Below are 71282 nucleotides of genomic sequence, written 5' to 3'. Positions count from 1 at the left end.
GTGGGTGTGGCCCTAAAAAGACCAAAAAAAAAAAAAAAAAAAAAAAAAAAAAAAAAAAAGAGAGAGAGAGGTTTTCTACACTTCTCCTCTCCAAAGGAGATGCCTTGAGACTTTGCAGGGTCTCTTTCCTACCTCCCCATTAAAGAACTGTTTTTTTCAGATCTGGCTTTGACTTCCTCACAGCCTGTAATGCCCATTGTGAAGATGGGCGACCAGAGGTCACTGCCAACCCCTTTGTCCCCAGGAAGTCTCTCTCCTGGCCTGTTGTGTTCTCTAGCAGTATTCTATCACTGTCTTTCTCCCCAGAGTCTTCTCCTTCTCCTTCAGCTAGAGCTGATACCAGATCAGGTCAGAAATCTCTGACCAGCTCCCATTACTACACGGGAGAAGTTGCCCCCTTGCAGCACTACAGCAAACTCATGGCATCCCCTCCCCAGGTCTTCCCTCTGGAAGGCAATGGACAAGCAGCTGCTCCAGAGTTTTCTATATAGGATAAGCTTGGGGTAGCAGTTTAGTTGGAGAAGGGTACAAGATGTGTCATGAAATGGCCTTTCTATAGCATGTTCAGTATCTCACTTAGAATATGAGATTGTTGGTGGGGGTGGAGGATTTGGAGACCGGTGGGGGTATTTATCACTGCCAGGGGCCAGTGGAGGAGCCTGTGAGGGAAGTACCTCCTTGGGTAGCCTTCTTCAGTCTTGCTTGGTACGTTTCTTTTCTTTCTCTCTCTCTCTCTCTTTTTTTTTTTAGGGTCACACCTGTGGCACATGGAAGTTCCCAGGCTAGAGGTCAAATCAGAGCCTACGCCACAGCCATGGCAATGCTGGATCCAAGCTGTGTCTGATTCCTATACCACAACTCACAGCAATGCCAGATCCTTAATCCACTGAGCGAGGCCAGGGATCAAATCCGAATCATCATGGATACTAATCAGGTTCTTAACCCCATGAGCCACAAGGAAAACTCCCACTTATCTTATTTTGTTTTTGTTTTTTGTTGTTGTTTGTATTTTGCTTTTTAGGGCCACACCTGTAGCGTATGGAGATTCCCAGGCTAGGGGTCAAATCGGAGCTTCAGCTGCCAGCCTACACCACAGCCACAGCCACACAGGATCCAAGCTGTGTCTGTGACCTACACCACAGCTCACGGTGACAATGGATCCTTAACCCACTGAACAAGGCCAGGGAGTGAACCCGCCACCTCATGGTTACTTGTCAGATTGTTTCCACTGCGCCACAATGGGAACTCCCCCCTTTTCTTAATATGTTTCATGTAGCCTCTATCCTGAGGTCCTCCAGGTCCCCTGACCTTCCTTCAGGGACAGTTGCTGTCCCTCGCCCGGATGCTTATCCTCAAATTTCATAAAGTTCCATAGCCCTGTAAATCCTGGATCCTCTAACCAGCATGGTATAGTCACAAGACTAGCCTGACATGGCTGGAAACTTTTCTGTCTTTTGTTTCTGCTGGGGAAGGGATGCTCCCTCCCATTTTTTTCCCCTGCTGTCTCTCTCTCTCAGAGGTCAACTTCTTTCCTGCTGCCCAGGGCTAAGGTGATATCCCCTTCCGGCTTTATTCAGTTCTAGGAGGATGCAGTGATGGGGGCGGGCTGGGGAAGCGTGCCCATCTGTGCTCGTTGCTCTCATCATCCTCTTTGCTTCTCTCTAACTGAACCCCCATTTACCTTTTTTTTTTAAATTTTTAAATTTTTTGTGTATTTTTCTAGGGCTGCACCCGTGGCATATGGAGGTTCCCTGGCTAGGGGTGAATCAGAGCTGTAGCTGCCGGCCTACACCAGAGCCACAGCAACGTGGGATCCGAGCCGCGTCTGCAACCTACACCACAGCTCACGGCAATGCCGGATCCTTAACCCATGGAGCAAGGCCAGAGATCGAACCCGAAACCTCATGGTTCCTAGTCAGATTCGTTAACCACTGAGCCATGACGGAAACTCCTGAACCCCCCCTTAACCAAAGTCCCCTGTAGACTCTCCCTGTATTCCTTTAAGCTGGAGATTCCAGATATTTTGGAGCTGCCATGCTGAAATTACTGGGTATAACCAGAAAGACTTAGCAGCAAGCAAAATAGTCTGGCAAGCTAAAACTGGGGAGATGAAGTAATCTTTGAGAGGCAGAGTTGCAGAGTGGAATGTGCCACAGCTTTGTAATCACATGGGTTTGAATCTATGCTCAGTCACATACTAGGTATGTGACCTTGAGCAAACTCCTTCATGTCTCAGAGCCGGTTCTAAATAAATGGAAACATAGCTCTCTTTCCTAGAGAAGCTGGGAGGTTTAGTCATACCAGAACATTTGGAATATTGCCCACACAGAGTAGGAATAGTATGATTTCACCAAAGAGGAAGAGCAGCAAACAAGCATCAGGCATCAGGGAGTTCCTGTTGTGGCTCAGCGGAAACGAATCTGACCAGCATCCATGAGGACACAAGTTCAATTCCTGGCCTTGCTCAGTGGGTTAAGGATCTGGTGTTGCCATGAACTGTGGTGTAGGTTGCAGTCGCGGCTCAGATCCCGCGTGGCTGTGGTGTAGGCCAGCAGCTACAGCTCTGATTGGACCTCTAGCCTGGAACCTACATATGCTGCGGGTGTGGCCCTAAAAAAAACAAGACAAGAATTAGGCATCTGGAAGGGGCAGCTCAGGCTCTCTCTGGGACTCACATTCAAGTCTAGACTTCACAGAGTATGAGGGCCCTTTCAACTGCAAAGTGTTAAAGATGGATGGTCTCTGTCACATGGATGTGGGTGGGGGGACAGTCCAGGGAACAGCACCCCTGTGGTAAGTCATCAGCCAGAGATTAAGTTTTATTCTGCTAGAGACAGGATGCAACAAGGTCAATTTTTTTTTTTTTTTTTGCTTTTTCGAGTCACAATTGAGGCATATGGAGGGTTCCCAGGCTAGGGGTCCGATCAGAGCTACAGCTGCTGGCCTACACCACAGCCACAGCAATGCAGGATCCGAGACGTGTCTGTAACCTATACCACAGCTCATGGCAATGGTGGATCCTTAACCCACTGAGCGAGGCCAGGGATCAAACGCACCACCTCATGGTTAATAGTCGGATTCATTTTTATTGGGCCACAACAGGAACTCCAAGAAGGCCAATTTAAAAAAAAAACATTTATCAGAGTTCCTGTCTTGGCACAGCAGAAACAAATCTGACTGGCATCCATGAGGATGCAGGTTTGATCCTCAGCCTTGCTCAGGGGGTTAAGGATCTGGTGTTGCTATGAGCTGTGGTATAGGTCATTTGATCCCTGAGGCCAGGGATCAAACGCACCACCTCATGGTTAATAGTCGGATTCATTTTTATTGGGCCACAACAGGAACTCCAAGAAGGCCAATTAAAAAAAAAAACATTTATCAGAGTTCCTGTCTTGGCACAGCAGAAACAAATCCGACTGGCATCCATGAGGATGCAGGTTTGATCCTCAGCCTTGCTCACGGGGTTAAGGATCTGGTGTTGCTATGAGCTGTGGTATGGGTCGAAGGCACGGCTCAGATCTGGTGTTGCTGTGGCTGTGGCATAGACCTGTGGCTACAGTTCCGGATTTGACCCCTAGTCTGGGAACTTCCATATGCCGCGGGTGTGGCCCTAAAAAGACAAAAAGCCAAAAAAAAAAAAATTTATGGCTGAACCTGTGGCAAATGGAAGTTCCTGGGCCAGGGATTGAATCTGAGCTGCAGCTGTGACCTACACCACAGCTGCAGCAATGCCTGATCTTTCTTTCTTCTTTCTTTCTTCTTTCTTTCTTTCTTTCTTTCTTTCTTTCTTTCTTTCTTTCTTTCTTCTTTGCTTTCTTTCTTTCTTTCTTTGCTTTCTTGCTTTCTTGCTTTCTTGCTTTCTTGCTTTCTTGCTTTTTTTCTTCCTTCCTTCCTTCCTTCCTTTCTGTGGCATGTGGAAATTCCCCCCAGGGTAGGGGTCGAATCAGAGCTGTAGCTGGGCTACATCACAGCCACAGCAACATGGGATCTGAGCTGCATCTTTGAACTACACTGCAGCTTGTGGCAACACCAGATCCTTAACCCTGGAGTGAGGCCAGGGATTGAACCCTCATCCTCATGGATACTAGTTGGGCTCTTAATCCACTGAGCCACAGTGGGAACTCCGATTTATTTTTTAAAATTTTATTGGGGTACAGTTGACTTAGAAAGTTGTGTTAGTTCCAGGTACCGCAAAGTAAATCAGTTATACTCACATCTGTTCCTTCTCAGATTCTCTTCCCATGTAGGTTATTACATAGTATTGAGTAGATTAACCCACTGTGCCAGGCCAGGGATCAAACCTGTACCTCTGCAGTGACCCAAGCTGCCACAGTTGCATTCTTCACCCACTGGAGTTGCGGTGGCAACTCCAGGGAGATCATATTTTGCAAACCAGATTATCTTTTTTTTTTTTTTTCTTTTCAGGGCCGCACCCATGGCATATGGAGGTTTCAGGATAGGGGTCCAATTGGATCTACAGCTGCCAGCCCACATCACAGCCACAGCAATGCAGGATCGGATCCATGTTTTCGATCTGCACCACAGCTCATGGCAACACCAGATCCTTAACCCCTGAGTGAGGCCAGGGGTGGAACCCGAAACCTCACGAATACTAGTCCGGTTGGTTAACCGCTGAGCCACAAAGAGAACGCCCAGATTATCCAGTTCCAAACTTCCCTCTGTGTTTACTGCCCTTTGATTATCCACTAGCCCAGGGTTTCCTAAACAGGCCTGGTCATAGGAATCACCTGTGGGCACTTCTTTCAAAGTACAGATTTCCAGGCCTCTCTCCTGGAAATTCTGTTTCCAAAGATCTGGTGCCAGGCCAGGAAGTCCACCCTTTTTATAGTCCCTGGATGACTTCCACAATCTGACCAGTCTGGGGAACAAGTGCCCCAACCTGATGGTTCTCAATCATGGCTTCATGTTAGAATGTTCGGAGAGGATTAACAATATGCCTTTGTCATATGAAAAGAAATACTGAATATTGGGAAGGCTCTGGAAGTCTTCAAAGACATGGAGAAGCTTTAATTGACTCTTCCTGTGTGGATTTACATTTTAACTCATTTAATCCTGTTACTCTCTGAAGTAGGCTGTTGCAATGTGACAGATCAAAATCAAGTTAGTGGATTGGAGAAAAGTAGGTGTATTAAAAAGTTAATTTGGGAGAGTTCCTCATCGTGGCTTAGCGTTTAACCAGCCTGACTAGTATCCCCGAGGATGCGGGTTTGATCCCTGGCCTCAGTGGGTAAAGGATCCGATGTTGCCGTGAGCTGTAGTATAGATTGCAGACTTAGCTCAGATCCTGAGTTGCTGTGGCTGTGGTGTAGGCCAGTGGTTGCGGCTCTGATTTGACCCCCTAGCCTGGGAACTTCCATAGGCCACGGCCGCTGCCCTAAAATGCAAAAAAAAAAAAAAAAAAAGTTATTTTGGTTGGTTAGGGAAACGCAAATCAATACCACAATGGGATACTGATTTACACTCACTAGGTTTGTCATAAAAAGAAGAAAAAAAAAAAGCAAAACCCAGAAAATATAACAAGTGTTGGTGGAGAAATTGGAAACCTTGTACATTGACTGGTAGGAATGTAAAGTGGGGCAGCTGCCGTTGAAAAAGTTCAGTGTTTCCTCAAAAAGTTTAACATAGGGGAGTTCCTGTCATGTTGCAGCAGAAACGAATCCGACCAAGAACCATGAGGTTTTGGGTTTAGTCCCTGGCCTCGTTCAGTGGGTTAAGGATCCGGCATTGCCGTGAGCTGTGGTGTAGGTTGAAGATGTGGCTTGGATCCCGCGTTGCTGTGGCTGTGGTGTAGGCTGGAGGCTACAGCTCTGATTAGACCTTTGGCCTGGGAACCTCCATGTGCCACAGATGTGGCCCTAAAAAGACAACCCCCCAAAAAGTTTAACATAGAATTACCATGTCACCCAACAATTCTACTCCTAAGAATATTCTCCAAGGAACTGAAAACAGAGGAGGAAAGCATTCTAGTTAGAAGAAATAGAGTGAAACTGCAGGCAGGGAAGGGAGAATGAGGGATTTTCAGGGAACAGCAGAGTTTTCAATATGTGACTGCACCCATATAAAGGGGAGGGTGAAAGACAGAATGCAATCTGATTTGTTACAAAACTTAAAACTTATTTTACATGGACTTATTGTTTAATGTGTTAATTTTGTTCTCCCAACTCTACTAAAAAGTCCTTAAAATAGAGATTTAAAAAATTATTTTATTTTATTATTATTATTTTTTGCCACCCAGGCAGTATGTGGGAATTCCTGGGCCAGGGATTGAACCTATACCACACAGCAGCAACCAGAGCCACAGCAGTGAGAATGTAGGCGCCTCCATCCGCAACCTCATGGTTCCTCGTCGGATTCGTTAACCACTGAGCCACGATGGGAACTCCTATAGGGCTTTTAAAAAATTCCCATGATGTTTGCTAATGCATTCTACTTTTCAAAAAGACCATTTTGAAAGAGCAGTTCTAGGTTTATAATAAAATTGAAAGATATGAAGATTGCCCATCTATCCCCTGTCCCTGTACGTGCATAGCTTTCCCCATTATCAACATCATTGACTAGAGTGGTACATTTTTCATCAAGGATGAATCAATGCTGATGCATCAAAATCACCCAAAGTTTAAAGCTTACCTTAGGATTCAATCTTGGTGTTGTATATCCTATGGATTTGGACAAATATTTAATGATGTGTCCCTATCATTAAAATATCATTCAGAATATTTTCTTTACCCTAAAAAAAATCTATGCTCTGCCTATTCATAAACCTCTTCTACAACCACTGATCTTTTTATTGTCTCCATAGTTTTGCCGTTTCCTTAATGCCATGTGGTTAGAACCATACAGTAGGTAGATTTCTCAGATTGGTTTTTTTCACATGGTAATATGCATTTAAATTTTCTCCATGTCTTTTCATGGCTTGATAGCCATTTTATTATTACTATTATTATTATTATTATTATTGTTTTTCTTTTTATGGCTGCACCTGCAACATATGGAAATTCCTGGGCTAGGGATCAAATTGGAGCTGCAGCTGCCGGCCTAAACCATAGCCATGGCAGCACCAGATCTAAGGTGCATCTGCAACCTACGCTGCAGCTTGCAGCAATGCTGGTTCCTTAACCCACTGAGCGACCCCAGGAATAGAACCTTCGTCCTCACAGATACTAGTCAGGTTCTTAACCCACTGATCTTCAATGGGACCTCCTTCTTATTTTTATTCATTTAAATATTATTTATTAGGAGTTCCCAGAGTTCCCATTGTGGTGCAGTGGAAATGAATCTGACTAGTAACCATGAGGTTATGGGTTTGATCCCAGGCCAGGGGTCGAACTGGAGCTACAGCTGCTGGTCTATACCACAGCCACAGCAATGTGGGATCCGAGCCACATTGGTGACCTACACCACAGTACACGGCAACTCCGGGTTCTTGAGCCACTGAGCGAGGCCTGGGATTGAACCCCGATCCTCATGTATACCAGTCAGTTCATTACCACTGAGCCTACGAAGGGAACTCCTTCACTCACTCTTTAGTGTTAATTTACGGTACTATGTTGATGACTCCCAAATATCCTTGTCTTAGACTTTTCTTCTGAGCTCTAGATTTGGATGTCTCAACACTTTTTCACTCATCATATCTGAAATGGAGCTTTGTCACCTCCTAGATATCTACTCCTTCATGTTTCCTCAACTCAGTAAATGTAGTCACTCTCCTATTTGTTCAAGTCAGCTGGCTGGACGTCCTTCTTGACTCCTTCCTGTACTTCTCCATCTCCCTGCCACCCATCAGTCACCATGAGCCATCCATTAACTCTACCTCTTATTAAAGACTTTTTTTCCCCCAAGATAAAATTCATACAACAAAAATTACCATTTAAAAGCATACAATCCAGGAGTTCCCATTGTGGCTCAGTGGTTAATGAATCTGACTAGGAACCATGAGGTTTCGGGTTCAATCCCTGGCCCCGCTCAGTGGGTTAAGGATCTGGCGATGCTGTGAGTTGTGGTGTAGGTTGCAGACGCAGCTCGGATCCTGTGTTGCTGTGGCTCTGACGTAGGCCAGAGCCTACAGCTCCGATTAAACTCCTAGCCTGGGAATCTCCCTATGCTGCAGGAGCGGCCCTAGAAAAGGCAAAAAGGGAGTTCCCGTCGTGGCGCAGTGGTTAACGAATCCGACTAGGAACCATGAGCTTGCGGGTTCAGTCCCTGCCTTTGCTCAGTGGGTTAACGATCCGGCGTTGCTGTGAGCTGTGGTGTAGGTTGCAGACGCGGCTCGGATCCCGTGTTGCTGTGGCTCTGGCGTAGGCCGGTGGCTACAGCTCCAATTTTGACCCCTCACCTGGGAACATCCATATGCCGCAGGAGCGGCCCAAGAAATGGCAAAAAGACAAAAAAAAAAAAAAAAAGCACACAATCCATTAGCATTTAGTGTATTTAAAATGTTATAAACTATCACCTCTATTTTTATTTATTTATTATTTATTTATTTATTTATTTACTTATTTTGTCTTTTTAGGGCAGCACCTGTGGCATATGGAAGTTCCCAGGTGAGGGGTCCAATTGGAGCTGTAGCCACTGACCTACGCTACAGCCATAGCAACGCCAGATCCAAACCACATCTGCAGCCTATACCACGGCTCACCATGCCGGATCCTTAACCCACTGAGCAAGGCCGAGGATCAAACCTGCATCCTCATGGATACTAGTCGACTTTGTTAACTGCAGAGCCACAACGGGGACTCCTATCATCTCTCTTTAGTTACGTTTTCATCAGCCCCAAAGAAAACCTCTTAACCATTAAGCAGCCACTCCTCCCTCCATCCTCCCTGTAGCTCCTGGCAATCACTAGTCTGTTTTCTGTTTCTATGAATTTCCCCATTCCGGACATTTCGTAAAAATGGAACAACACAACATGTGACCTTTTGTGTCTGCCTTCTTTCACTCAGCATCTTGATTTCAAGTTTCATTCATGCTGCAGCCCGGGGATGACTAATAGTCCATAGTATGGGCACAATGCATTTTACTTATCCACTCATCCATTAATGAACATTTGGGTTGTTTCTACCTTGTGGCTATTGTGAATGGTGCTGCTATGGGCTTTTGTGTACAAACTTGTCTGAATACCTGTTCTCAGTTTTGAGTATATGTTTAGGACTGGAATTGCTAGCTAATGTGGTAAATCTGTTAAACTTGTTGAGGAAACACTGAACTATTTCCACAGCAGCTGCTCCTTTTCACCTTCCCACTAGCAAATGCACAAGGGTTCCAATTGCCCCACATCCTTACCAACCCTTGCTATTTTCTTTTCTTTCTTTTTTTTTAAATTATGGCTAACTTAGTGGTTATGAAATGTTATCCCATTGTGGTTTTGATGTGCATTTCCCCTAATGACTAACTTAAATAACTTTTGAACACACCTACCTTTCTTCAATCCACTGCATTGACTTGATTTCTCAACAGCTACAACGGTCTATCTACTACACAGGGTAATTATTAGGATTAAATGATTATACACACATGAATCTATCATCTAGATATAGATATCATTATTTAGAACAGGGCCTGGCACGGAGTAAGCACTGCATAAGTATTAGAAAGAAGGAATAAAAGCAAAAATGGAAAGATGGGAGGAAGGAGGAAAATAGAAACTTTCTATTTTTCTTCCCTTTCCTGTTATCCTTAAGTCAAGTTCCAAAATTCCTATCCCGACTTACAAGGCCCTAAAAGGCCTCCTTTCAGTTTCCTGAAGCCATCACGCTTTCATCTGCATACTCTATTCTGTCTGGCACAACATCTTCCATTCCTAACCCCCATTTTTTGCCTTACCTCATTTTGTTTTTTGGCTATGCCCAAGGCATGTGGAAGTTCCTGGGCAAGGGCTCGACCTGCGTCACAGCAGTGACCAAAGCTGCTGCAGTGATAATGTCCCATCCTCAACCCAGTGCACCACAAGAGAACTTGTCTTTTTTTTTTTTTTTTAAGGGCCACTTTTGCAGAATATGGAGGTTCCCAGCCTAGGGATCTAATCAGAACGAAGCTGTTGGCCTATGCCACAGCCACAGCAACGCCAGACCCCAGCCACATCTGTGACCTACACCACGGCTCACAGCAATGCCTGATCCTTAACCCACTGAGCGAGGCCAGGGACTGAACCCACGTCCTCCTCACGGATACTAGTTGGGTTTGTTTCCACTGAGCCGCAACGGGAACTCCAAGAACTCCTGTCTTAACTCTTTAAAAAAATTTTTTTTGGTCTTTTTAGGGCTGCACACAAAACATATGGAAGTTCCCAGGCTATGGGTCAAATCAGAGCTGTAACTTCCAGTCTACACCACAGCCATAGCCACACCAGGTTTGAGCCATCTTCAACCTACACCACAGCTCATGGCAAAGCCGGAGACTTAACACACTGAGCAAGGCCAGGGACCAAACCTGTGTCCTCCTGGATAGTAGTTGGGTTCATTACTGCTGAGCCATGACGGCAACTCCCAATTTTTAAAAATTTTTAAATTATAGTTGATTTATAATGTTCTGTCAATTTCTCCTGTACAGAAAAGTGACTCAATTATAATATATACATGCTGTCTTGTTAAATCTCATTCAACCTTAAAGTCTTAGCTTGTTCATGACCTTCTCACCACAGAGGCCTTCCTTAATTCCCCAACCACACACTAGGGGTACATAAAATAAGACCTTGTCTGTTAGACCTGGACAAGAGAGTTCCTTGCCCTGGGCATCATGGTTTAGAAGGTACAAAGATTATAGCCACAAAGAACTAAATCTAGGAGTTCCTGCCATGGCTTAGTGGAAACAAATCTGACTAGCATCCACAAGGAGGAAGGTTCAATCCCTGGCCTTGTTCAGTGGGTTAAGGATATGGCAATGCCGTGAGCTGTGGTGTAGGTCGCAGAAACAGCTCAGATGTCACACTGCTGTGGCTGGAAGCTGTAGCTCCAATTAGATCCCTAGCCTGGGAAACTTCATATGCTGTGGGTGTGGCCCTAAAAAGAAAAAGGACCAAAAAAAAAAGCTAAATCTATGAGGTGTTTCTGTCACTTGGGATTCAGCACTCAGTGCTTGCATAGAGCACCTGGTCACCCTAAACATACATTTCTGGGAGTTCCCCTCGTGGTGCAGCGGAAATGAATCCAACTAGGAACCATGAGGTTACAGGTTCGATTCCTGGCTTTGCTCACTGGGTTAAGGATCTGGTGTTGCCGTGAGCTGTGGTGTAGGTCACAGACGTGTCTTGAATCTGGCGTTGTTGTGGCTGTGGTGTAGGCTGGCAGCTATAGCTCCCATTTGACCCCTAGCCTGGGAACCTCCATATGCTGTGGGTGTGGCCCTAAAAAAGACAAAACAAACAAACAAACAAAAACCATACATTTCTGAGGCTAACACAGTTCAGGCCCAAAGAAGTATTTCTTTCTTTTTTTTTGTCTTTTTGTCTTTTCTAGGGCCACACCCGCAGCATATGGAGGTTCCCAGGCTAGGGGTTGAATTGGAGCTATTGCTGCCGGCCTATGCCAGAGCCACAGCAACTTGGGATCCAAGCCGTGTCTGTGACCTATACCACAGCTCATGGCAACACCAGATCCGTAACCCAATGAGCAAGGCCAGGGATTGAACCTGCAACCTCATGGTTCCTAGGCGGATTCGTTAACCACTGAGCCACGACAGGAACTCCAAGAAATATTTCTTTACGTAAATTGCCTTACATGTCTTCAGAAAAAGAACCTGACAACTGAAATGCCCTGAAGGTTTGTGGGTTGCATCACTGTGAAGTTTGGAGACAGACCTAGCTTTGGAGAGCTGGGAGGAATGGAGCTGTCAAAGTGCTTAGCTAAGGGAAAAGAAAATTGACTTGTGAAATCTTTCCTCTCAGATAGCATGACTGCAATAGATTCCTGCCTGACATGTTATTTCCCAGGAGTGCTGAGTGACTGGTTTTTTTTTTTTTTTTTTGGCTTCTCTTTGAGTTCCAATTTCTGGTTCTGGAGGCAATGATGAATTAGTGTAGTCTTTGCAACATTGCACATGGGGGCCGAGGACCATTTTGTAGTTTAAATCATTTATAGCATTTTTGCATGTGTAGGTTTAGATGTAACATAGGAAAACATGGCACTTATCCTTTTTATTGATAACCATATGGACACTGAACATAACAATTGCAAATTTTTTTTTGTAGATTTTTAGGGCCACGCCTTGTGGCATATGGAAGTTTCCCATCTAGGAGTTGAATCGGAGCTACAGCTGCTGGCCTACACCAGAGCCACAGCCACACCAGATCCGAGCCAAGTCTGAGACCTACCACTGCCTATGGCAATGTTGGATCCTTACCTCACTGAGTGAGGCCACGGATGGAACATGAATCCTCATGGATACTGGTTGGGCTCTTTACTGCTGAGCCACAATGGGAACTTCTGCAAATAGGTTTTTTTTTTCTTTTTAGGGCCACACCTTTCAAAATAAGGAAGTTCCCAGGCTACAGGTCAAACTGGAGCTACAGCTGCTGGCCTAAACCACAGCCACAACAACGCCAGATCCAAGCCACGTCTGCAACCTACACCATAGCTCACGGTCATGCTGGATCCTTGACTTACTGAGCAAAGCCAGGGATTGAACCCACATCCTCATGGATACTAGTCAGATTCCTTTCTGATGTGCCACAAGGGAACACCCACAACTAGTTTTTAATTAAAGTATTTAATTAGGTTTCAACTTTCAAAAAAAATGAACGAAGTGTCTAATTCTTTTTTTTTTAATTTTTTTTTATTTTCCCACTGTACAGCAAGGGGGTCAGGTTATCCTTACATGTATACATTACATTTTTTTCCCCCACCCTTTGTTCTGTTGCAACATGAGTATCTAGACAAAGTTCTCAATGCTATTCAGCAGGATCTCCTTGTAAATCTATTCTAAGTTGTGTCTGATAAGCCCAAACTCCCCATCCCTCCCACTCCCTCCCCCTCCCATCAGGCAGCCACAAGTCTCTTCTCCAAGTCTATGATTTTCTTTTCTGAGAAGATGTTCATTTGTGCTGGATATTAGATTCCAGTTATAAGTGATATCATATGGTATTTGTCTTTCTTTCTGGCTCATTTCACTCAGGACGAGATTCTCTAGTTCCATCCATGTTGCTGCAAATGGCATTATGTCATTCTCTTTTATGGCTGAGTAGTATTCCATTGTGTATATATACCACTTCTTCCGAATCCAATCATCTGTCGATGGACATTTGGGTTGTTTCCATGTCCTGGCTATTGCGAATAGGGCTGCAATGAACATGCGGGTACATGTGTCTCTTTTAAGTAGAGTTTTGTCTGGATAGATGCCCAAGAGTGGGATTGTGGGGTCATATGGAAGTTCTATGTATAGATTTCTAAGGTATCTCCAAACTGTTCTCCATGGTGGCTGTACCAGTTTACATTCCCACCAACAGTGCAGGAGGGTTCCCTTTTCTCCACACCCCCTCCAGAACTTGTTATTTGTGGACTTATTAATGAAGGCCATTCTGACTGGTGTGAGGTGGTATCTCATGGTAGTTTTGATTTGCATTTCTCTTACAATCAGCGATGCTGATCATTTTTTCATGTGTTTGTTGGCCATCTGTATATCTTCTTTGGAGAAATGTCTATTCAGGTCTTTTGCCCATTTTTCCATTGATTGATTGGTTTTTTTGCTGTTGGGTTGTATAAGTTGTTTATATATTCTAGAGATTAAGCCCTTGTCGGTTTGCAATCATTTGAAACTATTTTCTCCCATTCTGTAAGTTGTCTTTTTGTTTTCTTTTGGGTTTCCTTTGCTGTGCAAAAGCTTTTCAGTTTGATGAGGTCCCATGGGTTTACTTTTGCTCTAATTTCGATTGCTTTGGGAGACTGACCTGAGAAAATATTCATGATGTTGATGTCAGAGAGTGTTTTGCCTATGTTTTCTTCTAGGAGTTTGATGGTGTCCTGTCGTATATTTAAGTCTTTCAGCCATTTTGAGTTTATTTTTGTGCATGGTGTGAGGGTGTGTTCTAGTTTCATTGCTTTGCATGCAGCTGTCCAGGTTTCCCCGCAATGCTTGCTGAAGAGACTTTCTTTTTCCCATTTGATGTTCTTGCCTCCCTTGTCAAAGATTAATTGACCCTAGGTGTCAGGGTTTATGTCTGGGTTGTCTCTTCTGTTGCATTGGTCTGTCTGTCTGTTTTGATACCAGTACCACACTGTTTTGATGACTGTGGCTTTGTAGTATTTCTTGAAGTCTGGGAGAGTTATGCCTCCTGCTTGGCTTTTGTTTCTCAGGATTGCTTTGGCGATTCTGGGTCTTTTGTGGTTCCATATAAATGTTTGGATAGTTTGTTCTAGTTCTGTGAAAAATGTCCTGGGTAATTTGATAGGGATTGCATTGAATCTGTCGATTGCTTTGGGTAGTATGGCCATTTTTACAATACTGATTTTCCCAATCCAGGAACATGGAATATCTTTCCATTTCTTTACATCTTCATTGATTTCTTTGATTAAAGTTTTATAGTTCTCGGCATATAGGTCCTTTACCTCCTTGGTCAGGTGTATTCCGAGGTATTTGATTTTGTGAGGTGCAATTTTAAAAGGTATCGTATTTTTGTATTCCTTTTCTAATATTTCATTGCTGGTATACAGAAATGCAACTGACTTCTGAATGTGAATCTACTATCCTGCTACTTTGCTGAATTTATGAATCAGTTCAAGTAGTTTTGGGATTGAGTCCTTCGGGTTTTCTATGTATAGTATCATGTCATCTGCATACAGTGACAGCTTGATCTCTTCTCTTCCTATATGGATGCCTTTTATTTCTTTTGTCTAATTGCTGTGGCTAGGACATCCACAACGATGTTGAAGAGCAGTGGTGAGAGTGGGCATCCCTCTCTTGTTCCAGATTGGAGTGAGAAGGCTTTCAGTTTTTCCCCATTGAGGATTATATTTGCTGTGGGTTTCTCATAAATGGCTTTGATTCTATTCAGGAATGTTCCCTCTATACCCACTTTGGCGAGGGTCTTGATCATGAATGGATGTTGGACTTTGTCCAATGCTTTTTCTGCGTCCATTGAGATGATCATATGATTTTTGACTTTTTTTTGGTTAATGTGGTGTATGATGCTGATTGATTTGCGTATGTTGAACCATCCTTGTGAACCTGGGATGAACCCAACCTGGTCATGGTGTATAATTTTTTTGATATGTTGTTGGAGTCAGTTGGCTAAGATTTTGTTGAGAATTTTTGCATCTATATTCATCAATGATATTGGGTGATAGTTTTCTTTTTTGGTGGTATCTCTGTCTGGTTTTGGAATGAGGGTGATGGTGGCATCATAGAATGTCTTTGGGAGTATTCCTTCTTCTTCAACCTTTTGAAAGAGTTTAAGGAGGATGGGCACCAATTCCTCTTTATGTGTTTGAGAGAATTCACCTGTGAAGCCATCTGGTCCTGGACTTTTATTTGTCGGGAGTGATTTTATGACCTCTTCAATTTCATTTCTAGTGATCGGTTTGTGCAGTTGGTCTGTTTCTTTTTGATTCAGTTTTTGGCAGGCTGTAAGATTCTAGGAAATTGTCCATTTCTTCCAGATTGTCAAACTTGGTGCCATGTAGTTGTTCATAGTATTCTCTTATGGTTTTTGTATTTCTGCTGAATCCGTTGTGATTTCTCCTTTTTCATTTCTAATTTTGGTTATTTGGGTTCTTTCTCTCCTCTTTTTAGTGAGTCTGGCCAGGGGTTTGTCAATTTTGTTGACCTTTTCACAGAACCAGCTCTTGGTTTTATTAATTTTCTCTATCGTTTTTTGAGTCTCTATTTTATTGATTTCTTCTTTGATCTTTATTATTTCCTTCCTTCTGCTGGCTTTAGGCCTTTTTTGTTCTTCTTTTTCTAGTTCATTTAGGTGGAGGGTTAAGTTGTCAATTTGGGATCTTTCTTCTTTTGTGAGAAAGGCCTGTATTGCTATAAATTTCCCTCTGAGCACTGCTTTCACAGCATCCCATAGATTTTGAGAGGTTGTGTCTTCATTATCATTTGTCTCAAGGTAGTTTTTAATTTCCTTCTTGATTTCCTCATTGACCCATTGGTTTTTTAGTAGCATGTTGTTTAGTCTCCATGTGGTAGGTTTTTTCTCTTTCCTTTTCCCATGGTTGATTTCCAATTTCATGGCATTGTGATCAGAGAAGTTACTTGAGATAATTTCTATGCTCCTAAATTTATTGAGGTTAGCTTTGTGTCCCAATATGTGGTCGATTCTTGAGAATGTTCCATGAGCATTTGAGAAGAATGTGTATTCTTTTTTTTTGGATGTAGTGTCCTGAAGATATCAATGAAGTCTACCTTTTCTATGGTTTCCTTTAGGATCTCTGTTGCTTTATTGGTTTTCTGTCTAGAGGCTCTGTCCATTGATGTGAGGGGGGTATTAAGGTCTCCTACTATGATTGTATTCTCATCAATATCTCCCTTTATGTCTGTTAATATTTGATGTATGTATCTGGGTGCTCCTGTATTTGGGGCCTATATGTTGACGATAGTAACATCCTCTCCTTGGATGGATCCCTTAATCATTAAGTAGTGTCCTTCTTTGTCTTTCTTTATGTCTTTTGTTTTAAAATCTATTTTGTCTGATATGAGTGTTGTGACTCCTGCTTTTCTGTCATGTCTATTGGCATGAAATATTTTTCCCCACCCTTTCACTTTCAATCTATATGTATCTTTTGTCCTAAGGTGAGTTTCTTGTGGGCAGCATATTGAAGGTTTTTGCCTTTTTATCCACTCAGCCACTCTGTGTCTTTTGATTGGGGCATTCAGTCCATTGACATTTAAGGTGATAATTGATAGATGATTATTTATTGCCAATTTGAACCTCGTGTTCCAGTTGATTCTATGGTTGATTCTATGGTTGATTCTCCAGTCTTCCTTTCTTTTTTTTTTTTTTTTGTGGTTGGATGGTCTCCTGTTATTATCTGTTTGATTGTTTTGTTTTGTTTTTTCATTTTTTGCAAATGCAATATTTGGTTTTGGCTTGTGGTTGCTCTGTTTTTTAAGTATGCTAACCCCTTCCCATAATTGTGTGTTTTAGCCTGATGGTCGTGTAAGTTCAAACACTTCATTACTATATTAAAATTAAGAAGAGAAACATACAAACAAACAAAAAGGGTTATTTATTTCCTAACATCCCTTGCCCACATTTTATGGTTTTGATGACTCTCTTTTATTTTTTATTTTAAATCTTATTTTGTTTGAGGCCTGTTCATGATTAAATCTGTATGCTGGCTTATTTGAGTGACTGCTCTCTGATTGCAGTTTCCTCAGTCCTAGTTCTTCCTCTTCTTCTTCTTTTTTTCTTTTCTTTTTTCTTCCCTTTCCTTCCTTTCTTTTTGGTTTAGAGAAGCCCTTTCAGTATTTCTTTCAACCTGGGTTTTGTGTTGCTGTATTCTTAAAGTTTTTGTTTGTTGGAAAAAATTTTTATTTCCCCTTCTATTTTAAATGATATTCTTGCTGGATAGACAATTCTAGGTTGCATATTTTTTCCTTTTAGCACTTTAAATATCTCTTGCCATTCCCTCCTGGCCTGTAGTGTTTCTGTAAAGAAATCAGCTGATAATCTTATGGGGGTTCCCTTGTAGGTAACATTCTGCTTTTCTCTTGCTGCCTTTAGGATCCTCTCTTTATCACTAACTTTTGCCATTTTTATTATGATGTGTCTTGGTGTGGGTCTATTTGGGTTCAATTTGTTTGGGGCCCTCCATGCTTCCTGTATCTTGAACCCAGTATCCTTTAGATTTGGGAAATTTCCAGCGATAATTTCTTCAAATATATTTTCCATTCCCTTATCTTTTTCTACTCCTTCTGGAATTCCTATTATGCGTAGATTGGCCCGCTTTATATTATCCCATAGGTCTCTTATATTGCTTTCATGTTTTTTCATTTGGTTTCCTGTCTGCTGACCTGATTGGGTGATTTCCATTATTCTATCTTCCATATCACTGATTTGTTCTTCTGCATTATTCATTCTGGTTTTTACTGCCCTCAGTTCAGTTTCCATCTCTGCAAATGAATGTTCTAGTTTTTCTTGGCTCCTCCTTATGTTTTCTAGTTCCTTTCTGAGGGTATCTGCATTACTCTTCATATCTTCTCTTAATTCCTTTATTTTCACTACTTCTCTTTTGAACTCCAGGTCTGTCAGACTGCAGAGATCTGTTTCATTGTTGACTGTTTTAGGTGAGTTCTCCTGTTGGTTTGACCGGGGGTGGTTTCTCAGGTTCTTCATCTTGCTTGTTGTTTTCTTTCTGCTGAGGGAGTTGTACTCTCCCTGATCGGGCAGTGTTTGCCTTGTCACTGCTGTGGTATGTTTCCTGAGAGCTGGCGCTGTTGGTCAGTCTTTTTTGAGGCAGTGTGGCTTTTCTGGAGTGTTGATGGGGCTAACAGGGTGTCTTTGAAGCAAAGGAGGACTTCCTGTGGGCAGACAGGACTGGGAGGTCCACACCACGATGGTAGCAGATTTCACTTGGTCAGGCAGAGCTTGCTCTGGTGTTTTTAGGCTGTGGGGTTCTTGCAGGGGTTTGGCAGTGTTGGGCAGCTGTTCCTCAGGAGTGCAGCACCCCCTGGGGGCTGTAGCAGCTATCTGGGTCACTGAGAACCTAAGAGGCTCTTCCCTAGGGCAGCCCAACTCAGAAGGGTGACCTGAGAATGTAGGAAAATCTTTTCACAGTCTGGCCAAGCTTGTTATAGCTTTTCTGGGCTGCAGGGGGTCCTGCTTGGAGGTGGCAGTCCTATGCAGCTGATCTGCTATAGCTCGGCACCCCCTGGGGGGCTTGTGCGGCTAGCAGGGCCACTGAATACCCAAGAGTCTCCTCCCCAGAGCAGCCCAACTCAGAAAGACTGTCTGAGATCTTTTCACCACCTGGCCAGGCTTGTTGTAGCTTTTCTGGGCTGCAGGGGCTCCTGCCTGGAGCTGGCAGTCCTATGAAGCTGATCCACTATAGCTCGGCACCCCCTGGGGGGCTTGGGCAGCTAGCAGGGCCTCTGAAAACCCAAGAGGCTCCTCCCCAGGGCAGCCCAACTCAGAAAGACCGTCCGAGAATTAGGCTGATCTTTTCACGGCCTGGCTAGGCTTGTTCTAGCTTTTCTGGGCTGCAGGCCTTTCCTTGGGGGCTGGTGGTGTTTGGTGCTGCTCTGCGGAGGTGTAGCTCCTCCAAAGGGCAAGCAGGCCTATGCAGGGCCAGCCCTCCTGGATGGCAGGCAGCCCCAGGTCCAGCGAGAGCATAGGGGGTGGTGGGGGTGGGGGGAGGGGATGCCCTGGGAAGCATAGCTTTCTGCTAGCTAGAGGGCCTGTTAGCTTGCTGTGGTGTGGGGGGTATTCTATGGGGACCCACACCTTCTTCTCTCCCCTCCCCAGCACGGGCGCAGACCAGGCTCTTCTCCCAGGTTCCTTCTGATGCGGCTTTCCACTTCCCCGCCCCTAGAGTATTGCTCCCTTCCTTTGTGACTGCTTTGTTTCCTAGTCTCCCAGGCAGTCTCTGCCCCATCAAACTTGACAGACAGGTTTCTAGACCTCCCAAGCAGTCTCCGCTCCGCCCCGCCCCCCCAGCCCTTGCCGGGAACTAACCTCCGGAGCCGAGGACTCGGTGCCCAGCCCCCACCCAGGCATCCCCCAGCCCTTTCCCGGGGAAAACCTCTGGAGCCTAGGACTCGGTGCCTAGCCCCTACCCAGGTGTCTCAATTTTTGGTGACTGTGCCAGTAGTTCAGACGGTCCGTTCAGTTCTTGATCGGCTTTTCAGTACTCCAACTTACTGCTACACTCTTCTCTGCATCTGGAGATTCCTCCAGTTCATTTGATCTTTCCCCCAGTAGGTGACTTTCCAGGGTGCGGGATCCCTTTCTCCTCCTCAGTTCCCCTTTCGGGAGCGCCCGTCCCACTCGGATTCACCTTCTCTCACTCTCCTCTTTTCTCCCGTTCTGCCCAGTAATGTCACGAACTTCTTGCCGTTATTGGAGTTTAGGTTCTTCTGTCAGCGATTGGTTGCTGTTCTGTGTGAGTTATTTGTTCTGTAGATGTGCTTTTTTTGTTGTATTTGTGGGAGAGGGTGAGCGTGTCCCCCTACTCTTCCGCCATCTTGTCCGCCGTCTAATTCTTCAGTAGGAACTTTGTCTCTCTTATTTCCTCTGGAAGAAAAGAATACTTGGTCTAGAACATCAAGTTTTCAGCAATCCAGGTTCAAAATCAAGAGGCTTCAGCCAACATTTACTCTTTTCCTTTCCCACTCTCTTTGCTTGGGAATATTTTGTTTTCTTTCCAACCTCAAGGAGTGAGGTATGAGTGAGAAGCTTGAGCTTGATAGGAGTGCACGGTGTACTTGTGAAATCTGCTGGAGCTCTTTCCAGGTGGATTTGGGGAGTGGTAGATGGATGGAGGAAAGTCCCAGATTCTCTGTCTCATCCTGCCCAGCATCTCGGGATTCATGTTGCCCTGACCAGCACTTTCAGCTGCTGTTTCCAGAAGCCTTCAAGAGCTATAGGGCTGGAGTATCTGTGTTCTCAGAGTCTGTATTTGGAGCAGTTCCCTCTCAAGGCCTTCCCTCCCACTCCGGGGCTCAGAAGACTATCCTTTCTTTCTTTCTTTTTTTTTTTTTGGTCTTTTTAGGACCACACATGCAGCACATGGAGGTTCCCAGGCTAGGGGTCTAATCAGAGCCACAGCTGCCAGCCTATACCACAGCCACAGCAACGCCGGATCCTTAACCCACTGAGCTAGTCCAGGGATCAAACCTTTGTCCTCATGGATGCTAGTCAGGTTCGTTTCTGCTGAGTGATGATGGGAATGCCCAAGACTATCATTTCTGATGCCAGAAGACTGGTGAGGCTAGATGGGGAGAGGGGCCCTTGGTCACTCTTTTCCCAGTTGTCCTACAGATCATTAGAGACTTGGCTGTCCCCAATTTCAGGAAGGGAGAGCTGAATCCGGAAGCTGAGGGTGGGAGTGGTAAGGAATATTGGCAGACAGGGGGAGAGGTGTGACTAGGGAGAGGTCAGCCAGGGGAAAAGAGAGCTTGAACTAAGAACTGAATCCAAGAGTCAAACAGCCTTTGACCTTGAGATCTCCTTGGATCAGAATGAATGAGCCATACACCACAGATTCTTGGGTGCAGGCAGTGTGGTATGGTTGAAAAAGCACTGGACTTGGGGATTCGGGGGCTGCATTTGAATTCTAAGGCTGCCCCTTGAGAACTATGTGATCTTGGGCAAATAACGTTTCTGAACCTCAGTTTCCTCTTCAGTACTATTCGCACAGGCTTTGGACTCAGACTCTGCCCTTAACCTTGCATGACACTATCACTTAACCTCTGAGCCTCAGATGCCTCATCTGTTTTTGTTGTCATTGTTGTTTTAGGGCCATAGGGAAGCCATAGGCCATAGGGTGGCCATAGGCCACCCGGAGCATAGGGAAGTTCCCAGGTGAGGGGTAGAATTGGAGCTGCAGCTACTGCCCTATGACCTATGCTGCAGCTTGTGGCAATGCTGGATCCTTAACCCACTGAGTGAGGCCAGGGATCAAACCTGTATCCTCGTGGACACTTGTAGGGTTGGTAATCCGATTAGCCACAATGGGAACTCCCATCTCATCTATAAAAACAGGGGCAACCTCCCACTCCTGGGCATCTATCCAGAGAAAACCATGACTTGCAAACACATGTAGTCCGATGTTCATTGCAGCACTATTTGCAATAGCCAAAACATGGAAACAACCTAAATGTCCATTGACAGAGGAGTGGATCAAGAAGATGTGGTACATATACACAATGGAATATTGCTCAGTCATTAAAATGAACAAAATACCAGCATTTTTAGCAACATGGATGGACTAGAAATTACCATGCTAAGTGAAGTCAGCCATACAATGAGACACCAACATCCAATGCTTTCACTGACATGTGGAATCTGAAAAAAGGACAGAGTGAACTTCTTTGCAGAACAGATGCTGACTCACAGACATTGAAAAACTTATGGTCTCTGGAGAAGACAGTTTGGGGGGTGGTGGGATGTGCTTGGGTTGTGGGATGAAAATCCTGTGAAATTAGATTGTGATGATCATTATACAACTACAGATGTGATACATTCATTTGAGTAATAAAAACAAAACAAAACAAAACAAAACAAAAACCAAGGGCAACCTTTGGAGTACTAATAAGATAATTGATGGGAATTTGATTTGATGTATAACAGAAAACCAGGGAATAACAATAAATTTGGGGCGGGTGACATGGGTTTGAATCTGCCCCCGGCTAGATATGTAACCTGTCTAAGAAGCAACTCCTCCTCTCTAAGAGGAGCACTGCCTTCTCACGGGGTTCTTGTGGGGCTCCCATGAGATAAGGTGTGGAGGCACATGTACAGTTCTGTACAAATGTGAAGAGTCCCTTTTGTTCTTTGGCTCAACCTCTTGCAAAGGCTGAATAAGTACTGAATTGGCCAAAAGAGGGAGGGCGAGGGAAGGAATGTGAATCTTAGGGGGAGAAGCAGAAAACCTCCAATAATCCCTTGTGTTTCTCACACTTCCCATTAGGCCCGAGCTCCTAAGGAATGGCTCACCACCATAGGTGGGCAGGGGACATGGGGAGGGAAACAGGGCCCACTGCTCTCACACCCCAGCAAGGCATCGAATGTCCTCATCAGGAGAGGAAAAAAAGAGGGAGTCTTTTAAGTCCCAGCTCCCTCTGTGTCTCCCTCTATGACCTCAACTCCCTTGTGAGACACAAAGCACAGCTCCCAGCCATGAGCCAAGAAATGCTGCCTTGCATTCAATGCCCCCCAACCCCGCACCTGACTGCCACGTAGCAGATTCAAATATGCTCAGGCTTGAATTCCAGAGAAAAAAGACAGGAGCTCTGTGGTCCCCTGGAGGAGGGCAGCTAACCCCTCATCCAGCCCCACTGGCCCGGGCCGAGCCCCTCCAGCCAGTTCCCCCACCCCACCCCGGCCCCATGCCCTCCACGTTCCTTTGATAAGTCTGACCTGGGACAGGATGCCAGGGCCCTGCTGGTCTTGGGCTCCAGCAAGAGCCTGGATCATGAGTGCCCTTCTCTTGGGAGCTCAGCCTGTGCAATGTGCCAGGGAAATGTTTCCACAGATTAGTGCCTCCTGGGATGGGACAGCCGTAGCAGGTGGCAGGAATAGGGCAGGGGAGGGAGCAAAGCCCAGGGAGCCCTTGGGAGGAGCCCAAGGACAGAGGCTTTCTTCTCCAGGCTCCAACCTCCAGAACCAGGAGGTCTGGGGGTTCCTCCAAAGCTTCCTGTCTCAGCTGCACCCCTCAGTGACCAGCTGATGCTGCATGGATCCTTTTATTTGACCAATCGTTGTGGTAATTACGGTGGTATCTTAGTTTGACTAAGTCCTGCCCAGGTATAGAATAAACTGGCAGGTAAAGGGAGGGATGCAGGGGAAGGAGAGGAGAGATGACGAGCCAACTTCATGAACAATCCAAAAAAGGGAGTTCCCGTCATGGCACAGCAGAAATGAATCTGACTAGGAACCATGAGACTGCAGGTTCAATCCCTGGCCTCGTTCAGTGGGTTGAGGACCCGGTGTTGCTGTGAGCTGTGGTGTAGGTCACAGACATGGCTTGGAACTGACATTGCTGTGGCTGTGGCGTAGGCTGGCAGCTGTAGCTCCGATTCAACCCCTAGCCTGGGAACCTCCATATGCCGCGGGTGCAGCCCTTAAAAAAAAAAAAATCCAAAGAAGGAGGGAAGAGAAAGGAAAGAAAGTCACACCAAGAAGCAGTGTATAAGCCATGGAGAAGGCAGCCCAATAAGTGTGCCCTAAATAAAATACTCGTAGAAGGTAAAACTTGGTATTTTTCAAATCTGCATTTACTAAATCAGGCCTTGACGAGAGGAAGACAGACAAACCGGCTATCTTCTAACTTATGGACAAGAAGGCAGTAAATGCCCATCTGCTGAAGGATGGCATTGTCGGCAGGAAGGGCGAAGCTGGGTTCCTGGTGGCCTTCACTTCTCCCTGGCCTTGTTCGTGGGTGAATTTAGGGATGATCAAGGCAGGTGGGCAAGGCCCTTATACGGTGGTTTTGACCAGAAGCTTCATCAACACTGGCTTTCCCCTTGGGTTAGTCCTGGCCCAGCATCAGGCACCCCTAAACCAGCGGGCTCCCTGACCTCACAGTTCATGCAGGTGAGGAACTGGCTTGGGGTCTGTGTCAGCATTCTGGATAAACTCGAAAATGAACTTCACTTGCCTCTCGTAGGCTTGGACTGAGATTCTCTCATTGATTCCATGCACGCTGAGGGAGGAGAGTCCATTGCTATAGTACAGGTGTTATTACAGAGCGCCCCCCCCCACCTCCCCATTCCCTGAAGCCACTGTCCTTTGACCTCCCAGGGGTAGCATGTGGGCAAGCTGGGAGTGGCTGTTTGTAAGAAGTGAGGTTTCACACGACCTGCTTGGTCATCTGTCCCAGGATCCATGCCCATGGCAAAGAACAGTAGGGGAGGATAAAAACAAACTCGTAGTTCAAGATCACCACTTGCTCTGGAATCCATTAGATCATTTTAACATTATCTTTGTAATTCTAAGGCCAGAGTCCCAGCTAGACTTCTCTCTAAGCCAGCTGCCTCCCCCTCATCATTAGGGGCACAAGTAGTTAGGGAGAGCATCTGCCCAGAGTACTACAGGGTTCTCTACTTCACCTAGGAACTCCACCACCAGGTCCACAACCTCCTCCACAAAACACAACACAACACCAAACCATACATGTAACCTCAAAGATGAAAGGAAATAAAAAATAGCTCCCTTTCCCTGTCCCCTCAACCCCATTAAAAAACAAACAAAAAACTGTGAAATCTGTTCTTCTTTTTCTTTTTTGGCCTTTTTTTTTTTTTTTTGGTCTTCTTTGCCATTTCTTGGGCCGCTCCTGTGGCATATGGAGGTTCCCAGGCTAGGGGTCGAATTGGAGCTGTAGCCGCTGGCCTACGCCACAGCCACAGCAATGCCGGATCTGAGCTGCATCTGCAAACTACACCACGGCTCATGGCAACGCCGGATCCTTAACCCACTGAGCAGGGCCAGGAATCGAACCCCCAACCTCATAGTTCCTACTCAGATTCGTTAACCACTGAGCCACAATGGGAACTCCTCTTTTTTGGCTTTTTAAAGGGCCACACCCATGGCATATGGAAACTCCCAGGCTACGGGTTGAATCAGAGCTACAACTGCCAGCCTACACCACAGCCACAACAACTTGGGATCCAAGCCTTGTCTGTGACCTATGCCACAGCTCATGGCATCACCAGATCCTTAACCCACTGAGCAAGACCAGGGACTGAACCCGCATTGTCATGGATTCTCGTCAGAGTCACTTCCGCTGTGCCACAATGGGAACTCCTAAAATCTGTTCTTAAGCTCATATTCAAATTGTTTTGTTGGCAACCGACTTATGACGAGGAAATCAGAGCTGGATGTGGTAAGGAGCAGAGAGGAAATGGACATCATCCCCTCATACCCTGGGACTAAAAATCTGCTGAAGAACCCACAAAGAGTAATTCACACACAGCAGTTGAAATGTGAGCATGTCTTAGATTCCTACAGTATGTTTGCTTTTGAGAATTCAAAGCATGGACCCACCTTTGACCTCAAATGTGTCTGTATTTCACTGACCGGTAACTGCCAACTCTGGAATCTCCCGTTTTTGGGGAGAAAATGAGATCAGAGGGGATGTACTCTCTCAAAGGGAGGAAGGGGTGGGGACAGCACCCATGACTTCTGATTCTACCAGGTTCCTTCAATCATCTGATGGTCTCTATCTCTGAAAAACAGTCACCAATTCCCACAAGTTTCGGGGAGTGGTGAGATTGTGGAACTGAGGAATGTTGGCCAGTTGGGTTCTACAGTGTCTTTTAGTTTGTGCAAACCCCGGCTTTCACCCATGCTGTGGACTGTCAAGAGAACAGGGGCGTGGAAGGGACAGGTCACATGTAACTCCTCTCTCCCCCAGGCTGTCCAAACCTGTTCCACATACTCACGTGCGGAAGCTCTGCGGCTGCAGGTAGAGGGGGTTGAACAGGTAGATGCTAGTGGTGAGGTTCGAATAGTGTTTGCTGTCTGTGCTGACAACACATGTACCTGGAAAGGGAGAATCAAGAAGAATGGGCTTTTGGAGTTCCCGTCGTGGCTCAGGGGTTAATGAATCCGACTAGGAACCACAAGGTTGCAGGTTCGATCCCTGGCCTTGCTCACTGGGTTAAGGATCCAGTGTTGCTGTGAGCTGTGGTGTAGGTCACAGATGTGGCTCAGATCACACATTGTTGTGGCTCTGCATAGGCGGGTGGTTATGGCTCTGATTGGACCCATAGCCTGGGAACCTCCAGATGCTGTGGGGGCGGCCCTAAAAAGGCAAAAAAATAATAATGTCTGAGGCTGAATTTCTGAGGAGTCATACAGATTTAAGTTGATTAAAAAACCAAGGCTGTTTTTTTTTTTTTTTTTTTTTCTTTCCACACCCGAGGAGTTTGGGGATGCAGAATTTCACAGAAATCCCTTTAAGGGCCTGTGACTAGCACAAGGGTGGGACCTAAGTCTTAGCTTGGAAAATGAGGGCATTCATGATTAAAGCTAGCTAAAAGGGGCATGGGCACAGGTCTTTACATTAGAGCATCTCTTCCTCATATCACAGACCTGAGATTCTCAAACTGTGGTCAGGCGGCCTTTGGTGTCAGATTCACCTGGGGTATTTGTTAAAAGGGCAGATTCCAGGGTCTTCTCCAGAGCTGGTTAACCTGAATCTTTGGGAGTGGGTCCAGATAATCCGCATTTTATTAATTTCCTTAGGCAATCCTCTTTTCCTCCTAATTTTTTTTTTGTTTTTTTTTTAGGGCCGCACTCACGGCATATGGAGATTTCCAGACTAGGGGTTGAATTGGAGCTGTACCTGCTGGCCTACACCACAGCCACAGCCACAGGGGATCCGGCCATGTCTGCCACCTTCACCACAGCTCACGGCAATGCTGGGTCCTTAACCTACTGAGCAAGGCCAGGGATCAAACCCACAACCTCATGGTTCCTAGTTGGACTCATTTCCGCTGCGCCACAACGGGAACTCCTCCTCTTAAATATTGAGGACCACTGTCTATACAGTGAAGATTTGGAAGGTATGCTGGTGAACTGGGGAAGGGGCATAGGGGCGTGCTACTGGGAGAGGTGAAGGGGGTCCGTGCAGTTGGTTCAGCCAGGAGGAGTTTCTGGGCTGCAGAGTCTGAGCTCTGTTGCTGAGCAGTTACCTAGAATGGATCAGAACCAGATTGGGGGGAACCTGGACCCTCTCTGTGGCTCCTCCAGAGGAGGGGGCATCTGGGTCCATCCCCTCCTCCATGTCAGAGTGGCTGGTTTAGGTCAAGCAAGGACCCGGGCTTGGCTGACCTAATTTATTGTTTCTGCTCTTATCCTGTTTGCTTTCTCACTTCCACTCAGAGGGGAAAATACAGTTCCAGTCCCATTAGGAGAGGAAGCAGCCAGCTGTTCTGGGGTGGGGCAGTGGACATCAGATAGGAAACAGTTCCAGCCCCCGCCTCCCCCCAGCCACAGCTGATCAGCTCATTACCTGGGACAACAGTGTTGATTTCCGGGAAGACAGACTGTATGGTCTGGCGGAGCAGCTGGTAGCCTAAGGCTTGATCATCAGAGGGGCTGATGGGTGAGGGGTCAAAGGCATTCAACACGTGGAACTGGACCCGGTCGTCCGCCACAATGTCCTTGGCTAGTTTTAGGACCTTGAGGGAGGACACAAAGGGATTTTGATTTTGTAGTGATCTGCTATCCAAGGACCACAAGGATTCAAGCAATCCTGATTTCTCTCCAGCAAGGCAGAGCCCTGGAGTTTACAGAGGAGACTCGTTTTTTGGTCTTGGTACCTCAATTTCAGCTGACGGGTTGTAGGAGATAGGAGAGCTGGGTCTTCCTGGAAATCTACAGCGTGGTGGATTTAGGTTAAATATCTGGGGGGCTTGCCTCACAGCCACGAGGCAGGTGCGGGGTAGGGAAATCAGCAAATTGCATCCTCTCCCGTGGGTTGTGATCCGTGGGCTGGGTGCAAAGGTAGAAGAGGAGCATGGTGATGTCAACCATCTCCAGGCCGGTGGATGGATAAGGATGACCTCACTTCAGCCTGGGAGCCTCAGACAGGTGGTGACAGGGTCATACACTTTCTTCTCTCTGGGCATCCTTGCTTCCTGTTTGTAACCAACAGCAGTGGAGCCAGGAAGATGAGCTCAACAGACAAAAAGTCAGGAGTTGGGGGGCTGGTATTCAAGGTTTCTCTCTGTGCCTCTTTTCCTCAGGAAGGAACCTGAGGAAGCTTCTAGAAAAGTTGGTCTAAAATGACTAGAGTTGAACTCAGCAAAAGTCCTAGTCCCTGGCAGGATGTAGACCAGACCCTGAGGATCAGGTCACATGGAGCCATGTAGGAATGGACCAGGAGGCTAAGGATGGCTCTCCCCAAACCCACCCAGCCATCCAGGGAAAACCTTAGCACTATGTCAACCCATCCGCGCTACAGTTGCTTTAGAATTATCTCTGCCCTAGAAAGGGGAGCACCTCATAGCTGGGGGGCATTATCTCAAGAGGACCCCTTTTAGGTCAGTGTCCCCTAGAAAAAGCATGCTATTAGCTGAGTCTGGAAAGGAAATGAGGGTTCCTACCTCTGTCTTAGAAACCATCTGAGTCAAACCACACTTCCTGCTCGGGGGCTGGGGGAGGGGTCAACTTAGAGTTTATTTTCACTCCGGCACTTATGTCTCAAATGCTCTAATACAAAAATTAATATATAGTCTGGATATATTCTTTTTTTGTCTTTTCTTTAGGGCTGTACCCGTGGCATATGGAGGTTCCCAGGCTAGGGGTCGAATCGGAGCTGTAGATGCTGGCCCGTGCCACAGTCACAGCAACGCAAGATCCGAGCCACGTCTGCGACCTACACCACAGCTCCTGGCAACGCCGCATCCTTAACCCACTGAGTGAGGCCAGGGATTGAACCTGTGTCCTCATGGATGCTAGTCAGATTTGTTTCCGCTGAGCCATGACAGGAACTCCCTTGTCTGGATATATTCTTGATCCACTGGGAGGTTCCTGGTCATCCCCTATAAGGTGGGTTGGAACTGTGCCTTCTGCACCGTGCCCCAAATTACTTAAAGATTCCTGCCTCCAGAAACTGAAGAGGGCAAAGAGATTGGATCTCCTTCAGTGACAGCCACAAGAGCCCAGGTGTCCCACAAGCTGCTAGGCTAGGTCCAGACTCAAAGACAGGGGTTGTGTCTACCTCATTTTTATATTTCTAGTGCCAAGAACATAAGAGGCATGTAATGGGAGTTCTGCTGGGGCACAGTGGGTTAAGAATCTGATTGCAGTGGCTCTGGTTGCTGCAGAGGTGCCGGTTCTATCTCTGGCCTGGCACTGTGGGTTAAAGGATCCGGTATTGCTGCAACTGTTGTGTAGGTCACAGCTTTGGCTTGGATTCAATCCCTGACCTAGGAACTTCCATATACCATGGGTGTGGCCATTAAAAAAAAAAAAGGCAGGCAATAAGTGTTGGATACCCAAAGTTGTGGGTTTTTTTTGTTTTGTTTTTTTTTTCTTTTTAGGGCTTGTGCCTGCAGCATATGGGGATTCCCAGCCTAGGGGGTTGAATTGGAGCTGCAGCTGCCAGCCTATACCAGAGCCACAGCAATGTGGGATCCAAGCCACATATGCAACCTACACCACAGCTCATGGCAATGCCGAATCTTTAACTCACTGAGCAAGGTCAGGGATCAAACCTGCGTCCTCATGGATGCTAGTCAGATTGGTTTCTACTGAGCCACGATGGGAACTCCTGGATACACAAAGTTTTAAAGATGTGAACAAGAGTTCCCTGGTGGCAGTGGTTTAAGGATCTGGCATTGTCACTGCTGTGCTGCAGGTTTAATCCCTGGCCCTGGAACTTCCACATGCTGTGGGCATAGCCAAAAAACAAGGAAGCAAACAAACAAACAAAAAAACCCCTCAAGAAACAAACCATAAAGATGTGAGCCAATAAAAATAATCATGGGAGTTGTCTTATTAAGGAACTTGCCCAAGGTTGATATAGCTGCTGGGCTGGGTATCTGAATGTGGTCTGACTACACAAGGATGATGCTTTACTGCTTCCAAAGTATCTACAGGTTGAGGCATCGTGGAGTAGAGCCAGAAAGAGGGTGGACACTTAAGATGGATTCCTTAGTGGTATGAATTTTGACCCAGGATTGGAAGGCAGGATATGAAACTGATAGAGAAGAGGCAAGAAGACAGTCTGAGCACGGAGGGGGCATGTACAAAAACTGAGGACTAACACCAAACTTTGTGCCACAGACAGCCACTTAGAGCTGTGTGACCTTGGGCAAACTCCTTGACTCTGCATCTCAGCTTGCTCATCTGTTAACAGAAGGATAATAGTATCATCGACCTGGTAAGGTGGCTGTGAGCATTACTGGAATATATGCGATGGGCTTAAGCTGGTCCCTGGCACACAGTCAACACTCAGTGTAGGTTAGCTGTTATTTGCCTGTTTAGAAAGAGGGACCATCCTAGGCAATAATCCGAGGCACAAGGATGAGACTAAAAGAAGGGACTCATCAATGGTGGGAGGGACCTCAAAGGGCACTTTAGAGGATATTAACCCCTCATTTCTCAGAGCTCCTATAGGCCTTCTAGCGCATCCCTGTGTTATGTTGTTTTCTGTTTTACGCGAAGCTATACTTTCCTCTCTGAATGATAATTTTAAAAAGTGGTAAGGTCTTTAGAGTCAGCAAGACCAGCTTCATCCGGCGTTCCTGTTGTGGCTCAGCAGAAACGAATCTGACTAGTATCCATGAGGACGCAGGTTGGATCCCTGCTCAGTGGGTTAAGGATCCAGCGTTGCTGTGAGCTGGGGTGTAGGTCACAGACACAGCTCAGATCTGGGGTTGCTGTGGCTATGAAATAGGCCAGGGGCAACAGTTCTGATTCGATCCTGACTTAGCCTGGGCACCACCATATGCCACGGGTGCAGCCCTTACAAAGACAGAAAAAAAAAAAAGCAGCTTCGTCCCGCTGAAAGGACATTAGAACATTCATAACAGGCTGTCATCAGCTTGTGCATGAATTGCTCCAGTGGCAGAAAAGCTCACCATCATGTGCTTTAATCCATTCCGCGTGTGAACAACTCTTACAGGAATGTCTTTCTAATAATAACCTGATATATGGCTTCTTGGAGCATCTAACCTCCCCCACCTCTCTCTTTTTTTTTGATATTCTGTATAGTCTGCAGGATATAATATAATATAATATATGCTAGACATAGCCGAATTGAGCCTCTGTTGAGATTACATGGCCTGGGCTCTTGCTGCCTTCATGCTGTCCCCAGGTCTTTGCTGCTTCTTGGGTCTCAGTGTGAAAAACCCCTCAGAGAGGACTGACCACTATCTTTACTTTATTAATTAATTAATTAATTAATTTCGCTTTTTAGGCCACTCCTGCGGCACATGGAGGTTCCCAGGCTAGGGGTTGAATCAGAGCTTCAGCTGCCGGCCTACCCCACAGCCACAGCAATTCAGGATTTGAGCTGCATCTGCAACCACCTCCACTCCTAAATCACTTTGTGACACATCATTCTACGATTTTCTTTGTGGTTCCTTCTCCTCAAAAAAGGACCATGTTGTTCATTTATTTGATCACTTGCTTATTGCTGTCTCGTCCCCACTAGCTCATAAGCACCTTTAGAATGGGAATCTTGGCTGCCTTGGTCACCATTTTCCCAAGTGCTTGGAAGAATGTCGAGCCTGCAGTAGCCACTCAATAAACATTTGAATGAATAGGGAGTTCCTGTTGTGGCGCAGTGGTTAATGAATCCGACTAGGAACCATGAAGACGCAGGTTCAATCCCTGGCCTCACTCAGTGGGTTAAGGATCTGGCGTTGCTGTGAACTGTGGTGTAGGTCGCAGATGCGACTGGGATCCCGCGTTGCGTGGCTGTGGTGTAGGCCAGCAGCTATAGCTCTGATTAGACCCCTAGCCTGGGAACCTCCATATGCCACGGGAGCGGCCCTAGAAAAGGCAAAAAGACAAAAACAAACAAACAAACACTTGAATGAGTAAATGAAGAAAGGAATTTCCTACAAAACACTCAAGCTAGGTGGGCGTCCAGCTTCAGAGAAGCTCATTACCATTCAAGGTGCCATCCTCCAGAGCTCTCCTTTAAGTGGGGCCTCCCTGAAACATCTCCCAGTGGCCTTATTTCTATTTTCTGAGGCCCATTCAGAACAAACTTTCCTTTCTACATGGTATCCTGATACATTTCTCAAGGCTCTTATTCCTCATAGGTGACTGCTGAAGACCTATCTATATCCACACCATGGGAGAGACCAGTTAAAGGTGGAGAGAGAGGACACTTGGGTCAGTGGTTAATGAACCCGACTAGGATCCATGAGGATGAGGGTTCTATCCCTGGCCTTGCTCAGTGGGTTAAGGATCCGGGGTTTCTGTGAGCTGTGGTGTTGGTTGCGGATGCAGCTCAGATCCTGAATCAGCTGAACCAGCTGTGGCTGTGGTGTAGGCTGGCAGCTACAGCTCCGATTAGACCCCTAGCCTGGCAACCTCCATATGCCAAGGGTGCAGCCCCAAAATGACCAAAAAAAAAAAAAAAAGAGGGCACTGGGGGCCACCTCTGTTCTCCCTGAGTCCAGCCCCAAGCTCTGCACACTTGGCCCTATTTCTCTGATGCATAGAATCAGGACATTGAGGGACAGGAGTGACCAGGACACAGAGGTGCCATGTGCTTTGGGGATGATGGGGGCTTTCCATTCCTCCCCTGGGGCAGGTGTGCAGGGTGGGCTGAGGGATTCCAGAGATTTCATCAGCTAGGCAGGGAAGGAAGGCCACTGTGGCAGGCGACAGGAAAGCCAGGGAGTGTGCCAGCACCTGGGGAGATGAAAGCCCCAGCTGGTGGAAAACAGCCCTTGGAAAGGGCATGGAGTTGGAATAAGGCTGGAAAAAAACTAGTGGAAAGAAGCTCAGTGAGGGGAATTCAGTGATTTCCTGGCCCCTGAGCCCCCAGGGAGAGGACAAAGGTTGGCACTGGATGAAAAGCAGCAGATCCCATGGCCTACACTGTCCCAGCTCCCTGCCAAAGCTGGGTGACTCTGGGCAGGCTGTCAACTTGACCCCCACCCTGTGTGAGGATACCTGGCATTCCCCAAGGGGAAGACTCAAGGGAGAAAGGACCCCAGAAATCTAAGTGTGGCAGACCCTCGACACACCTGTCCCTTCCCCTAGAACATTTATCATCCTACAGTTGTTTGATTGCCTCTTTTGATCTTTTTTTTTTTTTTTTTTTTTGTCATTTGTCTTTTTAGGGCTCCACCCATGTGCATACGGAGGTTCCCGCTAGGGGTCTAATTGGAGCTGTTGCTACCAGCCAACACCAGAGCCACAGCAATGCCAGATCTGAGCCACGTCTGCAACCTACACCACAGCTCACGGCAACGCCGGATCCCTAACCCACTGAGCAAGGCCAGGGATCGAACCTGAAGCCTCATGGTTCCTAGTCAGATTCTTTTCTGCTGTGCCATGACGGGAACTCCCTCTTTTGATCATTTTTTGAAGGATCAAATTTACCTTTTGAATTGTTTTTAGCTCGACCTGATGTTTAAGCTGGCCTTTCCTACATCTCTGTGTATTTTTTTTTCTTTTTTGGTCATAGCATCCCACATCAGTGGCTTGATGTGGGATCTCAGTTCCCAGACCAGGGATCAAACCCAGGCCATAGGAGTGAAAGCGCCGAATCCTAACCACGAGACCACCAGGGAACTCCCATGGTCTATGTATTTCTTTTCACCCTTAGCTTTCAGCTCAAATGTCACATCCTTGAGGAAGCCTTGCCTGACCCCTATACAAGGTCTGATTCCTTGTCATATATTCTGCAATAGCACTCAGCCCCCTTTCCTCATAGCACTCTGCATGCTTTGCATTTACACATTCATTTTTACAACATTTAAATTGATGTTCATAGCAGACCATTGCAAGGCTCTGTCCACAACCCTCTTTTTTTTCTTTTTTCTTTCTGTCTTTTTTAGGGCCATGCCCATGGCATATGGATGGTCCCAGGCTAAGGGCTGAATTGGAGCTATAGCTGCTGGCCTATGCCACAGCCACAGCAATGCAAGATCCAAAATGCATCTGTGACCAACACCCCACAGCTCACAGCAACACTGGATCCTTAACCCACTGAGCGAGGCCAGGGATCGAACCTGCATCCTCATGGATACTTGTCAGATTTATTTCCACTGAGCCACGTCGGGAACTCCCCACAACTCTCTTTTGTCCAAACTTTACACACCATTCCCATGGGATTTTATTAACTGTAGAGGTTTCAATCAAGAATACTCCAGCCTCCACCTCTTAGACCTGAGGTATTTATAATTGCCTATTAATATAATCATGTCAAATTTCTTTTTTTTTTTTATGGCTGCGCCTATGGCATGTGGAAGTTCCTGGGCCAGGGATGGAATCCAGGCTGCATCTGTGACCTATTGCCAAAGCTGTGGCAATGCTGGATCCTTAACCCATTGGGCTGGGCCAGGGATGGAACCCATGCCTCCACAGCAACCCAGTCACTGCAGTCAGATTCTTAACTTGCTGTGCCAAAGTGGGAACTCTTCAAATTTCTAAACCATTATGTTTCTGTGTGAATTGGCTCTTCTTCCTGAATTCCCAGTCTCAGTTAAAGGCATCAGCACCTGGTTAACTACCCGGGTTTAAAACTTTGGAGCAGTCCTGCCTCTCCCTCACCCCACATCCATTACCCAGGGTGTCCTGCTGGACCCATCCCTCACACCTCCGGTGGGTGCCTTCTTCTCCATCTCGTGACCACAGCCTAAGTTCAGACCTCCATACCCACTGCCGAGATGTTGCAACAGCTCATCTGTTTCTTCTTACTCGTGCGTGCTTCCTCAGCATCACCTCTAGCCCCGTCTCCCTGAAAGAGAGTCTGAGCCCATCACAGCCCTGTTTGAAGACCTCTGACAGTCCTTGTTTGTCCACAGATTAGAGCCCAAACTCCTTGGCATGGCACACAAGGCCTGGATCCCCAAACTACAACTTCATTTTCATCTCTCATTACTTCTCCCCAGTTTATCCTACACTTAGACTTGACTTTAGCCTTACTCTGAATGCCTTACTTCTGGCAAAGTCCTATTTGTCCTTTAACTTCCAGCTCAGATTTCTAGTGATCAGAAAAGACTTTCTTATTTTTTTTTTTTGTTTGCTCCGCAGCATATGGAGTTCCTGGGCTAGGAATCAGATCTGAACCACAGTTGTGACCTAGGATGCAGCTGTAGTAAAGCCACATCCTTTAACCTGCTGTGCTGGGCCGGGGATTGAATCTGCATCCTGATGCAACAGAGATGCCATGGATCCCGTTGTGCCACAACACAAGACCTAGTTGATCCTCAGAGGTAAAATCATCAGCCCTCTTCTTTGCACTGGTCCTCTTCTTTGTCTGTCCCTCATTGTCACAATCCTAGTATAGTGCGGTGGCTAAAAGCACAGACTTTGGAACTTATGCTGGATGTGTAATCCTGGGCATAAGTTACTTACCTGTTTTATTGGTCTGTTTTCCCTTTTAACTGAGGATAATGTATTTCCTACTTCATCGAGTGATTATGGGGATTAAAAGAGTGTGTGTATACCTAAGCAGAGGGCCAAGAGCATAGCAAGCCCACTATATGTGTTTGTTACTATTGTTATCATCGATATGTGTCATTTATTATTGTTATCTTTCATCTCCCACCTCCAGACTCCAAGTTCCCCTGAGCCAGAGATCTCCTATTGTAGCCAAGCACCTGGAACATAGGAAGCCTTTGAAAAGTCGTGGAACAAATGAGAGACTGGGCCAGCTATGGGACTGCAGGTACACCTGGGTCCTGGCAGCCACACCTCAACTGATGCTGACCCAGTGGTTGGGAACACATGATACATACCTCCTGGACAGTCTGTGCGGGGTGAATCCGGAAGTTGACGATGGCCTGGGCCACAGCGGGGATGACATTTACCTAGAGAGAGAACCACAAACCGTGGCTTGAGCTGACCTCACATCCCCCACACCTGATCCCTGCCCAGGAAATGCCAACTATCACCAGTAGAAGGAGAGGAAGCTACTGCGTTTTTGCATTTGGAGTGGAGAAGCAGTGAGATCCTGCTGTATAGCACAGGGAACTATATCTAGTCCCTGGTGATGGAACATGATAGAGGATAACATGAGAAAAAGAATACAAATATACGTATGAATGGGTCACTTAGCTGTGCAGTAGAGATTGACAGAACACTGTAAACTAACTCCAATGGAAAAAATAAAAATCATTAAAAAAAATACCAACCAAAACAGAAAAAGTCCAAGGCTTAATTTTTTTAGTCAGCCTGTCTTCTCTGCACCCTTGACATGTGGTCATGTTCAATGCCAGAGGTGTGTCTCAGCTTCAGGCCAGACCATCTTGCTTCTTGGTCCTGGAGGGGCTCACAGAAAGCTGCTCATATCAAGATGGCTTTCGGAGTTCCCGACATGGCTCAGTGGTTAACGAATCCGACTAGGAACCATGAGGCTGCAGGTTTGATCCCTGGCCTTGCTCAGTGGATTAAGGATCTGGCATTGCCGTGAGCTGTGGTGTAGGTCGCAGACCTGGCTTGGATCCTGCATTGCTGTGGCTGTGGTGTAGGCTGGTGACTACAGCTCCAATTTGACCCCTAGCCTGGGAACCCCCATCAGCTGTGGGAGCAGCCCAAGAAATGGCAAAAAAGACCAAAGGAAAAAAAAAAAAAAGCAAGACAGCTTTCTCTGTGACTGCTCAATCACCTGTACTTTGGCCATGTGCAGTGCCACTGGCAATCTTCCTTGTGCGCTCTTTCCCAGGGCACCTGGGACATTTCTGCAGCAGTCAAGCATTAGTGCTTCTCAGGATGGGGCACCCAGACCCTTGGCAGGCCCGGTCATGGCATGTTGGATCCCTCAGGGGGTGATCGTGGTGTTGGTGATGATGGTGGTGGTGGTGGTTTCCCAAATCCAATTGCAAAATTTAACTCTAGTCTCTGCCCGACCAGGAAGAACCCAGGACCGATTGGAGGAGAGTTAAGCTATGGAGGGAATTCTTCCTCAGAGGCTGAGAGACAACAGATTCCCCAACTGTGTATCTTTCTTTGAACTGATAGGATGCAAACAAGCATCAGTCTAGGGAGACAGGCGAATGGGGATATCACAATTTAGCTCTGTGATATTGCCTTTTTTGGTTTGTTTGTTTTTTTTTAGGGCCGCACCTGTGGCATATGGAAGTTCCAGAGGCATGTGGAAGTTCCCAGGCTAGGGACTGAATCGGAGCCACTGCTGCCGGCCTACACCACAGCCATAGCAACTTGGGATCCGAGCCAGTCTGCGACCTACACCAAGCATCACCGGATCCTCAACCCACCGAGCGAGGCCAGGGATGGAACCTGCAGCCTCATGGATCCTAGTTGGGTTTGTTAATCACTGTGATTCTGAATAATGACCATCCCTTTGGGCCTCTGTCTCTTATAATTGGGACAAGAACACTCAAAGCGCTGGGAGGAGGATCCAATGGAGTAACAAAGGTGAAAGTATTCTGGAGAGACAAGGACACCATTCAAATACAAGGACACAGCACTGTGAGTTTGGTGAACACTCCAGGCAGCTGGTGGAGATGGCTCGGGTCTGGCCGACACGCTGGACACACCAGTCCATTATGCCAGAAATTCATTCTAAGGCACTGTTCACTTATCCTCATCCTGGGCTCCAGGTTACCAGAACTCCACAAGGCCACATTGTACTCTAGATGAATGGTGCTCCTTGAAGTTGTGCTGGTGGAACTGGTAGAAATGGGAGCGGTCCGGCTCTGTTTAAGATTTCAGAAAGGCCGAGGCCTAGGTGAACTAGCATGGCTGTGCTTGTTCCTTTAAACAAGAGTAGCCCCTTAGTGGGCCAGTCCAACCGGAAGCAGACCAATTTACTGAAAAGTGGTTCTTGGAAAAAACATTTATCAAAGTATTGGTTCACCTGAAACTTATTTCTCTAAAAGTAAACCTCATATAGAATTTACGTTTGCTGGAGTTCCCGTTGTGGTGCAGCGGAAATGAATCTGGCTAGTAACTGTGAGGTTTCGGGTTTGACCCTTGGCCTTGTTTGGTGGTTTAAGGATGCGGCATTGCCATGAGCTGCGGTGTAGGTCTCAGATGACGCTGTGATCCTGCATTGCTCTGGCTGTGGCATAGGCCTGTAGTTGTAGCTCTGATTTGACCCCTAGCTTGGAAACCTTCATATGCTGTGGGCTTGGCCCTAAAAAGCCAAAAAAAAAAAAAAAAGGGATTAATGTTTGCTAGGGCCACCCAATATTCAGAGTATCTGGGGGAAGGACAATGTATATGTTTTAAGTATTGTATACATCACAAATGTTATCGATTTTAAAAATGGCAGGTGTATTTCTCTCATTCTACTCAGGGTAACACTAAGGGGAATATATTCATCATTAAATTTGTAGGTGAATAAATCTTTCAAAATATAAGAATAATAAAAAAAGGTGGAATTTCCTGGTGGCTCGGCATTGTCACTGCTGTGGCATGGCTTCGGTCTCTGGCTCGGGAATTTCCACGTGTTATGGGTCCTGTACCAAAAAAAAAAAAAAAAAAAGAATAAAAAAGGTAGAAAAGGTAGAAGAGAGGTTGGGAGTCTTTCATGTACATGATCAAAGTGCTAAGTAAACATATTACATATTGAATGAGAATAGGTCACAAGAATTGACTCCCAAATAATGCCTCTTCACATCAGTATAACGTTTTTTTTTTTTTTTTTGAAGGGGTACAGACCCAACGAACCTGAGGGAGAACCCTAAAACAAACATATATGAAACTGGGCCAGCAATTTCAGAGGGCTTATAGATATCAGCTAGAACCCCGGCTCTTGAGGCTTACTCATCTGACACAGGACAGTTCTGCACGGGCTTTTCTACTATTCAGATAATAACCACAGAAGGAAGGAGGAGCCAGGAGATATAGCCAAGGGACGTAGACGTGCCTGGGCAGCGAGGAATAGATGTGTGGGAGGAACCGGGGGGCGGGGGGGGGTGTTACCTTGATTCCCGAGTTAAACATGGTGAGTGCTGTGGTGGTCCGGACCAGGGCATTGGTTACGAAATTCCTCTCCATCAACCTAAAGCAAAAGGACCAAGGTCACTCCTTGTCCAATGGGAAGAAAGAACAGGTTATAGGATTCACCTGTTTCCTAAACCTTGAAGATCTTGAAGACCAGGAGGGATGTTCTATATGTGAATTAGAGGTAGTGTCTGGTGGCTGAGGGATGGTTAGTTTGGTCCACTTAAGCCAAGGAAAGGAGACTGGAGACGGGTGGGTGTGGGTTGGGGGATGCGAGGGATGGAAAGATAAGACTTTACCTGCTTACAAGGGGCCGAAAGAGCCACATGTTGCTCAAGAATAAATTGGTAGGGAAGGAAAACTGAAAGGGAAAGAGGCAGGTCAGCAGGATTTCAGAGGGGTCAGCATAACAGGGTCACTGTTCCTGAGGCCCGGCTCTCTACTAACTTTATTAGTTTTTTTTTCTTTTTTGGTCTTTTTAGGGCCACAACTGTGGCATATTGAGTTCCCAGGCTAGGGGTTGAACTGGAGCTGCAGCTGCTGGCCTGCACTGTAGCCATATCAACACAGTGTCCAAGCCACATCTGTGACCTACATCACAGCTCATGGCAATGCTGGATCCTTAACCCACTGAATGGGGCCAGGGGTCGAACCCGTGTCTTCCTGGATACCGGTTGGGTTTGTTACCACTGAGCCACAATGGGAACGCCTCTCCCAACTTTAGAGCTGCTTTGAGGGCTCTCAGCAGTACTCTCAATGGGGAGTGGGAAGCAGCTCCCTCCAGGTGCTGGGTGTTAGGTCTCAGCTTCTCAGCCTGAGCACTCAAATCCCCAAGGAACAAGCCAGGTCCTTGCATCGTGGCTCATCCACTGGCTGGGATGGGCAGGGCGCTGGTCAGCAGTGGGACCATTTCATTATTCTAAAGGCAACTTCTCTGCCCCCTTTCTTCCTCTTCCACAGCTGATCAAGGGTCTGTAGGACTCCTCACACCTCATTTGCCAGTTCCTGCAATGCCATCTTTGTTGGCCCATCTCCAAACATGTTTGGCATTGGTGTCTGTTCCAGTCTGGAAGAGAAATGGAGTTCCCAAGACTTACCCAACTCAGTCAAAGACCAGAAGTCTGGGAGTTCCCATTGTGGCTCAGTGGAAATGAATCCGATTAGGAACCATGAGGTTGAGGGTTCAATCCCTGGCCTCGCTCATGGGTTAAGGATCTGGTGTTGCTGTGCGCTGTGGGGTAGGTCGCAGATGTGGCTCAGATCCTGTGTTGCTGTGGCTGTGGCATAGGTCTCCTGTCACCTCCCCATCACCTCCACCAATCCAACCATTCCAAAATCTCTAAGCACAGATGGGACTACCTTTACTTCACCAGCAAGAGCTGTCCCTGTCTAGCAAGTCCAAGGTAGGGAACCCCCACTTATCACATCTACCACTCTCTGCGAAACTGTCAGTCTCTTCTCCTAACAGTTGAGTTCCTGGAGAAAAGGGACTGTCTGTTTTTTCTACCACTGTACGCCCATCACTTGTATGCCAAAGCCTTGATCATGGTAGAGAGAGAGTCAGTTACATATTTAAGTGAATGAATGTAATTCTTCTTCCCACTCTGCAAGAAAACCGGCCAGGGTCTGTTACAGACCCTGCAGTCCTCACCCACAGCCAGTAGCCTTTGTCTTGGTCCTCCTGTCAGGACAGGGGGAGAATTGAGACAGTTCTTTTCCAGCTTGTGATCTCTGACTTTGGGCCCAGATGCTGGACTATTCCAGCGACCTAACTTAGCTTTTGTCTGCTGGCCCTTGCTTGCTCTGTGGATAGATCCTCTTCTGACCTCTCACTCTCTGACCTCCCTGGCTCCCCCTCCCCCCACCCCCATCGTGGCTTCTCAGCCCAGCTTCGGGACAGGAAGCTTAGCCTCCTCAGACACAAAGTGGGAAAGTACTAGGTCTTCCAGGCTGAGTCTGGCCGGGGAGCAGGCCTAGGAATTGCTTACCGGTTGACAGCGGCTGCAAGGATGCCAATGCTAGTTTCCTTTGGAGGAGCTGAAGAGTGGCCTGGAGTCGTGTTTACTTGCAGCATGAGGTTAATTAAGCCCTTCTCGGAGACTGAAATCCTGTAGGAGAGAATCAGAGAGGGCCCTCCTGACTTCCTCCTGCTCTGAATGATCCCATAGGCCCCCAGGTCCACCTGTGCAGTGGTCTGGTGGGGCCAGGAAGTCAGTTTCATGCTGCTTAAAATTTTTTTTACACTAGAGGAAGAAGGGAAAGAGGAGCTCAGATCTGATCAAAGCTCAGGATGATTAAAGCAAGAAGAAAGAGCTGTCCATGTGATTTGACAATCCCATTCCCAGGCATATATCCAGACAAAACATTCATTCAAAAAGATACATGCAGAGTTCCCATCATGGCTCAGTGGTTAATGAATCCGACTAGGAACATGAGGTTGCAGGTTTGATCCCTGGCCTTGCTCAGTGGGTTAACGATCCGGCGTTGCTGTGAGCTGGGGTGTAGGTTGCAGATGTGGCTCAGATCCCATGTTGCTATGGCTCTGGCATAGGCCGGCGGCTATAGCTCAGATTAGACCCCTAGCCTGGGAACCTCCATATGCCACAGGAGCGGCCCTAGAAAAGGCAAAAAGACCAAAAAAAAAAAAAAGAAAGAAAGAAAGAAAAAGAAAAAAAAGATACATGCACCTCTATGTCCATCACAGCACTATTTACAATAGTTAAGACATGAAAACAAATGTCCATTGATAGAGGAATGGATTAAGAAGTGTAGTACATATATACAATGGAATACTACTCAGCCGTAAAGAGGACAAAAGAATGCCATTTGCAGCAACATGGATGGAACTAGAGACTCTCATACTAAGTGAAGTAAGTCAGAAAGAGGAAGACAAACACCATATGATATCACTTACATGTGGAATCTAAAATAAGGCACAAACGATACTATCTACAAAACAGAAACAGATCATGGATATGGAGAGCAGACCTGTCGTTTCTGGGGGGAAGTGGGAGAGAGTGTGATGGACGGGGGGTTTGGGGCTGGTGGACACAAACTGTGACATTTGGAATGGATGGGCAATGGGCTTCTACTGTACAGCAAGGGAACTCTGTGTGATTGGGTCACTTTGCTGTACAATAGAAACTGAAGAAACACTGTAAATCAACTTTAATTAAAAAAAAAAAAAGTTGGCTCAGCACGGCTCACAGATACCAGGCTGAGGTCACCTCTAATGGAGTGAGAATACCTTCCAAGATGGGGGGTGGGGTACTTTACTTACATGGCAAAGGGGTTCTTAAGGCCGGGAATGAAACCATCAAAGATGAAACTCCCCTCATCCACAATGAAGGCTAGCTGGACGCCCCTTGCCTGTAGAAGGGCTGAGATCTTCTGAGCCCCATTGACCCCCATCACCTGCGGACATTGAACCAAGGGCCACAGTCCTTCTCAGCTAGACCACCAGGGATAGCTCATGGAGCCCCATTCAGTGAGCTGGGGGCTCCAGAGCCACCCCACCCAGTCACAAAACTGGAGTGTCAGACCCCGAAGGGCCCAACTCACCCAGAGTGTGAAGTGATTTGCTCAGGGTCAAAGTTAAGTGGTATTGGTGGAAATAAAACATGTGCCTTTTTTTTTTTTTTTTTGCTTTTCTGGGCCACACCTGTGGCACATATATGGAGGTTCCCAGCCTAGGAATCTAATTGGAGCTACAGCTGCCAGCCTATGCCAAAGCCACAGCAACACCAGATCCGAGCCTTGACTGTGATCTATATCACAGCTCATAGTAATGCTGGATCCTTAACTCACTGAGCAAGGCCAGGGACCTCATGGTTCCTAGTTGGATTTGTTTCTGCTGCACCATGACAGGAACTCCCTAAAACATGGTTCGTTGATCTTCCTGTTATTTCTCTTTCTCCCTCACGGCAGTGGTTTTCAGTATTTAGTTGATGGACTCAGTGCCTGCCTCAGATACTACCAGGGAATTTGTTAAAAATTCAGATCTATGCATATGAAAGAAGCCAATCTGAAAAAAACTACATACTATAAGATTCTACTGTATAACCTTCTAGAAAAGGCAAAACTATGGAGGCAGTAAAAAGATCAGTGGTTACCAGGGTTTGGGGGAAGGAGAGAGGGATGAACTGGCAGACCACTGCAGGTTTTTTTTTTGTCTTTTGTTTTTTTAGGGCTGCACCCGCAGCATATGGAGGTTCCCAGGCTAGGGGTGGAATCAGAGCTGTAGCTGCCAGTCTACACCACTGCCACAATGACACCAGATCTGAGCTGTCTGCCACCTACACCACAGCTCACAGCAACGCCAGATCCTTAACCCACTGAGTGAGGCCAGGGATCGAACCTGTGTCCTCATGGATGTTAGTCGGGTTCATTAACCACTGAGCCATGGTGGGAACTCCCACAGTGGCTTCTTAGGGCAGTGAAAATACCCTGTATGATACTGTAATGATAGCATATATGTCATTATACATTTGTCCAAACCCATAGAATATACAACACCAAGAGTGAACCCTAACATAAACTATAGCTTTGGGTGCTTATGATGTGTCCAGGTAGGTTTATCACTTATAAGAAACAGGCCACTCTGGTGGGGGATGTTGATTTTGGGGGAGGCTGTGCATGTGTACGGGTTGGGGGAATAGAGGAAATCTCTGTACCTTTTTCTCATTTTTGCTGTGAACCTAAAACTACTCTTAAAAAAAAAAAAAAGTCTTAAAAAAATCCAAATTCAGGAGTTCCTGTTGTGGTGCAGCAGAAGTGAATCTGACTAGTAACCATGAGATTGCAGGTGTGATCCCTGATCTCACTCAGTGGGTTAAGGATCCAGCTTTGCCATGAGCTGTGGTGTAGGTCACAGACACGGCGCAGATCCAGCCTTGCTGTGGCTGTGGTGGAGGCTGGCAGCTGTAGCTCTGATTTGACCCCTAGCCTAGGAGCTTCCATATGCCGCGGGTGCCTCCCTAAAAAGAAAAAAAAAAAAATCCAAATTCAGGGCCTAGGCATCTGCATTTTGGTCAAAGTCCTTTAGTATTTATGGCTACAGATAAGTTGGCAAACCACCATGCCATATCCTGGAGACCATGCAGCTGGGGAGCAAAGTGGACCATGGTAAAACATACTCCCTCCCCCAGCAGGGGACCCAGATAGGATGAGGGGGCTCTACCTCCTCATCATGGCCCAGAGCAATGAAGAAAGATCTTCGAGGGATGTAGTTTCTGATGAGCAGAAGTTCCAAGGCCTGCAGGATTCCCTGGGGTACAGAAGGGCAGTGGAAGAGGAGAAAGGCTTATTACCCAAGTGGGAGTACTAAGGCATCAGAGACAATCAGCTGCCTGCAACAGGGCAGGTGGGACTAGGATGGGATAAACTCTTATTTTTTTTCCATTTTTCTTTTAGGGCTGCACCTGCGGCATATGGAAGTTCCCAGGCTAGGGGGTGACGAATCAGAGTTGCAGCTCCCAGCCTAAACCACAGCCACAGCAACACCAGACCCAAGCATCTGTGACCTATGCCAAATTTTATGGCATCGCCAAATCCTTAACCCACTGAGTGAGGCCAGGGATTGAACCCACATTCTCATGGATACTAGTCAGGTTTGTAACCTGTTGAGCCACAATGGGAACTCCAGGAGAGACTCTTTAGACAGAACAAGTTAAATGGTCCCAGGGTGGAGTTCCTTGGTATCTCAGAGGGTTAAGGATCTGTCATTGTCTCTGCTGTGGCACAGGGTTCGATCCCTGGCCTAGGAACTTCTGCATGCCACAGGTGTGCCCCCCAAAAATAAAGTCCCAGAGGATGGGATGTAAGGATGCAGAGCTCCCCATAAACCTTTACCACCTGGAGAAAAGCATCCATTTATCAACGTGAGAGCTGAAAGGGATCTACTCGAATCCCCATTTCACAGTGGAGAAGTCAGGGCCCAGAAAAGGGAAGTGACAAACTGATGGCTGGAACCCAGGTCTCCTAGAGTCAGGGTTCTTCCTGCCATAACCCCCTGCCTCCCAGAGGTTAGCTGAGCTCCCCATCCTGGGTTGATCTTTAGGACCCCAAGGCAGAAGGAACATAGCATTTCAGACCATAAGAGAGTTCTTGTTGTCTATTGTGCCTCGACCGTAGATGAAGCCATCACGTTCCAGCCCAGAGAAAGGGGGCACGTCCCAGCCTTCATCAGGGGCAGGCACCACATCAATGTGAGCTAGGAGCATGTAGGGCTGTAGGCTGGGGTCCGAGCCGTGGACAGTGAACAGGTGGCTATACTCTCCCACGACTTCATGCCGGATGAAGCTGGTTTTGAACACAGTAGGAAAGACTAGAAGCAAAGGGATGAAAAGCAGTGAGAGAGAAAGCCAGACTCAAAAGTATTTTTTTTTTTGGTTTTCTTACCATTTGGTCCTCCCTGCCTCCTCGCCCCCTTAAAACATGCAGCCTCCTTTAGAAAGCCATCGAGACAAAGCCAATCTGATTCCTGATTTGTCTAGACAATCTCTAAAACACCTTTCCCCCATATTTTCATGCACTATTTTTGTAATAACATGCAGATCAAGACCCCATGATTATGACATTCAAGAGCTCAAGAGCTGGCTTGGCCTGACCTCTAATGTCCCAAATACATGTTACAGGGCTTTGCAAACTAGGACTATGTTAAATTTTATTATTTGTTTGTTCGTGTGGCATGCAGAAGTTCCTGGGCCAGGGATTGAAACCACACCACAGCAGTGATAGTGCCAGATCCTTAACTCACTGGGGAACTCCTATTTTTTTTTTTTTGTCGTCTATTGTCTTTTGTCTTTTCAGGGCCACACCTATGGCATATGGAGGTTCCCAGGCTAGGGGTCTAATCGGAGCTGTAGCTGCAGGCCTATGCCAGAGCCACAGCAACGCAGGATCTGAGCCGTGTCTGTAACCTACACCACAGCTCATGGCAACGCCAGATCCTTAACCCACTGACTGAGGCCATGGATCAAACCCACAACCTCATGGTTCCTAGTTGGATTCATTTCCGCTGCCCCACGATGGGAACTCCCTAAATTTTAAATGTAGTAGGCCCCAGTATTCAAATTACTAGGAATTAAACATGACTTTCATATATATATATATACATATTTATATTTCATATTTCACATATATATTATATATATTATATATTTATTTATAAATCAGATATTTTTCTTTTACCAAATAATCCTTTTCAATTACCAAACAATAATATCTGTGTTATATGGAGATAAAAGATTGTTCTGTCTAGTGCACAGCCACACTTTGGCATGCAAGTGTGAGTTTTCCCAAGATCAAGTATTCAGGTTTAGATAGGTATTTATTCAAGTGGCCTTAGATACATAGGAGAAAGAACTTTGATCGCTATCTGGACTCTGGACTGTACTGGAAGAATCCACATAGTCCTCTATGGACACCTGAAAACAAACATACCAAAAAAAAAAAAAAAAAAGCCTAGGAAGAATATGCTTTTACCGTGTCGGCCAGCTTATCTAGCCTATTGTTACTGTACATTTCTTTCTTTTTTCTTCTTCTTTTTGCGTTTCAGGGCCGCACCTGTGGCATATAGCGGTTCCCAGGCTAGGGTCGAATTGGAGCTACAGCTGCCAGCTTACCTGACAGCCAATGCAATGTAAGATCCAAGCCGCATCTGTGACCTACACTATAGCTCATGGCAATGCCGGATCCTTAACTCACTGAGCAGGGCCAGGGATCAAACCTGAGTCCTCATGGATACCAGTCAGGTTCGTTACTGAGCCATGATTGGAACTCCTACACATTTCTTTCCTAATTTTTACCTCCTACTCAGCGAAGACTTCCAACTGCTGGGGGTTGATCCCAAATCCTCTGGTCCCAGAGTACTAAGAGGTGGCTACTTGCTGTGCCTGTGCCAGCCTCTCCTGCCCCTGATACTTTAGAGGGGCTGTTTTTTTATTTGATTTAGGAAAGTTGCCTCACTATTCTCCCTGAGCTCTTTATACGGGGAGTGGGGTGGTCCAAGTCCCCTTTTCCCCCTTAAATCATCCTTCTTTAGCTCATGGGCTGTAGGGTGAGGAGAGAAGGCTGCTGTGATAGTTTAAAGCTGTCAACTGCCTAGAAGCTCAGACATGCATTAGTAATAAATCTGGAGCCGGGCCTGGGTAGGTGTGGGGGTGCGTGTATGGAGGCGGGGTAGAGGGATGAACATGGGCATTGTTCTGGAAACTTGCACAGGAGAATTTCTAGTCCTACCTTCTGATTATATATTTACTGACTGACACATATTCAGAGCAAAGACTGAGAAAGTTCAAACTCCAACCCAACAGCTATGTGCTTTGGTTCTTCAAAAGGCAAATCTATAGTTTCACTCTGCATCCACTCTAACTCCTGGACTCTCCCTTCTATCCCCCCATTTCCCGCCCCCTCTTATGTACAAACTTGTTAAAAGAGGCCCCATGGAGGAGCTCCCGTTCTGGCTTAGCAAGTTGAGAACCTGACATAGGGAGTTCCTGTTGTAGCTCAGCAGTTAACGAACCTGACTAGTATCCATGAGGTTGTGGGTTCGATCCCTGGCCTCGCTCAGTGGGTTAAGGATCTGGCATTGCTGTGAGCTGTGGTGTAGGTCACAGACAAGGCTGGGATCTTCAATTGCTGTGGCCGTGGTGTAGGTTGGCAGCTACAGCCTGTGAACCTCCATGTGTGGTGGGTGCAGTCCTAAAAAGACCAAAGACAAAAAAAAAAAAAAAAAAAGGAACCCAACATAGTTTCTGTGAGGATGGGGGTTCGATCCTTGGCCTCGCTCAGTGGGTTAAGGATCTCACGTTGCTGCAAGCTGCGGCGTAGGTCACAGACATGGTCAGTCACAAAATCAACTTCCTCATCAGCTGTAAAAGAAGGGTCTCCAGTGCTCCCTCTCCTACCCCTTGCCCACAGTTTGTGGCTGACCTTTACGAATGTATTCTCCAAACTCAGCCAGGGCTGTCGTGTTGAGCTCCTTGGGGCTGAAAGACACTGTTGGAATCTGGATGGCACCTGTCAGAGTGAGAGATGGAAGATTACCGATGGTAACAACCGTTGGTATTTCCACAGTCCTGGGACCAAAAAAAAAAAAAAAAAGTTCTTTTGCATTCATTGTCTTCTTGTGGAGGGCAAAAGAATCCTTTAAGGTAGGCACTGCTATTTCCCCTAAGTTGAAGGTGAGGAAGCAAGCTTAGAGGCGGTAGGTGAGCTGCTCAAGATTGTCCAGAAACAAGCAGTAGAGCTGGCATTTAAACCCAGGTGCTTTGAGTTTGTTTTGGCTAACATGGCTCTTAAAAGAAAGCCTGAGGAGTTCCCCTTGTGGCACAGTGGTTAACAAATCCGACTAGGAACCATGAGGTTGTGGGTTCGGTCCCTGCCCTTGCTCAGTGGGTTAAGGATCTGGTGTTGCTGTGAGCTGGGGTGTAGGTTGCAGAGCGGCTTGGATCCCGCGTTGTTGCTATGGCTCTGGCGTAGGCCAGCAGCTTACAGCTCCAATTGGACCTCTAGCCTGGGAAACTCCATGTGCCGAGGGAGGGGCCCTAGAAAAGACAAAAAAAAAAAAAAAGGCTAAATAAACTGCCTATGGGCGATTGAGAACCAGACCCAAGATATGAACTCAGATGTTTTCCCCCTGCTCAGAGTTCTAAACCATGTTGTTATGAGGTCCCTATTTTAGGGTCTTACCTAGCTTTTGCTTTCTTTTGTGCAAAGAGACTCTGGTGAGCGGCTGCCTGATGCCTTTCAGAGAACTGTTTATACTATGATGCTGTGGGAAAGCCCTGCTCTGCCTCCCAGGCCTACCACTCTAGCACAAGCACAATTATATTTAACCACAAGGGTTGGCTTTTGGTCCCTGCATCTGCCTGCACATGCTGCAGTTTCTTTTAATCCATTACTTAATGGAAGGGAAAGACTGAAGCTAAGCCCAGTGGTGAGGAAGGATCTCATTATACCACCCGATGTAGCACTTAGCAGAAATTTTCCTCTTTTCTCCTGGAAAATGCAGATTGAGGAGGTGAAAAAGTTTTTAGCCTTGGTTTGAGGTCTACAGGAGAGATGCCCCTTAGGAAATTAGGAACATCTCACACCCAGTAACACCCCCACCCCTCTTTTTGGAGCCATCTAGAACCCACATGATCCTACAGGTTAATAGATGTCATCCAGTACTCGCTCTGTGAGGTGGGGTTCTGGGGAGTATCTTTTAACTGACCTAAACTCCCAATCTCCCTCGTCTGTGAATAAGATTAAGCTCATTAGGTCTTAACTAACTTCAGCTCATTTAACAAGTGAAAACTATCAAAGGTTAAGCACTGTAAAGCTCCAGGCAATTGGAGGAGGCGATGGGGGTGGGGTTGGGTGGAGCCAGGGCAACGCGGGCCAAGTTGAAGCTTCCAAGGTCAGCAGGGAATGCCAGAGTCCCCAGAAGCCAGGTCTAGGAGGGGAGTGGGGTCTCCAAGCGGGGCACGAGGTGCTGGGAATGAGGGCTAGGGCTCAGCTGGGGGTTGTTGCTGAGCTCAAGTAGCTGATCCCTGCGGCGGGAGAGAGGGGTCACGGGTTGGCCAGAGAAGACAGGGACCTATATCTGAGGATGAGTGGGCGAAGGGGACCCAGGTTCACCTTTTAGCGCTTCCTTCATCGCGACGCGCTCCTCTTGGCTGAACTGAGAAGGGATTCGCGGCGCACTCTGATGCGCCTTGTCCCGTAGGCCCCTCGATCTGGAGATGGTGGCGATACCTAGCAGCAGCACAGCCGCCAGGGCCAGAAGGCAAATGTACGGCCGAGCCATGTTCCACTCAAGTACTCGCTACCAGTCAGCGGCTGCAGTTTGGACCTAAACGCCCAGCGCCCGTGTCCCTCGCCCTGTGCCTACTCCAATTCTCTTAACTGCCTTAGCCCCACCCCATTCCCAGAGATAGCCAATCACCGCTTGCCTGGGGATGTGGGCCAACCAATCCAACGGGATGGCCCTGTCCCAGGCCCGCAAGGCCTTTTGGGGGTTGTGGTTTCTCACTCTGTGGCGAGCAGCTGTAGGAGCAGAGGTGAAGCAGGGCCCCAGGCAATTGGCAGGGTTTGTCTGCACTTGGTTTTCTGCTTAGAGATAACCCCATTTCTAGACGACAGCAGATCAAATTAAAGGGGGAAATGTCAAAATAAGTGAAGGAATTTTTTTGGATCTTCATCTTACTTCTCACTTCATCTGAAGCTTAGGGCCTGACTACCATTTCACTAGATTCCTTTGAGGAAGCTCTCCAGCCCCAGCTTGATTTCTTTTGAAATTGAAACAAGATTGCTCTGTCTATAGACAGTATTTTGAAGTAATAAATCATAGGGTTCGCTTCTGTGTAGGAATTAGCTGAAAGGTTTTTTTTTTTTGCGAACACTGTATTTTGCAACTCTAGGCAAATCCATTAAGACTGAAGAACTTTGAGAAAGATTATGTGTTAATAATTTCAATGTATCCAACAAACTGAAATTTGATAGCTATTCAGAGTAGAGGATCATTTTGAGGAAAAAAAAGCTCTCTTAGGATACAGAGATATAAAATTAGATTTCCTGGAGCCAGAAGAAACCTCTCCTTCCAGATCCCTTGATGCAATTGAATATGTACTGCTCTTACATTTTATTTTATTATTTTATTTAATTTTATTATTTATTTGCTTTTTAGGGCTGCACCTGTGGCATATGGAGTTTCCCAGGCTAGGGCTGGAATCAGACCTACAGCTGCTGGCCTACACCACAGCCACAGCAACGTGGAATCCGAGCCAGGTCTGCAAACTACACCATAGCTCAAAGCAATGCTGGATCCCTAACCCACTGATCCTTAACCCAATTGTCATGTACTGTTTGATACATAAAGAATATATGCAATGAATATGTAAAGGAAACAATAACATGGACAACTGTGACCCCCCTCCCACGAAAGGTCAATAACATTGAAGGTGTGTATGTCCTAGTGCTTCTATCTTTCAATTCCTTGCCCAAGTAAGCATCATCTGAAATCATGTATCTGTATGTGTGTGCTTTAAATACGATGTACACACACACACACACACACACATATGGTGCTTTTTTTTTTTTTTTTTTCTTTTTAGGGCTGCACTCATGGCATATGGATGTTCCCAGGCTAGGAGTCGAATTGGAGCTGTAGCCACCGGCCTCCACCACAGCCACACCTTGTCAGACCCGAGCCATGTCTGTGACCCACACCATAGCTCAGGGCAATGCCGGATCCTTAACCCACTGAGTGAGGCCAGGGACTGAACTCGCGTCCTCATGGTTATCGTTTCTGCTGTGCCACAACGGGGACTCCAGATGCTTTATATATGTATATATAAGGAGGAGAGTTTGGTTTCGCTTGCTTTTATGAAAATGACAGCATGCTGTAAGCAATCATGTGCAATTTGCTTCTGTCGCTTAGCATGATGTCTTTGAGGTTTGTTCATACTGCTATACCTAACTAAAGTCTATTCACATTTACTATACATGATACTGCATTCTGTGCATATATAAGCATTTATTGTACATGTTTCCTGGACCACAGGTGAAAGAGAGACTCGTGTATATATCTAGAAGTGGAAATGTTGGGCAGTACTGCCTGTGACTGTTCCACTTTATAAGACAAATATTTTCCAGAGCAACTGAACCAGTTTATACCTCCATCACTGATCCATGCATAGTATGTAGGTTCCTCTTGTTCCACTTTCTCAGCAGCACCTGGCATTTCAGATGTCTTAAGTTTGCCTGCTTTGTGGCTGGCAAACGATAACTCTTTGTGGTATTAATTTGTACTTCCCATGTTACTAAGGAGTTTAAACACCTTTTCACATACCTATTGGCTATTTGTGTTTCCCTGTAAAGTGTTCATTTCTTTCACCCTTCCTCCTTTTTTTTTTTTTTTTGTTTTATAGGGCTACACTCATGGCATATGAAAGTTCCCAGGCTAGGGGTCGAAACTGAACCACAGCTGCCGGCCTATACCCCAGGCACAGCCATGTGGGATCTGAGTCATGTCTGCCACCTACAACACAGCTCATGGCAATGCTGGATCCCCAACCCACTGAGTGAGGCCAGGGATAGAACCCCCATCCTCATGGATACCAGTTGGGTTGGTTTCCACTGTGCCACAATGGGAACTCCCTTGCTCATTTTTGTTTTGAGATGTTTGTCTCCTTACTGACTGTTAGGAGTGTTTATTCATTTATTTTTCTTTTTACAGCCGAAACTATGGCATAAGGAAGTTCCCAGTCTAGGGGTAGAATCAAAGCTACAGCTGAGTCCTATGCCACAGCCATGGCAAAGTTGGATCCGAGCTTCATCTGCCACCTACCCTGCAGCTTGTGGCAACGTGGGATCCTTAACCCACTGAGCCAGGCCAGGGATTGCTCTCCTATCCTCACATATACTAGGTAGGGTTCTTAAACCACTGAGCCACAATAGGAACTCCTTAGGAGTATTAAATATTGTGGATACTAATATTTTGTTGGTTATATTTATGTTGCAAATGTTTCTACTTGTGTCTTGTATTTTTCACTTTATGTTTTTGCTTTTGTTTTGGCCACACCCGCAGCATGTGGAAGTTCTTGGGTCAGAGATTATACCCACACCACAGCAGTAAGTGACCCAAGCCAGATCTTAAACCCAGTGAACCACATGGAACTCCTTTTTTTTTTTGGCTGTGTCTGAGGCCTGTGGAAGTTCCTGGGCCAGGGATGGAGCCTATGCCACAGTTGCAACCAGAGCCAGAGAAGTGACAAAGCCAGATCCTTAACCTGCTGAGGCACAAGGTAACTCCCTAAAATCTAATTTTAGTGCAGGTGAATTTATCAACCATTTTGGAAGTTTTTTTCTTTTCCTGTTTCAAGGTCATAAAGCTATTTTGATATGCTATCTTTTTATTTTATTTTATTTTTTATATTTTTGCTTTTTTAGGGCCTCACTCACAGCTTATAGAGGTTCCCAGGCTAGGAGTCTAATCGGAGCTGTAGTCGCTGGCCTATGCCACAGCCACAGAGACGCAGGAGCTGAGCCCTGTCTGCAGCCTACATCACAGCTCATGGCAAACCTGGATCCTTTTTTTCTTTTTTCTTTTTTTTGGTCTTTTCTAGGGCCGCACCTGCGGCATGTAGGGGTTCCCAGGCTAGGGGTCTAATTAGAGCTGTAGCTGCCAGCCTACACCACAGCCGAAGCAACATGGGATCCAAGCTGCGTCCTCGACCTACACCAGATCCTTAACCCACTGAGCGAGGCCAGGGATCAAACCCAAAACCTCATGGTTCCTAGTCAGATTCGCTAACCACTGAGCCATGACGGGAACTCCAGCAATGCTGGACCTTAACCCAATGAGTGAGGCCAGGGATCAAACCTGCACCCTCATGGATGCTAGTCAGATTTGTTAGCCACTGAGCCATGACAGGAACTTCCTTAATATGCTATCTTTTTAAAGGTTGAAACTTTTGTTTTCTACATCAAAGATATTAATCCATTTGGAATTGGTTTTCTATAAATGGTATGAGGTCAAGTCCATTTTTTATCAACCAGATAACCAGTTTTTCCAGTACCATTCATTAAAGAGTCTATCTTTTTCTCCGTGACCTTCAAGGACAACTCTATCATTTACTAAGTTTTCATGTGTCATTGGGCCCATTACTGGACTCTACTTTGTTCCGTTGGTAGCTTTGTTCATTCCTATGCTAATATGACTGTCTTAATGATTATAACTTGAAAATACATCTCCATATCAGGTAGAGCATATTTCATGAAATATATTAAATAAGAAAAAATGTAAACCACCCTGAAATTCCTGGGATAAACTCAACTTGGATAAGCTCATTGCTGGCTTTTCCTTTAGGATTTTTCTTTCTTTCTTTTCTTTTTTTTTTTAGGGCCACACCCATGCAGCATAAGGAGGTTCCCAGGCTAGGGGTTGACTCGGAGCTACAGCTGCTAACCAACGCCACAGACGCAGCTACACCAGATCCCAGTCGTGTCTGTGACCTACACCGCAGCTCACGGCAGCGCTGGATCCTTAAGCCACTGAGCGAGGCCAGGGATCAAACCCGAAACCTCATGGTTCCTAGTCGGATTCATTTCCACTGTGCCACAATGGGAACTCCCTGCAATTCTATTTGTAGTTTGATTGGCCTATACTTTTTCTTCTTTGGATGTGGTATCAAGTATATAGTAGGAGGGGGATTAAGATGGCAGAATAGAAGGACTGGAGCTCACTGTCTCTCACAGAAGCAACAAAATTACAACCAACTGCTGAACAACTTTCAATCAAATAGGCTGCAAACTATCAAAAAAGTCATCCTACTCCAGAAGACAAAGAGGAGGCCACATCAAGACTGTAGGAGGGGTGATGATGTGATATAAGCAACCCCATACCCACCAGGTGGGAAGCTCACAGACTGGAAAGTAACTGTATCACAGAGACTCACCTGTGGGAGTGAGAGTTCTGAGCCCCACATCAGGTCCTCATGCCTGGGGATCTGGCATTGGGAGAAGGAGCCCCTGGAGCATCTGACATTGAAGGCCAGTGGGCTTGTGTGCAAGAGCTCCATAGGGCTGGGGAAACGGAGACCCCATTCTTAAAAGGTGCACACAGGTTTTCATGTGTACTGGGTCCCAGGGCAGAGCCGAGACTCCATAGGAATGTGGGTCAGACCTGACTGCAGTTCTTGAAGGATCTCTTGGGAAAACAGGGGGTGACAGTGGCTCAATGTGGGGTAAGGACATTGGAGGCAAAAGTCTCGGGAACATTCATCAGCATATATTCCTCTAGAGGTGGCCATTTTGGGAAAACCCGGCCTTACCCATCAGCACTGAGAAGCCCCAGGACAAACAATAATCCAGGTGGGATCACAGCCCAACCCATCAGCAAACAGGCTGCCTAAAGACCCCCAGACCCACAGCTGCCTCTATTCTCACCCAGAGACACAGCCCCACCCACCAGAGGGAAAAAAAATCAGCTCCACCTACCAATGGGCAGGCACCAGCCCCTCCCATCAGGAAGCCTACAGCAAGCCCCCATACCAACGTCAGCCACGAGGGGGCCAGACATCAGAAACAAGAGAGACCACAGCTCTATACAGCTCTATAATCTGCAAAAAGGAAACCATGCGGGGAGTTCCCGTCGTGGCTCAGTGGTTAATGAATCTGAGCTGAATCTGACTAGGAACCGTGAGGTTGGGGGTTCGATCCCTGGCCTTGCACAGTGGGTTAAGGATCTGGCGTTGCCGTGAGCTGTGGTTGTAGGTCACAGACGTGGCTTGGATCCCGAGTTGCTGTGGCTCCGGTAGCTACAGTACCTCCATGTGCCACAGGAAAATGACAAAGAAAAAAAAAAAAGGAGACCACGCCAAAAAAAACTATACAAAATGAAAAGGTAGAGAATTATGACTCAGATAAAGGGGCAAGAAAACCCCCAGAAAAACAGCTGATTGATCAACCTCCATGAAAAAGATTTTAGACTGATAATAGTGAAGATAATTCAAATAACTCAAGATATTGTAAAAACACTGAGGCCAAGATTGATCAATTACAAGGCACACTGAGCACAGAAATACAAGATTTAAGGATTAAGTAAGCAGAGATGGGAGTTCCTGTCCTTCCTGCAGCTCCGATTGGACCCCTAGCCTGGGAACCTCCATATGCTGCGGGAGCAGCCCAAGAAATGGCAAAAAGACAAAACAAGGGAGTTCCCGTCGTGGTGCAGTGGTTAACGAGGAACCATGAGGTTGAGGGTTCGATCCCTGACCTTGCTCAGGGGGCTAAGGATCCGGTGTTGCTGTGAGCTGTGGTGTAGGTCGCAGACACAGCTCAGATCCCAAGTTGCCGTGGCTCTGGCGTAGGCTGGCAGCTACAGCTCCGATTCGACCCCTAGCCTGGGAACTTCCATATGCTGCGGGAGTGGCCTAAGAAATGGCAAAAAGACAAAACAAAACAAAACAAAAAAAAAAACCCCAACAACAACAAAAAGCCCAATATGTCTACTATTTGGGGGAGAAGTTTCGAGCTACTCCCCCAAAGATGAGCTACTCCCCCAAAGATTGCTAAAGCCATACAGTAGTTTCATAACTAAGAGTACAAATGGGTTTTAAAGATGAGAAGTCAAAGAAATGCATCTGATTTAGATGCTTCCTATGTGCTGCTTAAAACTCTTCTGCAAAACCTCTTTTGGGTAACAGCTCTGAGCAGTCTTAGCTGCTGGCTTCTCCCTGGAACCATGCACACCTCTTCCTTCCTGCTCTGGGGTCTTCCTTGATACCACAGCATGGGACCCCTTGGGAACTGCTCTGTGCTCATGCCCATGCAGCATATACTTATAGAAGAGTGAATACCCAAGGGATCGCTCTTGACCAGTAGAAGATGGACTGATAGTCAAATGTTTCTCCAGCACAGTTTGGAGATGCACTTCACAGGGCTCCTGGGAAGGCGCAGAAGGGTGGAGCCCTAGTTGCCCCCCTGCAGTGGCTACCTCAGTAACTCCTCCCTTTTTAAATTAAAAAAAAAATTTTTTTTTGTATTTTTGCCTTTTCTAGGGCCGCTCCCATGGCATATGGAGGTTCCCAGGCTAGGGGTCAAATGGGAGCTGTAGCCACAAGCCTACGCCAGAGCCACAGCAATGCAGGATCCGAGCCGCATCTGCAACCTACACTACAGCTCATGGCAACGCTGGATCCTTAACCCCTTGAGCAAGGCCAGGGATCGAACCTGCAACCTCATGGTTCCTATTTGGATTCATTTGCACTGAGCCACGACGGGGACTCCCTCCCTTTTTTAATTAAAAAAAATTTTATATTTGGCCGTGCCCATGGTATGCAGAAATTCCCAGGCCAGGATGGTACCTGTGCCCCAGCAGCAAAAGAACAAGAGTTGGCCCTGGAGACTGGTCCTGAATATGAGGATCCCTTAGTCCAGTCGTCTTGCCCTGGCCTCTATTCTTCAGCAGGATCATGGAGGTTTATTTACTCCCAGGAGCAGAAAACCAGAACTTACAGAGGAGCTGATGGACTCACAGAGAAGTCTCAGCTCCCTGTTGCTTGCTCCCGGGACAGGGCAAAAACAAGGCCATCTTGGGGAAGTGACTTGTCTTGCCTCTCTGTAAAATCATCTAAACACGTGCATTGGTTTCCATTTCAAAAATCACTTTATTAGCAAAATGAACAAAAGAAGAATGGTGTTTAAGTTAAATAAATTACACAAATATCTCAAGAGTCCCGGTCTTCCCCGAGAACCACATTATCACAGGTCAGTATCACTAAGAACATTCAAAAGTATTGAAATTCTGGATTATTTTATGACCTTGCCTTGCCCTCCTTTCCTGCCCCGGTCACATCCAGTGAGGGGTGTGTGTGAATCTGTGTTCTTTTCAAAGTATTCCCACAGTGAAGTTTTCTTCAAGGTCTCCCTCCACTCCAGCTGTTGCTCATCTTATGTCCACTGAGGGCTCCGTGAGTACTTGTATCTTTGGACATATTGTAGGACCCCTCCTTGAGCCCCAGCGCCAGGCCACTGTGAATCATCAGTCCCCTTGAGCTCTGGGGCTGGCCTGGGGGTTAATGATCACTTCATCAAGTCCTCCAGTGTTCTAGACACTCGGTTCAAAGGGCACCTCTGGTTTGGGATGTCCCGAGGCCCTGTGACCTTTCCCCACCTCTTGGACCTGAGCTGGACTTTGCAGGAGGTGGAGCTGGGGAGGGTGCATTTTCATTGGCTAAAGTTCTTGTCCTCTCTACATTTGGCACTTCGGGTGCTGGGAACGGTGAATCCCAGATAACATGGTCACTTGCCTTCCAAGTTTTGAGTTCCATGGGCAGCCAGATGGATAATGAATTCACAGAGAAGCAATGCTTGTAGGCCAAGAATCTGTTGGCTCTTCATCAGGGTTCTCCTTTAACTCTAAGAAGACTTGCTAGCTGACCAGCTCACTCAACACACAGACATACAAGGCCGGTCAAGCTGAAGTGTGGAATTTGGACATTTCTGCAGGCTGGGCCAGCCCAACCTGTTGGGTGGGGATCATTAAATTGGAGGAGCTTGGGAGAAGCAGTGGGGAGAGGCCAAAAGGGTTTCAGTGCATGTCTATGGAAAATCTTTCAAACACTTGCATGTGCAACCCATTTATTTTCAAGTCAACCGTGGGATTGCTCTGCCTGCTTGTATATATGGAGAACATAGCGCTTCTTCTCATCACTCCTAGAAGAAGGCCTCGGGCGCTGAGTTTGTTAAGGAATCCCCGTGGAAGGAGACCCAACCTGGACCAGCTCTCCCCTGTGTTCTGCACCCAGCTGGGCTCTGCCCTTGCCTGACTGAAGGATTCCAGCCCCACATTGAGAGGGAGAGTTAAAAATCATTGGCTTTTTGCCAGATGAAGAGGACAAGGCAGATTTCCCAAGGGGAGGCATTTCTGAGGTCAGGGAAATGGTCAGGATGCGGATCCAACCAGTTTGTCCTGGGTTGGCACCAGCATACCCCCCCCCCACCATGTCTCCTGTACCAAGAGGAATTCCCAAAAGCTTTTGTGCAGAAAGTGGTATCTGTGGCTAGGTTGCCAGAGGAGTCTGCCAGCCCCCCACCCATCTGTCCCTTTTGTGTTCCTACCTGGTCTCAAGAGGAAGGGAGCCACCCTTGGAGGCAGGGGCAGTGATGATGTTTCAGGAGGCTGGGCCCTGTATCTTGGTGGCCTGCCCCCAGGGAGGTGGCTCTGTTGGCCACCGCCCCCCAGGCTATGGTATGATGTGCTAAATAACAGTGGAGGTCTCAGCAGGTTTGAGATGAGGAGGAAGGGGACGCTGTCACCAAGTGGAGATTCCTGGGTTGTGGCAACACACGGTCCCAAGCAGTACAGAGCTGCCAGGGGCAGACGTGGAGCAGCTGGTGGGGCAAGCCCCAGAGTCCTAAGCAAGTTCGTCCCTGTGTCCTGTGACAGCTTGACACTCCCTGGCGCCAAGCTGTGCTGGCCCCAAGACCTCTTGGAAGCTTGTACTCCACATCAGCACATGGCTTCCCCTCTGTTCTTGGCTTGTTCTTAAAGGCTGGAGTGGGGCGGGGTGGGGGGGGGTCCCCACGGGCTGCCACAGGCAGGGCATGGGGGCATACGGTGTGCTGGGCAGGAGGCTTGCTTCTTGCTGGCGGGGCCCTGAGGGTCAGCAGAACGGTGAAGAGGTGGCTTCCCTGCTGCTGAGAATGGCTTGCTCCAGAGATGCCATGAGGGAAGTAGAGGCAGGAGAGAGGACGGGGCGAGGGTGGGGAGAGACCAGAGTCCCGATGGAGGTGTTCTCTCTCCTCCATGCCCCGTGGTCCCGGGCTCAAGCTTTGTGGCAGTCCCAGGTGCCGGGTGCTCGGAGGCAGCGCGCGGAACCAGCTGGGCCCTCACAGGGCATCAGGGTCTCTGCGTGAAACATGCTTCGAACATCTCCTGTGGGGCCGCAGGAAGGAGATGGGATGGGGAGAGAGAGGGTTAGACCTGTGGGGCTCACAGTGGTCACAGTCAGCGGGTGGCCCTGCAAACCTCTGGATAGAAAGAGGCATCCTGAGGAAGTGTGCGTGCGGATGTGTGCACGTGTATGTGAACACGAAGAGCAGGGCCAGTGCAAGAGGTGAACTGGTACTGAGGTGACAAGAGAGGATGCTTGAAGTCTCATTTTTTTCCCTTTTTTTTTTTTTTAAACAGCTAGGGGTCCAATTGGAGCTGCAGCTGCTACCTGTGCTGCAGCTGGCAGGGACACTGCACTGGGTGAGGCCAGGGATCCAACTATGTTGGGTTCTTACCCCACGGAGCCACAATAAGAACTCCATGGAAGGCTGATTCTGAATCCCCTGCGGTGTGGTGTCTCACCTCCCCAGGCCCTTCCCTCCTTTCTCACTCCGCTTTCTTCATTAGGTTAAACGAGGGTTGAGATCAGACAAGCTCTGAAGTCCTTTCTTGCTCTGATAAGCTGTTTTGGTCCTCTCCAGGTTTGGGGAATGTGCTGGAGATTCCATTGAGGCCCAGAAATCAGTCTGCCAAATCTTTGTTGTCCCGGCCCTATTTCATAACACCCCCCACATGCCATCGGCCCTCCCAGAGAGGTATTCAGAGGACCATGGGCCAAACAGAAGGGGAAGAGGTAACAAAGTGAGATGTTATATCTGTTAGACCCAAAGCTAGATTCCTCTAAACCTAGTCATCTGGTTTCTTTTGATTCAGGGCATGGGGCTGGGGATCCTCTTCATGCCAGGACTGCAGGCTCTTTGAGAAGTAACACTTCACATCTCCATAGTGCTTCCCTCCCACCCCCATTTTTTTCTTTTCTAGGGCTGCACCCATGGCATATGGAGGTTCCCAGGCTAGGGGTCCAATCAGAGCTACATCTGCTGACCTGTACCACAGCCACAGCAACCACGGTTCTGAGCTGCGTCCGCAACCTATACCATAGCTCATGGCAACGCCGGATCCTTAGCCCACTGAGCGAGGCCAAGGATTGAACCTGCAGCTTCATGGTTCCTAGTCGGATCCGTTTCCTCTGCACCACGACAGGAACTCCCATAGCTCTTAGCTCTTAAGTTCCTTCCATATACAGTCATATTTGTATCCCTTGAATCCATGGGATCCTACCCGAATAGAAGTTTTCCAAGGGCAGAGGTCTTTGTTTTGTTCACTGCTGTGTGCCCACCCTAGAATACTGTCTGGCAAGTTGTGGGCACTCCATAAATACCAACTGAATTAATGAAAAAAAAAAAAAACAACACCAAAGGACTCTCCCACTCATCTTGTTAGGAGACGGGACAGGTATTCCCCCCATTTCCCTTATTTTTTACAAGATAACCCTGGGGCCATGTGGTGTTACTTGGCCTGCCCCAAATCCCATGGCCTGTGCATTGGAGAGTTAAGAATAGATATGAGTTCTCCAGGACTTGGTCCAGTGACTCTCCCCTCCCCCAGGATGCCTTTCCTGGAGTGAGAAGAATTAAGATCTGCTATTAAAAGAAAGATGAGAAAGAAATGTTGTTGCCTTCAAGGTGACTGCTCAGGCTTGGAGGTGGAGGAGCCCAGCCAACACTGTGGGTTTGAGAGGCTCTTCCTCCATCCGCTCAGCTTACCTGCTCCAAGTCCCAGTAGCTGGGGCCATCCTCCTCCGAATCATACAAAGAGAGCTCAGGGTCCACTGGAGCCTGGATCAGGGCGGGGAGGAAGGAAAGGGGAGCAGAATGAGTGCCAGTGCCTGAATGACAGCCTGGCTCCAAGGGCAGGCTCCAGGGGAGGGGGGGGGCACATGTTTTTTTTTTTTTTTTTTGTCTTTTTGCCATTTGTTGGCTGCTCTCACAGCATATGGAGGTTCTCAGGCTAGGGGTCTAATTGGAGCTGTAGCCTCTGGCCTACACCAGAGCCACAGCAATGCGAGATCCGAGCCGCGTCTTCGACCTACACCACAGCTCATGGCAATGCTGGATCCTTAAGCAACTGAGCAAGGCCAGGATCAAACCTGCAACCTCATGGTTCCTAGTTGGATTCATTAAGCACTGAGCCACGACGGAAACTCTGGGGGACCACATGTTCTGACTCATAACTCACCCTCTTGCCCCTTCCCTCGCCTCCCTCATTTGCCTCTCAAAATACAGCCCAGCTGTGCTCTTCTTCCTCACAGCAGACAGGTGTGCATTGGGGGCGGCCTCTGCAGTGGGACTCTTCAGAGGCAGGGAGGGTTACCTAGCTTATGGGGAGGACTGGCTAGCTGCCTGACCTGGGGGTCTGTTTCCCTGCCCTGGAAGTCTGTTTCCTCATCTGTAAAAGGAGGGTACTCGAACTCACTTTGCTGGTTCTCCTTCATTGTGCTGTTGAAAAGGGTGTGTGTGTTGTGTGTGTGTGTGTTAATATGTATATGTGCATATATTCTATAACATGTAAATGTACAATGGGTATAATATAAATTTTTAAGAATATCTACACCATAGTGGAGTTCCCATCTTGTTCACTCATGGATCCAACTAGGATCCATGAGGATGCGGGTTTGACCCCTGGCCTCACTCAGTGGGTAAAGGATCCGGCATTGCTGTGAGCTGTGGCGTAGGTCGCAGATGCGGCTCGGATCCTGCATTGCTGTGGCTCTGGCGTAGACTGGTGGCAACAGCTGCAATTAGACCCCTAGCCTGGGAACCTCCATATGCCACAAGTGTGGCCCTAAAAAGCAAAAAAAAAAAAAAAAAAAAAACTACACTGTAGTAACTGGACATTATTTGTGCAATAACGGGGCAATATCAATAATAAAAAACAATTTTAGAATTAAAAAAAAGGTAAGTGAGAGTTAACTGTGACATCAAATCAGGTCATAGACTTGAGGTTGTTGGAACTGAAATCATGACTTAATCACCATGAAATGACTTCTTTGAACAAGGGATGTGTGGAGATGACTGAAGAAAAGGACTTAAATGTCTTCAGTCATTTTGGAAGGGTGTTATCTGAGAAGAAATTGGTTTATGTTTATCAATGTGAACAGGAGAATTTGTACCTGTTGCGTGGGTGATAAAAAGAGAGAGAGTGATTTCTTCTTACTTAATGTCTGAATAATTACACACATTCCAAAAGGAAATGGGCTACCCCTTGAATGATTGAATCACGGGTAATGGAGGGACAAATGGGGGGTGCTAGTTGTCCATGAAAAGGTGGAATGAAAAGGTGGTGACTAGCTCAGGTGCCAGTTGGCTGTTCACTGAAAGTTGCTTTTGCCTCCTTCCCCAGCAGGCACACCAGCTACATGGAAGCAGGAAACCACACAGGAGTATCAAAACTGTTCCTCCTCCTGGGTCTCTCGGATGATCCTGAACTGCAGCCCCTCCTCTTTGGGCTGTTCTTATCCATGTACCTGGTCTCCTGCTTGGGAACCTGGTCATCATCCTGGCTGTCAGCTCTGACTCCCACCTCCACACCCCCATGTACTTCTTCCTCTCCAACTTGTCTTTTGTTGACATCTGTTTCGTCTCTACCACTGTCCTGAAGATGCTAGTGAACATCCAGGCACAGAGCAAAGACATCTCCTATGTAGGATGCCTCACTCAGGTGTATTTTTTGTATTTTTGCTGGAATGGATGATTTCCTCCTGACCGTGATGGCCTATGACCGGTTTGTGGCCATCTGCCACCCCTTGCACTACATGGTCATCATGAACGCCCGCCTCTGTGTCCTCCTGGTTCTGATGTGTTGGTTAGTCTTTTTCTGTGTCGCTCTTGTTCATCTTCTACTGTTGATGCAGCTGACCTTCTGTGTAGGCACTGAAATCCCACATTACTCCTGTGAACTGGATCAGATTCTCAAGGTGGCCTGCTCAGACACCTTCATCAATGAGGTCTGTATGTATGTGGCCACTGCCCTGCTGTGTATGCTTCCTCTCACCGGGATCCTCTTTTTTACTATCAGATTGTCTCACCTTAATGAAAATGGCATCCACTGAGGGCAGTACAAAGCCTTTCCACCTGTGGGTCTCACCTCTCTGTGGTCTCCTTGTTTATGGGACAGGTAGGGGTCTACCTCACTTCTGCTGTGACCCATTCTCCCCGTAGAATCTCCATTGCCTCAGTGATGTACACCGTGGTCTCCCCCATGCTGAACCCCTTCATCTACAGCCTGAGGAACAAGGATGTGAAGGGTGCCTTGGGCAGGCTCCTCAGCTGAGTCCCTTGCTAGAGATGGGCCACTGGCCTCAGACCAAGTGAACATGGTGGGCTCCAAAGGCAAATGATGCAAAGTTCAATGTCTTGTTTCTTTTCTCCCCTCAAAACATGCTTGACTTCTTTTTGTAAAGCATGTGTGACTTAACATGTCTTTGTTTTTGGATTGGTGTTTCTCAAACAGCCCTCTCAGCAATTCCCTTTTGACATTTCTCCTTTATATCTTGTCTGTAAATTCCATGTTTCTTCAGCATTTTGCAGTCATTCTCATGGACTGATTGACTGAGTGTGTTTTCTTCCCTGTGTTCACTTCTCCTCTCTCCCACCCATGTTCCTTGCTCCTTCCTATAAAGTGCTTGAAGATGCATCCTTGGTTCAGTATCAGCTTCTGAGGGAACCAACCCTATTATAGGCAAGCTGTTCCTGTCTTGGCCAGCAGGTTAAGACCCAAGGACGAGGGTTCCATCCCTGCCTTGATCAGTGTGATAAGGATGCTGCATTGAGTGAGCTGTAGTTTAAGTCGCAGATGCAGTTCAGATCTGGCATTGCTGTGACTGTGGTGTAGGCTGGCAGTTGCAGCTCTGATTTGACCCATATACTGGAAACTTCCATAAGTCAGTGGGTGTAAAAAGCCAAAAAAAAAAAAAAAAAAAGAAGAGTGGGAATCTAGTTTTGAGAGCCAGCTTGTTCAAGTGATTGATAGCCGTATATTGTGTCAGAAAACTCTGAAACACTCATTGTTTTTTTTTTGCCTTTTTAGGGATGTACCTGTGGCATATGGAATTTCCCAGGCTAGGGATTGAATTGGAGCTGTAGCTGCCAGAGTACACTGCAGCCATAACAAAGGCGGGATCCAGGAGGCCTCTGTGACCTACACCTCATCTCAGGTCAATGCCATATCATGAACACACTAAGCGAGGCCTGGGATCAAACACACATCCTCATGGATCCTATTTGGGTCCGTGAATGCTGCGCCATGATGGGAACTGCACACTGCTTCATTCTTGGCCTTCCTTCTTCCCCTTCCTCTTTCCTTTTCTTGTTTCATTGGACATTTATTTCCCATCAGGGAAGTTTTCAGATGCGCTCCAACATTCTGAAACATCTAATAATGGATATAATAAATGAATAAAACATTTTGTTACATGGATCATTTTAGAGGAGGGAACGTTCTGGAGGTGCCACCAGGAGTGGTAGTTACACACTTGTGGAATGTACTCAGAAGTTAATTCACCTTATGAGAAGACTATTGATAGAACTGAGTCTGCAGTGAAGGATGGGGTGGCTGAATCTGTCAACATTTCCCCTACTTCCCCTGGGATCCCTTCCCCATGTCCACTGCAATCCAGCCTGACTGCCTCTGTCAGCACCAGGTGGAACCGACTTTCTGCATGCTTGATGGCAGACCTGACTGCGAATTATGCCCCACCAGGGACAGCTCTTGATGGAGAGTCATGGGGGATACCATCTTCTTCACCCTTTGGTCGTGTGTTAATTCTGATGTTTGGATGTTGTGCCATTACCAAGAATTTCCCTACAGGATGAAAACTCTGCTCACTCATGTGGGGGATGACTTAAGGTAAGCTTGATTGGATGTACTCTCTTCCCTGTATCACTTCTCCTCACTCTAACCCATGTTCCATGGTCCTTACTCCTTCTAATAAAGTGCTTGCATATGAATCTTTGACTGCCCATCTGCTTCTGTTGAGCAAAGCTAAGACAGGTGATAAAGCCCATGAAAAGTAAATGATACCATGAATGATACCAAGGACTTCTGGGGCAAAAACAAGCAAACACAGAAACAAACAAGTATTGGGTATATACAAAGATCTCTAAATTCCTGCAAAATCATAACTTGTTAGGTAGGAATAACATATTCAGTGTGGCTTTAACTCAACTTGATTCCACTAAGATTAATCCATAATGTATTTATCCTCTGCTTCATACAAACACAACTGGGGACCAAAGAGGTAAATGTGATTGCAGTAAAGAGTGGCCGCCATAAAAATACTGGTGTGTCATAAAGAATGTTGATAACAAACATAGAGGTTTTCAACACTCCTTGGATAATTCTAGAAAAAACTCTTTAAAATTTATTAATGGATTTCTTGAGGGATAATTTATATTCCATGAAATGCAGCCATTGAGATGATGAATTCCATTGTTTTGGTTAGTGTAGAGTTATACAATGATCATTATAGTCTCATTCTACACCATTTCTATCACGCTAGAGAGTTCCTTTATGCCCATTTGCAGTTAATATCTGTATCATATCACATGATATCACTTAGTGTGGAATCTAAAAAAATGGTAGAGGAGTTCTCTTGTGGCGCAGCAGGTTGAGGATCTCACATTGTCACTGCAGCCGCTTGGGTCACTGCTGTGGTGCAGGTTCACTCCCTGGCCCAGAAACTTCCACATGCAATAGGTGCAGCCCCCCCCCCCGAAAAGTTACAAGTGAACCTATTTACAAGACAGATTTAAACACTCAGATAATTGAGTAGATTTCCCTTTGCCCTTCCCAAACCCCCAATCCATCCCTCCTTTCTCATCCTTCCCCTTTGGTAACCATACATTTGTTTTCGAGGTCTGTGAGTCTGTCCTGCTTTGTAAATAATTTCACTTGTATCACTTTTTAATTCTACCTATATGATAGCATATGATATTTGTCTTTCTCTGTCTGAGTCCCTTCACTTAGTATGATAATTTCTAGGTGCTGATTTTTAATTAAAGTATAGTTGATTTAGAGTGTTGTCAATTTCTGCTACACAGCACATTGGTCCAGTCATATATATATATATATATATAATCTTTTTCTCTTACGTTCTTCCATCATGTTCTACCCAAAGAGAGTGCATATAGTTCCCTGCTATACAGTAGGACCTCAATGCTTATCCATTTCAAGTGTAACAGTTTGTATATACCAACCCCAAACTCCCCATCCATCACACTCCTGCCCCTTTCCCCTGGGCAATCACAATCTGTTCTCTAGTCTGTGAGTCTGTTTCTGTTTTTCAATACAACACATTTCCACTCAAGAGCAGTTATGGGAGTTCTCTGGTGCCTCAGCAAGGTAAGGATTCAGTGTTTTGACTTTTGCGGTATGGGTCATGGTTGTGGCAATGGTTTGATGCCAGACCCAAGAATTTCTGCATGCCAGGAGTGTCGCCAAAAAATTAAAAAAAAAAACATGAAAAAGAAAAAGCATGTATACATGAGCTCACACCACACATGCTTTGCATTTTATTTGAAAGGCTTTGCCATCTTGTTTCCCCTTCTCTGTGTGGCCCACATACTTCCTCGCAAGGACATCCTACTTTCCCTCTTCTGGGGGATTCCACCAGGCAGGCAGCGTCTGAAAGAGGGAGCCATAGGGATCATCCCTAACAGCACCACTTGTCTGTGCAACTGCCCTGCTGGGTGTGTTTCCCTCACTGGAATCTTTTTCTCTTACTTTCAAATTGTCTCCTCTTTAGTGAGAATGTCCTCTATGAGGGAAAATAGGAAGCCTTTTCCACCTGTGGGCCTCCCCCCTCTGTGGTCTCCTGGTACTTTGGGACAAGCCCGGCAGTCTACCTCAGTTGTGATGTGATTTCTCCCCGGAGAAGCTCCATGGCCTCAGTGATGTCACCATAGTCACCCCATGTGGAACCCCTTCATCTACAGCCTGAGGAACAAGGATGTGAAGGGGGCCCTGGGCAGGCTCCTCAGTTGAGGAGCCCCTTGTGCGTGATGGGCCACTGGCCTCAGAACTAAGTGGCATTGTGATGCCCAAGGGAGAATGTTGTGCATTTAAACGTCCTGAGTCTTTTGTGATACTCAAGGACAGGCTTCAGTTCTTGTCTTCTCAAAGCACCGATGCCTTTCCTTTTATTTGTTTTTCTATTAGTTTGTCCTCAACCATCTCCTCAGTAATTCCTGTTTAATTTCTTTCTTATTTGCAGACCATAAAGGTCTATCTGGGGGGAGTATTTTTTTACAGCCATTCCGTAATTCTCAACCATATTTGCAGCAGTTATATCAAGTGTGGCATGGTTTTCCCCCAAATACCCTCTCAAAAGTTGACATTATTCACCTTAGTTTGGTTGTGTGTTTCACTCTGGATGAGATGGAATGAAAATCACACTACAGTCATAAACAAACACATCAAATATGAAGACTCTTCAGATCCCACTGTGGAGCAGTGGGTTAAGAATCCAACTTCAGCAGCTCGGGTTGCTGCAGAGGCATGGTTTGACCCTCAGCCTGGTGCAGTGGGTTATGGATCTGGCTTGCTGCAGTTGCAGCTGGGATGCAATCCCTGGCCTGGGAACATCCATATGCTGTGGGTGCAGAAAAAAAAGGAAAATATAGAGAGAATGTTCTTCTTGTTTTATGTGTATGCTCTTGTATCTTGACAAAATTTTTTTCTTTTTTCTTTTCAGGGCTGTAGTTGTGGCATATGGAAGTTCACAGTCCAGGGGTTGAATTGGAGCTGTAATGCTGGCCTATGACATAGGCACAGCAAAGCCAGATCCAAGCCAAGTCTGCAATCTATGCTGAAGCTTGCAGCAATGTTGGTTTCTTAACCACTTAAGGAGGCGGGGATTGAACCCCATCCTTATGGATACTAGTCAGTTCTTTACCCCCTGAGCCACAATTGCTACTCCTGACACATTTTAAAAAAGTATTTTCTCCTTTCCATTTTTCAAAAAGATTGAGATTGGGATGGACTCTAGGCAGGAACACTGACATTCAGCCCACATTCCTAAGTTTGTCATCATACTTCTCCTGAAAAAGCATTAGCTTTATCTTTCAGACTGGCCACCCCCACATGGGAAGGACATGGAAGCCAGCAGCTGTCACTGCTCCCACCTGGTAGCTTCACTACCAAAGAGCCACTGGATGTATTTTAGCTGCTGAGGTGTTTAACAAATCTCAGGAAAGGATTCTGATTGGTACAATCATGTGCTCTTTCCCCCTTGGAGCAGTCAACTGGGGTCAAGAGACAATGTGACTGGCAGCCTATTCAGAATCACATTCGTTTATTCAGCTTATCAAACCTATTTTTACTGAGGATTTACTATGTGCCTGTGTTTGATTTAGACTCACCCACTGCAGGGTAAAGAGGATCAGGAGCCTGGGGAGGGCAGTTTGTCCCAATAAAAAGAATGATCTTTGTACACCTCAATGTGAATTTTTTTTTTTGTTTTTTAGGTCTGCACCATGGCATATGGAGATTCCCAGGTTAGGGGATGAATTGGAGCTACTGCTGCCCTATGCCACCACCACAGCACCATGTCTGTGAGGTACCACAGCTCAGGACAATGCCAGTTCCTTAACCCACTGGGGAAGGCCAGGGATCAAGCCCACAACCTCATGGTTCCTAGTAGGATTATTTTCCACTATGTCATTACAGGAACTCTGAGAAATTTACTTTCGTGAGAATAGTGAATGGCTTAGGTGAGTAGTATCTGGGGAGAGAGTGCCCCAATCAGAGGGTAAGGTTAATACAAAGACCCTGAGGTGGGAGGTTGCCCTGGGGGTTTGGTGGGGTGAGGTTGGAATGTAGCTGGAGCAGAGAGTGAGGGGAGCACAGGAGAAGGGGAAGACAGGTATTGAGCTGGTCACATGATGCTTCGCCTGTCACTGAAGGGTTTTTGCTTTCATTTATTCTGAGTGACATGGGGAGTCATTGCAGAGACTTGAGCAGAAATGTTATATGACTTACCTTAGCATTTTTACTTTCTTTTTTGCCTGGAATTGCTGCATGTGGGATTTCCCAGGCCAGGGGTTGAAGCAAAGCAATAGTTGTGATTTTTGCTATAGCCGTAGCAACGCTAAATCCTTAACCCACTGTGCCAGAGCAAGACCTCCTGCCTTAGGATTTTAAGAGATGATTCTGGCTTCCTGGTTCAACAGCTATTGGAGGGTGTGAGGAAGCCTGTCGGTTAGGCTTTCTTTTGAAGCCAGAGCCAAGCAGATTCTTTATCAGTCAGCATATGGGTGTGAGAGAAAGTGATGAGCCAAAATGTCTCCAGGGTTTGAGGCCTGAACAACTGAACTATTGGACTTTCATCTATTGAGATGGGGAGGGTGGTGGCTGGAGCACATTAGGAAAGAAAGTGGATATCAGAAGTCCAGGTATTGAAATGCCAAAAAGGAGATTGTCTAACCTGATGAATATTTATAGGGTTCCACTTAGTTGAATAACTAGATTTGTCAAATTCATAGAGACATAAATGGGACTAGAGAGTCCTAGATTCTGGGAGGAGAGGGGCAGGGGTGTTAATGTTTCTTGTGTGTGAGTACATTTCACTCTAAAAAGGAACCAGAGACATATATGCAATGGAATATGACTCAGCCATAAAAAGGAGGAAATAATGTGTATTTGCAGCAGCATGGATCTGAGTAGAGATTCTCATACTAAGTAAGTCAGAAAGAGAAAGACAAATACTATATGATATCAGTTTATGTGGACTCTAAAATATGGTAAAAATGAATTTACCTGCAAAACAGAGACAGACTCACAGACCTAATGAACAGACTTGGTTGCCTAGGAGAAGGGGGCAGGGAGTGTGATGACCAGGAGTTTGGGGTTAGTGGATGCAAATGATTACATTTGGAATGGGTAAACCACAAGGTTCTATTGTACAGCACAGGGAATTACATCCAATCTCCTGGGACAGACCATGTGGAAGATAATAAAAAATACATATATATACACACAGACATATACATATGTATGACTGGGTGACTTTGCTGTACAGCAGAAATTGGCAAACATCATACATTAACTATACCTTAATAAAAATGTTAAAAATCCAAAAAGTCTAAAAATCCAAGTCTAAAAATTCACATGTCCACTTATTTAAAAAATAGCCACAGTGAGAACATTTTTATCCATTTAGAATTGGCCTGCTTTGTGTAATCTGAAAATCCTCATTGGATGCTGTGACTTCTTGAAGAGACAGGGCCTGGTCCTATCAGGTTCAGTGGTTCAACCACAAGGACCCCAAGCCTGGTCCTTGTGGTTGAAGCACTGTTCTGATGCAGTGACTTCCTGTGCTGTTGAAAGATGTCAGCTGGATACATATGTCCCCTCCCTCTCCAGGAGTTCCTTTCTGCAGCCTGTTCAAAGACCTGCTATGAAGGGCTTCTGCCAGATGCTTTCCAGTCTAGGAATGACATGTCAAAAGTTATGCCTACCACTCCCTATGGTTTTAGCTTTTTCATGGATCATCATCCCGATCACTTGAACCCCTACAGCTTCACATGATATGAGAATTAGATTCACAACCATTTCATTCAGTTAACTACTCTCAGCTACAAGCATAATGAAACTACTTTTTCTCTGAGAAGCCCAGATCATTAAGGTTGGATGAGATCCCAAAGTGATGTCTCAGGGTCCCAGGGAGACTGG

The 71282-nt window shown here is 46.5% G+C and overlaps 1 protein-coding gene and 1 pseudogene across 2 annotated transcripts; one reads left to right on the top strand and one right to left on the bottom strand.

Moving 5' to 3' along the window:
• Positions 1–23871: 23871 nt before the first annotated feature.
• LOC125125663 (N-fatty-acyl-amino acid synthase/hydrolase PM20D1) lies at positions 23872–50106 on the bottom strand. Of its 2 annotated transcripts, XM_047776969.1 has the most exons (13): positions 49853–50106; positions 48161–48247; positions 45319–45551; positions 44406–44492; positions 42507–42640; positions 41215–41334; positions 40217–40292; positions 39526–39587; positions 39206–39284; positions 36055–36126; positions 27630–27798; positions 26056–26155; positions 23872–24317 (listed from the first exon to the last, which is right to left on the bottom strand). In XM_047776969.1, exons 1-13 carry the CDS (start codon positions 50019–50021, stop codon positions 24194–24196), a joined length of 1512 nt encoding a protein of 503 aa, XP_047632925.1. In that variant the 5' UTR covers positions 50022–50106; the 3' UTR covers positions 23872–24193. The 2 variants fall into 2 exon arrangements, with proteins under 2 accessions (XP_047632925.1, XP_047632927.1); XM_047776971.1 differs by lacking the exons at positions 39526–39587; positions 40217–40292.
• Positions 50107–63028: 12922 nt separating this feature from the next.
• On the top strand, positions 63029–63884 carry LOC125124669 (olfactory receptor 7D4-like; annotated as a pseudogene).
• The last annotated feature ends 7398 nt before the right edge of the window (positions 63885–71282 follow it).

The sequence above is a fragment of the Phacochoerus africanus genome, chromosome 4 (genome assembly GCF_016906955.1).
Source record: "Phacochoerus africanus isolate WHEZ1 chromosome 4, ROS_Pafr_v1, whole genome shotgun sequence".
Taxonomy (NCBI): Eukaryota; Metazoa; Chordata; class Mammalia; order Artiodactyla; family Suidae; genus Phacochoerus; species Phacochoerus africanus.
The sequence above is the reverse complement of the archived record's forward strand: the minus strand, read 5'-3'. Positions and strand labels throughout refer to the sequence as shown.

Coding starts and splice junctions, on each gene's coding strand:
- LOC125125663 (XM_047776969.1), bottom strand. CDS start 50,021: ATGGCTCGGCCGTACATTTGCCTTCTGGCCCTGGCGGCTGTGCTGCTG. Junction 36,127..39,205: donor TGTTTAACTCGGGAATCAAG/GTAACACCCCCC, acceptor TTCTCTCTCTAG/GTAAATGTCATCCCCGCTGT. Junction 27,799..36,054: donor CCGCACAGACTGTCCAGGAG/GTATGTATCATG, acceptor TCCTCCCTCAAG/GTCCTAAAACTAGCCAAGGA.